The 72089-nt window shown below is 43.4% G+C and overlaps 1 protein-coding gene and 1 non-coding gene across 6 annotated transcripts; both read right to left on the reverse strand.

Moving 5' to 3' along the window:
* Nucleotides 1-13496: 13496 nt before the first annotated feature.
* Nucleotides 13497-56260, reverse strand: LOC135900060 (tigger transposable element-derived protein 3-like). Of its 5 annotated transcripts, none has more exons than XM_065429496.1 (9): nucleotides 56216-56260; nucleotides 54564-54599; nucleotides 53946-54017; nucleotides 51043-51126; nucleotides 50895-50963; nucleotides 34645-34713; nucleotides 33660-33722; nucleotides 16006-16379; nucleotides 13497-14889 (listed from the first exon to the last, which is right to left on the reverse strand). In XM_065429496.1, the coding sequence occupies exons 2-9, from the start codon at nucleotides 54595-54597 to the stop codon at nucleotides 13558-13560; spliced, it is 2097 nt and encodes a 698-aa protein (XP_065285568.1). In that variant the 5' UTR covers nucleotides 54598-54599; nucleotides 56216-56260; the 3' UTR covers nucleotides 13497-13557. The 5 variants fall into 5 exon arrangements, with proteins under 5 accessions (XP_065285568.1, XP_065285566.1, XP_065285567.1 ...); XM_065429494.1 differs by having other exon boundaries at nucleotides 56182-56225; XM_065429495.1 differs by lacking the exon at nucleotides 56216-56260 and adding an exon at nucleotides 55323-56106.
* TRNAS-UGA (transfer RNA serine (anticodon UGA)) lies at nucleotides 15119-15191 on the reverse strand. The gene has a single exon. It is a non-coding gene; the product is annotated as a tRNA-Ser (tRNA).
* Nucleotides 56261-72089: the final 15829 nt, after the last annotated feature.

Below are 72089 nucleotides of genomic sequence, written 5' to 3' on the forward strand. Positions count from 1 at the left end.
CCTGAACATAGATTTAATACCACATTATGCACAGTGTTGGAGGAGTATTAGCAGCAACAATGCAATGTTTCTCAGTAAGTATTTAAGCCCTTATAATCAGTCACATCTGCATACTATATTTTATACTGGTCAGAAAACACACAGAAAATATTATCAGTCTATCAAAAAATGATTTCCCATGAAGCAGAAAGGGAATAAATAAAGCAGACACTGGGTCACAACACTGCAAAACAATAACAAATTTAAGACAGCTGCTGTTCAAAAGAAGTTTTAACAATATTGTGAGCTGGATGATTTGATAAAAATGGAAAAACTGGAGGCTTGCAACAAAATATTTTTGAAGATCACTATGGTTCTGTTATTTCAATAATTCGATATTCAGGTGGAATCAAAAATGTACATACGAGGGTGAATCAAGAAGTCTTTACCCTGATTTCTTTTAGCCAAATTACGGCTGTAAATGCGAAGTCAACATATTCATTCCCAGCGGTGGACCTTTCTTGAACCAGCTTGGCCTTATCTGCCGGTAGCTCTGCAGCACAGTGCTGCTGTCAGTTCTTGAAGATGGCGGTTGTGCTTCACACGCCCACAGCATACGAGCAACGAAGTGTTATTCGTTTTCTATGGAGCAAGGGGCGAACATCTATCGAAATCCGCAGGGAAATGCAGCCCACGTATGGGGAAAGGTGTATCGCTTTGAAAAGTGTGAAGTGGCGGTGTTGCGAGTTTGCAAAAGGCTGTGAAGACTTGCAAGACAATAAGCGTTCAGGGAGGCCGCATGCATCGCTGACTGACGACATGGCACAGGGGCATCTCAAATTTAGTGATGCGATGGGACAAATGTCTGAACTGGTGTGGGGTACGCAGAAAAATAGTGTAAGGTACACAGAATAGTATGTATATATATAATTAGCTGTATGTACCTTATTTTGGCTAATAAAATATAGGGACAAAGACTTTCTGATTTCCCCTCATATATAAACTATCAATGCAAACTCCCTTTAGCCGGGAAGGATAGCTTTCCTCAATGCATGCTGTCTTAGATTAGACAAGTGCATATTGTCCCGTATAACATGCTTGAAACTCCTACACATATGGAGCACAAGCATAAAAAATGGCACAAGCTTTAGGAAGTATGAATACTCCCCTTAACAGAAAGGATATGATACAACACATGGAAACGCTGTTTAAATACAGTAGAATATATTGTGCACAATTTTGAAGTAATACTTTTTTTTTTAAAGTCTTGTGTTCAATACAAATTAACAATGTCAAGCATCTTTTCACTTGCACGAACTATTTGGGTCATGGTCAACTGTTGTACTCCAATCAAAACCACAAAAAATATAAAAACACAGTAGTATACACCTCAAGTATGCACATAATAATCCTGGTTTATTACCATGTTACAAAAAAAAAGAAAGTTGTTCACTGTTATATTGTTTTTCCCCCAACAGGCAAAAAAAAAAAATTATTCTTGTGGTGCAGTACCACATTTAGTTCAGCACTGAAAGTACAGTGTTTGCTTTTTTTTGCTCAACAACACATAATGGTGTGTTTGAACAGGATAATGGTGCTGTATTTTCAGCACATATGTATTGCAAATATGATGAGGAGCCCATGCATCTATAACCAACATGAATGCTTCGTCAATGATTAATGAACCAGCACAACCAGCACCAGCCAATAAATGAAATCTTTGGTCAGCAAAGCCCAAAAGTGTAAAATATGAAATTAGGGAATAACAAAAAAATGCCACAGTGAAAAAGTGGCGTGGATAACAAAAGGAACCATGGACCTCTGTATGCAACATTTATGGTTTAAAGCCATTTTCATATCACTCGCCGATTCCCATCCCACAAAAAAGGTCTTCATATGCTACGAGATGGCTAAAGGATCATAACTAGAGTTCTGCTGCAATGAGCACCTACTGTGTTACCACAATGTTACTCAAATAATGTTATGCCCTTACTGCTTTACTTTGTTCTGCCTCGAAAAGGAACAACCAGCTGTGTACAAGAGTACTACGTGGAAGATAGTAACATATCAAATGCAGTTAACCAGCAACAATTGGACTTGCATAACTCAAAATTTCAGTTGATTGAAACAAGTCCGGAAATGTTGCTTCGTCTGACACATGTTCAGTGAACCTGGAAGCTGCTCAATCCAAACGATGCTTTCAGTCAACAAAGCTCACTTTTTTTTTTCTTCCCACTTTACTGCAGCAAGCTGTAGCTTACAATCTATCTGCCATGGCTACCCTAAAAAAGCTGTGGTAGGAAGGAACTGCAAAGCAATTCAAACAGGAGTAAAATGGAAGAACAAAGAAAAGGGGCCACTACAGAGATGTGCTACCAGAATGTTCCAATGCCCTGGCGGCAGTTAATGACAGTTTACAGACCAGAATCTGGAGCACCTCTAGGTCACAGCCATATTCCACAGGGGCCGCAGGAACTGACACATTGTCAAGAAGGAGGCTCGCTCAGAATGTTCTTGTCGCAAGTGCAAGCCATGCAGACAGATGGTGACAGGGCTCGAGATTAAGTGAGCTTGCACTAAACAAATGTTAAGACTAAAATATTCTGATCTGACAGGGTGATAAAAAAAACAAGAGGCTGCTTCAAAAACCTGTGAAAAATTCTCATAGGGTAACACTCCTGGAGCGAAGACTCCAATGCTCAAGGCATTTATTTTACAACTTTGTTGCAGTTCTTTTAAATTTTACAACACTGCACCTGAACTCTATAAACAATCTGTGTATGCTTGAACCTTTTAAACTAATTGTGGAAATGAAATTACAACCAACAAATACGTTTCTCAGTACATAAGTTAAGTTCCCATACTGCAAGCTACAACCTTTCAGAGGAACTGCTAGCTGTTAGAGGGAAAGATAAAGGCAAACAATCAGGCTAGCCTGGTAGATTGCTCATTTTGGCAGTAAATCTGCCACTAGTATGGCGGGATAAGATTGCTTCTATCAGTAAAATTAGTTGAGCCTTAAGCAAGTTACACAGCGGTACTCATTACAGCAAAACTAAACCAACAAATAGAGCAGCATGCCAGCACACATCAGTGTTGCACTGTCTATATTGAACCACACTGATCATTCATTATAGGTACTTGCCTTGAGCACTGTATTCAAAAATGACATGATACAAGATCCTGGGCACCTTCAGCCACATTAATGCAAACAGTATTTAGAGTTTTATCCAGTATGTAAATAGGCTTAGGCATTATTATTTTACACAATCAGTAGGGCAGAAATGCTAACAGCAGCTCTGGTAATGACATCTGGTGACACTATGTTCAAATCAGAATATGCTTGGACATTGCTCTGTTTTATGACTTTTCTAAAGTGCAGAAATACAAAGCATTTACCAATTTGCATCTCTGTGAAGGTCTTAATGCCAGCACTTTGGAGCACACTGTGATCAAACACAATCACAGGCCCAAGCAAAGCATACAAGCTAAGAGAAAAATTATCTATTCATATTTTGCAAGGAATGACGCATGTGCAACTTCACTTTAGTCAAAGATTTGTAGTTAAAGATAATGAGGATGTACCTTACGAGCCCACACAAAAGCAAGAATTCATGTGAATGAATACAAATGTAAATGTATAAATACAGCTGCACACACAGCGCAGTTCATACAATCATTCATAATGTTGATGAAAATTCAAATTTTAGCCACTGCTAGTACTGCCTATGCAATTCAAACCTGTGATTTAAAAGAAACAGACATCAAAGTAAAGTTCAATACACAGTTACTTCCTTTTCACTGATAAGTAATGCACTAGCACTTAAAACAATAAAATCTATCTGTGATACAATTTTTTTTACTGTATTTATTGTAGTATGCAGGAAAGACATTTACAAAGTTATGTTATTGTGTTTACTATTTTTAATGTTATTGCTCTTGATATTGTATTTGCTAATATCGTATTAATGTTCCATACTGTTGCATTGCGTGACTATTCCTTTCATTGTACCAATTCTTTTTTTTCCCCCAATTCCTTACGAATATGTTAATGTTTTCTCCCCTTACACAATGCCTTCTTGTTAAGGCCTATAAGGTACTTCTAAATAAAATTAAACAAAAGAAAAACAATCCGACTGCAAACAGAGTTTTAGAATAGAGGATGCAAGCAGCTTGCATACGCAAGAACTCTTCTTGGGTCTTGCTGAAGCCAAACCACTTGCATATGCAAGAATCGAAGTCATTTTTGCCACCTAATCTAAAACTCTATAATGTAACTTACTCACTAGCAGGTCATATTTCTAATGTCTAGATTTTTTTTCTAAGTTTTCAAGTAAAATTAAAAGCTACCTTAAAAATTTATATTATGCACACTCATTACTCAAGAGCATGAACAGAGCAAGAAGCTTTATTGAGAAAATTTTACAGTAACTTATGTTTTACTTTCAATTGTGCAGGTTAAAATGTTACTGTTAAGTCTTGAAAATTGCGTAACTGCTGTAGCATTCAGGACAGCACATAAAACAATAAAATATATCTGTGACCACAAAGATATGCAGACAGACATCATTATCTTTGTTTTTAAATTATTCACACTCGTAGCAAAAGACCTCAAGAAGGATTCAGTGGATTTTAAACACTGCTCCTTAAGTAACACGAGCACTAAAAAGATTTCCCTGTATATGAGAATACTGCATCTCCTTCTAACATTTTGATCTCTTCCAACATTTTGATCTTGAAACAGCTAGCAGTGTGGCCATTCCTCCAACATATTTTCATTTTTAGAAATTCTGACTACATTTGCATACGAATGTGTGCTCTAACAATGTTTAAAGGCTGCCTGTACTATGCTTAGGCCTATATATAAGGAGTACCTCGCTAGCATTAGCCAAGATATTCGCCTAAAAAAAAGAAGAGTACTTAAAACATGGTGCAAGATACCATTTTCAGGTCTACAGCATTCGGTCATCAGAATTCTTATGACCAAACACCGTAGATCTTATAATTACATCTTGCACCGTGTTTTTTCGATTTCTTTTTTCTTGTTGTTGTTGGATAGCTTGGCTAATGTTAGCTGGGACACCCTATATATTGGCCTATGCTCAGCACAGGCAGCCTTTAAGCATTGTTTGAGCACACGTTCATATGCAAATGTGGTCCAGAACAAGGCTTTCCTAAAATACCTACAAGATATCAAAAAGACTGGGTACTGTGATCTACTGCAATTACAATCCAATGGGAATTAGGAGCCTTGATCGGCCACAAGATCTCACGGAGAAGATGAATCTCCTAAATTTCTACTAGGTTAAACATCAACAGAGCTTTAGACATGTTTAGATGTGCATCTACAGTTCGCTCTGTTCAGGCCCGCGTGTTCTAACAATTTGCACCAAGCCGCTTTGCGAGAGCACTAGTGCGTGTGCATACAACGTTCATACTGGCAGTGGAACATCAAAAACGGCTCACACTTTGCTACTTAGTTTATTAAGGGGAGCGTGAGGGTGCATCTACTTAGTTTCTTTGTGATTTTACAGCCAAGCTGACTGTGTGTCGCTGGTGTCTGTAGGAGACACGCTTGTTAAAGAAGGTCCGCTGAGGTTACCCGAGCGCACGAAATGTGAGCAGAATGCAAGACACACTGCTAAAAATGTTTGGCAACTACTTGGTTCTATAGTACCCAAGGCTACACCTGGGCTATAACAGGTGGGTCAATGGGAGGGCTTCAAATTAATTTCGACCACTTCTTTTAATGTGCACTGAAAACACAGTACATGAATGTTTTTGAATTCTGCTCCCACTTAAACGTCGCCAATGCAATGCGGCATCAGATCTGCAGCCTCATACTCAGCGATCAACCCAGAGCACCAGTCATAATTTGTTTACTTTTGCATGTAAGTGTGCTTTTTCACAATAGTGGAAGACGAAAAAGATTTTCAGGGAATGAGGCAACACCGAAATTCTGGCACATTCTGCTATGACAGGCCTAGCGTGTTCCCGGAAAATATGTTTATAGCCCAAGCAAAGAAAGTGTGTATCAAAGAGTCACTGAAGTTGAATGCTTCCCTGAGACTAGACCAGTAGATCACTGTCCAGGAAATCCTTTGGCATTAGCGCAATGGAAAATAAGACCAATGGGACGCAACATTACAAATTAATCATAAGCATTTTTGTTCCGAAGTTCTTTATTCAAAACAACAATGAAATTGGTGTTGCGATATCCCACTTCATGCAGCTCTTTGGCACATCAGTAGGTGCTCTACAATGCTCAATATTAGAAACAGAGACAAAATAAGTATGACGACCACTGAATGCTTCCCATTGTCTCTGGCTCTTTACATACAAGCATGCGTTGCAGTTAGTTGCTGAAGCCAGGGTCAGTGGCATTGCCGTACATCTTACACTTGGGCACTATTTCCTTCCTTATTTTGTGCCTGACCTCGAAAAAAGAAAAGGCTCAGTTGTCTCCCAGAAGTGATCTATCTATCAGCCCGACTTAAATTGTCTCAATAATGTCCTTATTGATTAAAAATGGGTTCTACTGCCACTAAATGTTTGCCAATGCTTAATCTGCACCATATCAATGCAGCAGAAGGTGCGGCATAATCTTCAGGAGATTATCTTGCTCCATAGTATTGAAAGTTACCAACTTTAGTTACAATGAAACTTAGCAATAAAAAAAAGGGAAAAGAAATAAAAAAAAAGAAACTGTATCTTCCTTAAAGTACCTCAAACAATGTGCTAATGGATGTATTATTGCATTCAGTATGAGCTGCAGGCACTGATGTGCGATGCCTTCAAGAAAGCAATGTGCATACCCCTGTGCTTTCTTCACGGAATGATTATACACTGCACCGCAAAACGACTATCACTCCACCGCAGAAAGAGAAAGAAAGACTGCGCAGAAATTACTAACGGTGAGTGTCAATGTAATTGAATAGCTGAATGCTTCTAGAAAGCTATGCACGTTATTAAAGGAATTATATGCTCGAAGGCATATATTTGCTGCAATTAGGACACTTAGGCAGCACTTGTTTATGCAATTCCATAGAGAACAGAGCTGTTAACCAGTACATCCGTAGTGGGAACATGTGCTACTCATCTCCTTACCGACATGCATATTCTCCTCTCAGCACCAGTGGCCTGTTCTCCTCTTTGATCTCCAGGTTTTCCTTACCACTGCCAAACACTCGTTCTTTGACGTACTTAGCAACTCTCACGCTTAATCTTAGTTTGTGCATCACACATTGTACTTAAGCTTGCCACCTGAACAATGTCTCTTCCATGACAACACCATTATAGTATGCAATTCCAAGCATTCCTACATGCCCTCATGATGTCCCTGCAATGAGGTATTTACTATGGATAACTTGCCTGCAATGACAACGGGGACACGACCACGATGCTGCCAGCATCTTTGCTCAACATCCATGATGTCAGTAACTTGCCCCACCCAGAGCTCCTATAGCAGAGGGTGTTGAGCGGTGAATGAGCAGCCAAGTTACAACCAATAGGGAACAGAGGGCAGAGAATAATGCAATGGGCTTGCCAAGAGCCATGTAAGTAGCATAGAAACTGGTCATGTGCGAATCTTTTTGTCATTCCAACAACCTCACCATAGAATTCATCAGTGTAGATATTTGGGCTTGTTGGTGCAACATTTTGCATAATTTTCTTGTAGCACAAATAGCACAAGGACGTCGAACAAGACTGGCAACATACACAGATGCCAACTTCCTACAACGATTTTATTTACGGGATAGACGTCACTTTTATGCCCTCACTTTTTCTACCCGTGCTAGTTGATGTCAGTTAAAGTTAATTAGAGCGCAACGCAGTCAGGAGGTGCTGGAGCTGACATTGGTTAAAGTTAATGAGAGTGCAACACAGTCAGGAGAGGCTGATTTCTCAACTTCAGCTAGCACAGAGTTGGTTAAAAAGAAAAATTTCGCCATAATTCCACACATGCACCACCTGTCCCACAACCTGAAGGTAGGATTATGGGGAAAGGTTGACATAGTAGTCTTAGCTCCAAACAAGCTTATCAGCTTATGTTCAAAAACAAGACCATATGGTACAATAAAGGATGTGTACAAAAAGAAACACAGAAACGAGTACATCAACTGTAGGACCTGTGTTGTCTATGTAATTCCCTTGCTCTGTGGAAAGATTTATATCGGACAAATGACAGGCTTAAAGGAGCACTCCAACAAGGTTAGCAAGCCTTCCCACATGGCTTTCTCGCAATTCATTGTCACAAGAGCGGATGCGTTCCTCACTTTAAAGAAACAGTTATTATCGGGAGAAGCAAATGCGAATTAACTCGTCTTTTCATTGGAAGTGTGACCACTGAAGAGTTTGATAATGCCCGTGTTAGCAAATCGTCCCTGTCACTATAAAAGGAGTTGGAATTCCTGCACATGTATTAAACATAATAGTTTTTGCTTAGTCCACAAGTGTGTTATACTATAATGTGTTCTGCTAGCTTGTCAGTAGACATGTGCTGTGAAAAAGTGAGGGTATAAAAGTGACGTCCGTCCCAAAAATAAAATTGTTGTCAGAAGCTAACGCCTGTGTGTGTAGCCATTCTTCTACATCCTTGTGCTATATGCACTAAAAGAAAAATCACCATAGAAGTTATCGCACATACCCGCCGTGGTTCAGCAAAATAACTATTTCAGTGCAGATCTGGTGCCACTGCCTACATTTCAGAGAATTTTACAGCTCTATAACTTCCTTGCAAAGTGGCACCAAGCTGCAACTGCAGCTTGGCACCAATAGAACGCAAATCGTCAGGACAAAAACACAGAACCACTGCGACAGCCAGACCATGCTCGTAAAAGCAGGGCCTAAATTGAGATGTCTCATCACTTTACATATACATTGTACGATGCCATTTCAACAAGTTTCAAATTCACTGTTGCGTGCATATTTGACGAATGTCTTAATTCACACAGCTAATAAAGTTATAGTACTTTCCCAGAGTAAACATACTAAAAACAGCAAAAAATGTTCACGCCACAATTCTATTGTGCAAGCCTCCACAATTTTTCATTAAAGACTGTTCTATTCAACTCGATTCATTTTACAGATTTTTGCCATGTCGCATATAATCCAAGCTTTAGAATCAATAGCCAATCAGGAAACATGGCCATGCTAGAATTCTGAAATATCCGCCACTTGAAATGCAGCAGTTAGTACAAACACCTTTAGTTCACAAAGCTGCCAAAAGGGACACCAGCTGTCATAACATAGCTGTGAGTAAAGTTGTTACTATTTAACTACAAATTTAATTGTAACCCAGCTCTCTTGCAAAATTCCTGACAAGAACAAATATTCCACAGCGGCAGGATTGGTGAATTTGTGAAGCATTTCAATGAAAGAAAAGTAAAGTACTACAGTGCCCTGCACTTATGATGATGCCACATACAACTTGTATGTTGTTTGTAATCATGAGCCACTTTTTAAGAATACGAAAATTTACACCAGCTATGTAAAAAAAAAAGCATTTTGCCAAAAGATACGAAGCAATGGAAGCAAGAGCTAGCACACTATAATGTGCAGTAAGGCTCAGTGTTTCACATAGTACCAGCTGCAGCAAACACCCACAACACTGAGCAAACAATTTGCACTACACAGTTTGTTTGAAGCCAGACTTTATAGCAGGAAGCCTCCAGTCAGCCAATTTAACTTATTTCATCTAAATACTTGATCCAGACTAAATAATGCACCGCACCACACAAGCTGGCTCACGAGTTCCCACTCCTATTAGGAAATGTACTTTGTCAGCGTCCTAATGGCACACTTGTTTGAAACATTACTTTTCAAAATGAAAGATCACCATTTCAATAATCACAGGTGCCTAATGTTCTTTCAATCATTTTATTTTCGTGTTGGAATAACCATGTGATGATGATCATTACTGAGGAACAACTAAGACAACAGCCTATGGCATCAACCCACAACACCGCCGATGCAGCTGGTACAGGCATACAACAGCTGGATGTTTCCATATAAGATGGAACAGGTGACCCAGGTCACTATATTCAATTTTGACAAAATTTACACATGCCGCATATTTCTAACCTAAAAAATACAATTTCGAACAAAGTCTTAAGGAAGAAAATTTTTTCTTGTTTACACAAAACATTGCGCCTTCTTTCGGAAAAGTTTGTAATTTCTCAACTAAAGGCATGCATTCTAAGAGAGCAATATATTCCCCAAGTGCAATGCTTTTTCTGACTTGAAAGAAAGTAAAGCGGAGCCTGCAACAAACTTTATTACACTATTTTGTGGGTGCCATTTTTGAAGAAATTGCAATGACACCACATGGCACATAATAACATTATTTTAGGACTTTATTAGTGGAAAGATTTTATTTAAAGAGCAACAAAACTTGTTTATATTATACATCTATATTATTTCCTGGCCGAATTTAGTGGCTCTGACAAATGACTTTCTATTTTAAAATTTCCCTCAAATGAAGCGGTTTAGTGAAAATGTAAAATTTAGAAAATCACTTTCTAAGAAAAGCCACTTTAAATTTTTTCCTGCAATGCACAAATGAAAGCTGAAGATATGCTCCATCAATAAGCATAAAGTAACCTTCCACTAGTTGTGCACCCAACAGGTTACAAAGCGTAAGTGAGGCCAATTCAGCTTACTGGTCGTGGCAAGGATTTTTATGCTCCAAATGAGATACAGACAACTCCAGAACAAATATGTACATCAGATGCTTAGGGAAATGTTAACAGGAATGCATGAACAATACAATTTACACTGATCCCACATATGATATTAGGCGCCTTCATCACGTGCCATTGGGTAGACCAGCACTTGTACAAGCGAACCATTGAAAGTGCCGTACTCAGCAGAAAAAAAAAGAGAATCCTGGGGTTTCACATGCCAAACAAAGATCTAATTACGAGGCATGCCATAGTAAGGGCCTCTTGCATTATTCTGACCAAATGGGATCTTTAATGTGCACCCAATTCTAAGTAAACAAGCGTTCTTGCACTTTGCCCCATCAAAATGCAGCCACCATGGCATGGATCAAACCTGCGACCTCGAGCTCAGCAGTACAACACCACAGCCACTAAGCTACCGTGGTGAGTGCTGTGCTTAGCACAGTCAGTACAACTCTCCTGCTATAAATATTGCAAACGTGCTTTTGCAACGTGTGTATACAAAAGAACTCGGACACTTAAGACATGAAATGCTTGTTCTGTCCCAGCCATCAGCCATGGCATTAAACACCCTTTGTAACTCAAAATCATCAGTGACGCAGCAGTAATACACAGCCTAAAGAACTGAGAATTGCAGCAGAGAAAGAATGACGAGAACTTCAAAAATCCGGGAGCAAACAAGTTGATTCTCGTCACCATTTGAAAAGCTTTTCTACTCCTTTTGTGGAATAAATGTGACTGAAACTGCACATCATAAGAATGTGTGAAACAAAAAGTGACCATGTTCAGATTTCCCATAAAGAAGCAACAATTCAAAACAACAATTAGATTTATAACTTTCCCCTGAATGCTTTCATTTCTTGAGACAATTGAGTAAGCTTAAAATGATGATTACAGGTAAAATATGGAACGTATGTAAATTTTGTCAAAACTGAAGGCTGACTGTAGCTTCACCTTCATCACCCCAAGTCCTCATTTGCCATAATTATCAGCCCTATGCATGCTCGAGCCATGAACAAACAAAAAGTGCTCTCGTTCTCAGCCGGGCTGGACACTGCAGCCACCGCCTCGCTTATCGCTCTGCCTTCACCTTTTTGAGTAAATGTAGAGATGACATTGCACCTTGTTGGCTGCAATCATATCGTTTTACAGTGACCTAGACTACCTGTTTGATGTGATCTGGAAACATCTAGCAACTGCTGTATTAAACTGCATTTGATGATTATATCAGATACTAATCAGGTACATATAACGAAATCCTCACTTTGGAAATGCTGCTTTCCAGGAAAACCATGCATCCAATAAGATTAAACAGTGAAATTCTGCAACAAAACAATGCCAATATAGGCTGGATGCATTGTAGACACATTGCTCTTTGTGCCCCAAAATTTTGTTGCACTTTCGTGTACTTCAAGAACTGCCTTCAGCCTACATGCAGTGACTGCTATGCGGAATGTGATAATTAGATGCAAGCATCCGTAGAAATAAGCATACATTTCAAACATATTTAAGTTGATCAATACCTAACACACCGGTTTCTTACAAACTAGTTCACATGTTTATATGAAGTCATTTTTCACAGGTTAAATTGCTCTTACATCACCAGAACATATGATCCCAAGAGCATAGCTGTAGTGCTGAGTCGTCCTTAAAGAGATCTTTCTGACCCAAAATCGCAAAGTGGCACCCTCACGTAAGAGTAAAATGTTCTCGAAAGGTATTCCTGAGGCCATTCCAGATATTAACACAATCAGTTATAATGATGGCATTTACAGTTTTGTAAATATCATTTTAAGTGCTGCACACTGTGGAACAACTTTAACAAACATAGACTTGTCCTTTGGGAATGCACTTTTGAGCCTCATCAGAGCACTGGGCTCAAGTCGGCATTAGAACACCTGTAGTGCTTACTTATGCTCCGAGGTGCGACAAGAAGAAAAGTAAAAGCAGCCATTCAAGACCACAATTAATTGACACTTCTCAAGCACAGCATGCTCAAGAATTGTTCCCATGGCACATAATTGCAGTGCTACAAATAAGAATTCTAGAATAGACACACAACATTTTAGGGCCCAAATAAGCTTTGTGCATGGCAGAATTGGGATATATAAAAGTGGCAAGTTTTGCAATCATGCTTTGCATCTTGCTCTTGTAATGCCACTACAAAACCTATGCCATAACAAAAAAATAAAAACAAACTAAACAATGTTCATATATGCAATTCAGTGCTCATATCAATCCCAAGCACTAACAGAAATAAATGAGAATATCAGCCAGTTTGCAATAATTGGCTCCTGATGTGCAGTCATTTCCATCCACTCGACTAGCAATGGCAATGCCTTCCCATTTTGGGTCTACGAGCTTCCAAAATCGTCAAGCAATCTAAAAAATAGCAGTAATTGGTCGTTCAATGTTTGCAATTTACATGAAGGTGATAGGCATATGAACATTACAAGCTGCTCAGAAAGCTAGCCCGATTAAGTGTAAGTTGAGAGCTTTTGCTTAGATGGGCGCCACCATGTTTGTAGGCACAGAACTTGTGGGCAAGTTTAGGGCGGCCAATTATACATGAAAAATAGCATGCCCTGCACGAACCACAACTGTGGTTTTCTTGAATTAATGCAACTCAGGATAACTGAAGGATACAAGACAAACAACAAAAACAGGAGACAGGAGGATGCCCCCTGTCTCCTGTTTCTTCTTGTTTCCGTCACTCATTCCGAGCTGCACTAGAAACATCATGAAATATTAACTCGCCCAAACAACCTCTCAAATGTTGTCTGCATGTTGCACATGCACAGTGGACCTGATGCAATATCTTTGGGGCCCCTAATCTAAAATTAAATTAAAAATGATTTATTCACACCGGTTTTCAGTGGCTCATATAGTACAAAACTCAATGCTGCTGCTGTGGCTGCTGCTGTGGCTGCTGCTGCTGCTGCTTTTTTTTGTTGGCCATTCTTTGCAGCCAGAAGTCCTCCATCTCCCGGCTTGATCGGTACCACTCATCCCGCCCTTCCCGCATAGCCATTGTACGCAGGAAATCGATCGCCTTCAGTGCTTCCTCATCCGTTACCTCGTACTCGTCCTCTTGGGTCTCTGTTACTCGATCAACTACACCTTCTAAAAAGTCATCCAGGTTGACAAAACGGCAAAATTCGTCATAGGTCAGCCCTGGTGGCACTGAGACATCCTGCATGCCTGTTACACCAGCTCCCCCTCGTGGCAGTGGTGTTCCACACAACGGAAGCCCCACCTGAGCAAACACTCCAGAGACAGTGTCTCCCTTGACAGAATCCCATGACTCTCGCACTAAGTACAGTGCATCAAGTACTGTTGTCTTTCGAATCAAGTCGGCAGCCCGGGTGTTTCGCTGAACACTCAGAGATGCTGAGACCCGGCCATACAACCGTGAACGATAGTGGGCTTTAAGATTGCGTGCAACCCCCTTGAGTATTGGCTGTGGATGAAAGTAGAGTCGCACATTCTCCAGGTGGGCACTTGATGTATGAGCTGGGGTGTTTTCAACAAGCAGGAGCACACTGCGCTGGTGGAGACCCAACTGCCAGTCCCAGAATGAAAGCCACTCCGTGAAAATGGCAGCATTCATCCGTGCCTTCTGTGCAAACTTGCAAATGAGCGGCAGCCGTGAAGGGTCATCCGGAAAGGACCGAGATGCTCCACTGTCTCCAACAAGCAGCAGTGGCCTCTTCTCTGTACCAGTCAAATTAGCACAAATGAGAAGTGTGATGCGCTCAGTTGCCTTCTTGTCTTTAACCAACTCCTGCTGGCAGCGATCAGCTGGATAGGCTGAGTAATAGAGTGCCGCTTCAGCAGCCGCAAAAACATTATCGGCCGAGTACTGTTTTAAAAGTGCCACAAGTTCTGCACTGGAAACCCAATGAGGAGGGGCGGAAGCACTTACTCCGCTCAACTGGGATGAGTGGTGCTGGGAGGCGGAGGATTCCTTTCGTGGTGTTGACAGTCCATGCCGCTGTTTCCAGCGGCTGAGCCAGCCATCAGAAGGCTCAAAATGGTGGCCTTTCTGGGCAGCCAATAGGCGTGCTTTTTCCTTTATATCATTGCCCGACAGACGAGACCCTTGTGCAACCTGGTTCTGGAACCATGTATACAGTTCTTCTCCTACCTGGCGTTCCTTGCCTTCACGTCGCCGTTTGCGGTCATGGTTGCTGTCCGTTTCAAACTGAAGCAGGATTTCTTCAGACTTCTGTCTCGGCCATTGTCACAGAGTGAAATAAAAAGAAAGAAAAGCAGAGATTGCATATAAGGTTTCCCATAATGTGGACAGAGAGCTTGAATTACATAAGTAAATGTTTTATCATAAGAAGCCAACAAACACTGACACCAAGGACAACATAGGGGAAATTACTTGTGCTTAATAAATGAAATAAAGAAACGATAAATTAATGGAAATTAAAGTGGATGAAAAAACAACTTGCCGCAGGTGGGAACCAAACCCACAACCTTCACATTTCACGTGCGATGCTCTACCAATTGAGCTACCACGGCGCTGTTTCCCCATCCACTTTCTTGGGCATTTATGTGTCCTAGTAGAACCCTGGGAGTGTTAGCCAGCGCCACCATTCACAGACCTTGGCTGCGGACGTGGAACCTCCTTTTTGCCGCAGGCGTCACGAGAACGTGATCTTTTTATGGGTGAAGGCAACTCGTCAATAAACCCACATATGCTACCTGAAGGCATCAATGTAGCCGGATTCGAGGCCCTCGTTATGTATAAACGAGAAGGAAGGGGGTTAGCCAAGGGGCCCGATTTTTATTAGTCATATCATAAGAAGCCAACAAACACTGACACCAAGGACAACATAAGGGAAATTACTTGTGCTTAATAAATGAAATAAAGAAACGGTAAATTAATGGAAATTAAAGTGGATGAAAAAACAACTTGCCGCAGGTGGGAACCAAACCCACAACCTTCGCATTTCGCGTACGATGCTCTACCAATTGAGCTACCGCGGCGCTGTTTCCCTATCCACTTCCTTGGGTATTTATGTTTCCTTTATGTATTAGTTCCGTTTTTGACAGGTAAGTGGGCGATTTCATGCTATTTCACTTAAGTAGTACTACCGTTTAGTACATACTTTTTCCTAGCTCTGGCGAACTACGGTTTAACTAGGTTGCACTGTATTTAGAAAAGCAGTAAGATCCAAATATCTTGGTAAACCCACTTTTTCACAAATTGTAGCATGCATTAAAACACAAGCGAAGGTATGACTGGAATATGGAAAATTTGTCTGGCAAGTTTGGAAGTTGCCTAAAGTACACATACTAAGAATAAAGCAAACACCAAAAATGCATACCATACCTGGCTTATCTTGCAAACAGTGGACCGTGCAACACCGTAGAGTTTCGCTACTGCACCATGCTTTGCTCCAGGCTCCTTGAGAGAGTAGACTATCTTAACCTTGTCTGCCAGGGACAGGTCCATCCTCTTTTTCATGTTGGGCCGTTTGCTTTCACGGGGAGGTGCCAGAACAAGCTCCTTGCCAGTCTTAGCTGCAGGCTGTGGAGGCCCACTGTGCTCTTCTTCGTCTTTTGATGCACCAGCAGAGTTCTCAGGAGAGTTGCTGTTAGTTCCGCCAGTGCCAGCAGAATTGCCCATGTTCTCGCCAGATGGAGATGGGTTGCCAAGGTTGCTGCCGCTGCCGCCCCCACTGGTGCTGCCACTGTGGACAGACGCTGCACAGCACATTGTCATTTATGTCACAAGACGGGATGAGATGCACAGAACACATACCAACGGCCCAAGAGAGTAATGCAAGCACAAGCCGCGATTCGCTGAAGGCCATCTCCCAACAATAATATTCCCACTAAAGCAGGACTCACATGTATGTGCAGGCATCAGCTTACATCTGTTTGTGGAAAAGCAACTTTTATTTCTGGACGAAAAGCTTCTTCAACCAAGCCACTGCGTACAAGAAAGCTTTTCCCTTCCTTCCCTGCCAACACATTTTTGCGAGGGCACACGCGCAAGTGGCACCCTGATCTGTACCTGCCAGATATCGGCATGCACACCTGGGAGGTTGGGAGAGAACAAGGAAAGTTGTGTGTCCATTTCAAAAGTTCCTCTGCACTGGCCAATGAACAAAAGTGGGGAGCCTGCACATTTCTGCAATCTCAGTATATCCACAATGGCTTGCGGGCACAATGGTACAATGGCCTATCGTACACCCTAGCTGGCTTGCACACATGACGCACCCCGCATTGTGTAAACTGCCCTACTAGTCTCTACTGTAACTGCTGTAAGTTAATCCAACAGCTCCTATTAAATTTTCTTCTGTCCGTAATTTACTTTCCCTTTTTGGTTGCACCACCCTTTCGGCCGTTATTCAGATGTCAGCCATCGCTGATGTGGCCAGGAGAATTTTCCCCTTCCTTTCTTTCTTCCAATAGCTACAAATAGTTGTTGCCTTTTTCCACAACCAGATGCCAGCTGGCACTAACCCGCGGCACATATACGTGGTTCCTGCTTACCCTTCAAACTTTTACAATACCCAGGAAAAAATCCTTAATTTCTTCATCCCCTTCTCTCTCCCCCCCCCCCCACCAAATTTCCACACAAAATTCAGATTTTAAATATCTGTTACAAGCACAGTGGGTTAACTTGTTTTCTGCCTGCACATCAGATAAATGCCAAAAGACAAACAGTTCAGCATGCATTGTTTATGACTGCGAGGTGCTATAAATTACAACAGTGGTGCCCTGTGGTGAAATCATCAATAGGGTTATGTTTCCTGTACAAACATTTTGCCTAGTTTTCTTTCTCAATAAGAATAACTTATGCTATGCTAAACTGTCCAGTAACTCTTGAGGGCAAATGTGCAATAAGCGTCAGACACAGCAACTCCATTAACATCTTACAAAGTTGTTGGAACAGTGCTGCACTACTGTATGAAGGTGCTGCCTGGATGGTTGCTATTCATCTGCGCTTCTTAACCCTTTCAGGGTCAATGACGTAAATATACGGTGCTGTCTGTACGTTTAAAAAGCACACCAATTTCCTGACTTTTTCTTTCCTGGCATGTGCTGCGCCATTATGTAGGAATACAGGAAATCTTTTTCTTGAGCCTCCCTCTCTTGGTTTTCGTTGCATGGTTTGTATTAGAGCTAGTTTGCTCTGGCGCGTCTATATACTACTGCTCGCGCATTGGCGCGCGGGCGGTCGACTTTGGCCTTGTTCCGTGGGCAGTTTCAGCTTCTTATACTCGCAAAACTGATGGCTATCTTGTTACCAATCACTCAAAGGGCAACCGCCTGTTTCTCGCTCGTTTAGTGCTCACAGGGGTGTGCATAGGAAGGATGCCGCCATGCATACGGTTCTTTTTCTTTTCTTTTTTGGAGACTCGCGAAAGCTAATTGCCTCTGGTTGGCGATAAGATGAAGATTAGCGGAAGTTTGTCACACGTCTTGCTTTTTTGACCACACAACCACACCGTTTTCTTGAGTGCGCTCACCTACGCAGTTCAATTACACTATGGACATAAATATCAGTGTAAGAGCAGGAACATTTGAAGACTTGCGAAATATTCTCGTGTGTGCATTTTCTAGGCCTTCAACATGTGTATAGCAATGCATCAAATTTTTAATGCTTGTAAGTTTATTTCCTTTTTTTACTGTTGCTATTCATGAATAAACAGTACATATATACCAATGCAAAATATTTTTTTCTCACTTTACGGTCACTCTGAAAAAATTGCGGTAAATTTTTTTCGAGATAGGTCTCTCAGAAGAATTGTAATTTGCAATAGAAAAAAATCAACCCTGGGTGGTCGCATATGGCAAAAAAAAATCGACCCTGAAAGAGTTAAAGGGACACTATAGGCAAATAATAAGTTAATGTGGACTGTTAAAATACTATTACAGAAACCTCGCAGCACTTGTTTCATGCTAAGAAAAGACTTAGTTTAGGAGAAAATCACATCTGAAGGGTTCACATATATTTAGCGCAATTCAAATCTCCCGCCCTTGAGCGGGAAGCGGCAACATTCCATACGCCATCACCACCCATTACTGCAGTCGGCGACTAAAACATTGCCTAACAGGCGGCGCTACGGTTTTTTTGTGCAAAACGTAAACACGCAGCCATAAAGAAACCGAGCCAAGACAGAGTGCTGGTTTCGCTGCTGCGGCTGCTTTTGGTTGAGTGACATGGACCATTCGGGCATCCCAAGTGACATCAGACAGACGTGGCATTCTCTGCTACTGGCAGTTTGTGCAAGTTTTGGGAGCCAACAAAACCAGCGTAGCACTACTCAATAGCAAAACAACTGAAATGCACGAGCGGCACGAAGTTGAGCTAAAATGAAACCTTTCGACTGTCCGTGTCATTGTCAAGAGTAACGTCAATGAGTTTCTAAAATTTGAACACAACTGGACAAGCAGCATTTAAGGCTAGTACTTAAATGTCCTGGTGGTGTCTCAAATCGTGTCATGGATTTAGTTAAGTGCTTACAAAAGCTTTGTTTGCGATAATACTGACACTTTAGATGTCCTCAAGCATTAGTCTATCACTTAAAGGGACACTAAAGCGAAACAATAAATCAGTCTAGACTAATGAAGCATTGTTTCAGAACCCTGCAGGCAGTCATTTCAAAAAAACAGTTTGATTATTAGATGAGAAAATGAAGGTCCAAGTATCAGTGTTTGAATTTCGCGCCGAAACCCCAGCGCCGGTACGTCAGCATGATGTCAGGGATTCCAAAGTATGTTTTCGCATTTGGGCCGCGTTGGCCGAGTAAAGGTTCCCGAAACTTGCCATGTTTAATATTTGATTCCTTTAGAATACAATGTAGTCAATGTGTACCGCTATATATAATTAGTAGGCCCTAGAAGATGCCATAAGAATCCATGATGTCACAGCCACCAGGTGCGGGAACTTAAATAGGCGTCGCCACCCGTATTTCGTTCTTGCGCTTTTTCTGGATTACCAAACATCTTATCGTTGTAAGAGTGGTGTTTTTGGTGTTGTAGAAAGGTAATTTACTGATGCAGAAGAAATCATTTTTCACTTTAGTGTCCCTTTAAGCTTGACTTTATATTTGCCTTTAGTATTCCTTTAAGCAGCTATATCAGTTCTCAAGCAACTGCCCATTTAGAAATGGCTCTCCACAATAAAGTTGGGTAAAAACAGCCTTTAATATTCATAAAAGTAGAGCACTAATACAAATTCTTCCTAACAATGAAATATCTAATCAATACAGCAAACCAGTTCTTGAAAATTTTGCAAGGTAGAGGAAATTTTATGAAAGGAGAAAATTGCCATCCACCAAAGAACAGCAACAAAGCTACCAAGGAAATTCGTAAGGGTTTCTCAGGAAAAAAAAAAGCTTTGCCAGTGCAAGAAAAATTGGTCCAAGTCCCCAGGTCACATTTATAGGAAAGGATGGGGGGAAAGTGGTGAAATACTCCTCCCGCATGAGGAAAGTGGTGAATCACTCCTTCCCCATGCTTCTGCTGCTGATGTTGCGAAACGAGCAAGGAAATAATTTTGAAGCTTGAACGCGTCTGAAAGCTGGTGTTCAATTATAAGTAAACTGGTAAAAACTTTTACCAGCCAATACTTTTCCAGCCTTCCTTGTTTAAAATAGGGGTGTGCGAAATTCGAAAATTTCGTATATTACTGAATATGATATTTAATATTCGTATTCAATTCGATGATTAGGTATTCAAAAATTTTCGAATATTCGAAACAAATCAAATACAATGCTGGTTTCGTGGGAACAAACATGGTTCTTAGCATTTATTTATATACAATCTAAGAAAGTGGGTCTGATTTTGTGCTGAATTTTGCAATAACTTCATGCTGCAGGCGAAATTTCACCTGTAAAACACACTAAGCCTGATTTTGTGCTGAATTTTGCAACAATTTCATGCTTCAGGCGAAATTTTGCCTGTAAAACGCACTTAGCCATTGAACGTCTAAGTTTTGCAGGAAAGCCAGCCTCTCAGTAGCAAGGGGCACGGGTTCGCGAATGGCGAGGGTGCCCTCTTTTGCAGGTTCCACCCCCCAATCCTGACCTTATTGTTCGACAGCAAAGTTACGGGAAATTTAAAGGGAAATTGATGTGATATAATATGGCACAGCTTGTTGAGAACAGACAATAAGCAGAAATTATTAAATTTTCCAAAGCTAGTATGAGCCAAATATACAACCTTTTAGTATAACAGCTTACTAGTTTGCAGTCGCCGACTGATTTTTCAGACTCCAAAAAATCAGACATGCTCGATTATTCGGTCTGCTTCGCGGCACCACCATTCTCCCCATAGACGATAATGTATAAGAAAAGCCGAAAGTTCGGACACCTTGCAACCTCTCGTCTGATTTTTCAGGCACTCCTTGAGCCAACTCGATTAGCACCATGCACCGACTCTGACTGGTGCATGGTTCAACTTGCTGAGCACCATTTTTGTTTTGAACGGAGCCTCCTTGCTGCCACACAAAGTGGCGCTACTGCAAATCCCCGCTCATCATCATCGTTTCTGCCTGGTTCAATAGAGTGGCTACAGCAGTTTCGGTCTCAGCTTAGTAAGTCATGTCAAGACAATCCAGCAGCTGATTTGCTTCTTCGTGCACGACGCTGCGAGTAGGCGTGGTGGTGGTTGCTTTGTGTGCTGTGTCGAGGTTGCAGTGATCCAACGCGGCATACGGAAACATCACGTCAAGTGTCTAATGGCGCCAACAGTGCCCACGCAGACTGCGCTGGGGAATGCCAGCAAGCAGGTGCCAGCAAGCAGGTGCCGGGAGGCCTAGGATTTGTCGCCTTCCGATGTGCTCCCTACCAACGCCGAAAATGTCCTGCCGAGAGCTGCACAGTGGTTGCATTGCGATTCCGGACACCGTCTCATTTGACAGTTTCACAGGTGCTGTACTGACATGCACGGAACTCGACGACAGCGAGATCATTCGTCAGGTTTCTGCTGCACCGCTGGACGATGACTTCGAGTCGCAAGATGGCGCACCATGTGCTATGCTGCAGTCGTATGCGGAGCGTGTACAAGCAGTGACTGTGCTTTCAGCTGCCTAAAGTGACCGTATGACCCTCTTCGAGATTCAGGCTTACGTGATTGCGCGTAAATGGAACAGCGTGCAACGGCACATTCACGATTTCTTCAAGCCTACTGCCAAGCCCGAATAAGTGCATGGAAATAAAGGATTTCTTTTCTTTTTTCTTAATCTGCTTTTTCAGACACCTGTTTATTCAGACATTTCCGCAGTCCCCGTGAGGTCCGAATAAACGGTCGGCGACTGTATTTTTTTTTTACCAATGACAACGTAATTGCAATGTTCCCATGTGTTAAAGTTATCCAACTAGCTAATAAACACATGTGCATATCATTTTTCAATATTCGATGCTAAGTATTCATATTTGATTTGTATTAAAAAATTTTGATATTCACACGCCCCTAGTTTAAAACAAGAAGTTGGACATTAATACCATACCATTAAACCACGACTACACCAAGTCCATGAGCATGTGGTGCTGATAGGTACAAACAATGAGAAGCAACAAATAGCAATGTTCATAAACTTCCCAAGTAAAGACTCCCAGAAAGAAAAGCATCATCAAATGTGGTTCTGACCATACCAGCGAGACACTGTAAACATCAGTGCTGAAGCAATCAAGTTGCAGCATTGAACCTTATGCATGTATAATCTTTATTGAGCTATTAGGGTTGTGGAGTTTTTTCACTGGAAACCACAAATTATATACCGTATTTACTCGTGTAATGCCCGCACCCCCACATAGGGGTACAAAAATTTAGAAGAGTTTCTCTAAGTGTCACGCGCATACTCACATGCTGGTGAATTCCTGCAAGCCGCTACAAGATTGCACTAGTCCGTGCCCAAAATATTGGTCGGCGACTGTAAATGCCTTCATAGTTGGACAACAGTGGCTGCATTTATTTGGATAGCAGTCTGAGCACAGTTCCAGGCTTCAGTGAGTAGCCATATGCCTGCCTCGTGTAAGTCCGCACCTGGTGAAAATTCCGGAAAAAAAAAAAGTGCGGGCCTTACACGAGCAAATGCATAAGCATGACGCGCTCTTCAAAGAAAGCACAAAATCTTCACATATCCTCAGTTCTGGTCTTCAAATCCACATCTGCTTTCATGCAGATTGGCCTTAACAGGCACGACAGAGCAGGCTTTAGACCCTTTTTACTGCTCACTATAAAAAGATGGCGCTTCTGCTGCACCTAGCCACTTGTTGCCTCAAGACCTTTTACGTCGCCTCTGTAGCGGATGGATTTCTCGTTCTTACAACCACATTCCTATAGGAGTGGAATGCAAAAATGCTCCTGTACCAAGATTTAGGTGCACATTAGGCATCTAATGGCCGAAATTAATACGGAGCCCCATCACTATCACATCCCCTTTCTATTATGAGCTGTGCGCAATCTTTACAATGAAGTGGTCTGTATAATGAATGATTTCAAAGACCCCAAGCACTTCATTACAAAGGCATTCAACTGTAGTTGTTTACTGCTTGCGCTTGTGTGCCACGTTACTAAAAACATTTTTGAAATCTTAACAATGTTACAAATTTTGTTACATGCAATTTTTTCACACGAAGAACATGTTTGTGTCCCATTACAGTAAAAGCTCATTAATTCACAACTTGTTAATTTAAAATTTCGGATAATTCAAAGTAGTCGCCGCATTCTGCCCAACAATGTATTGAAAGCAATATGTAATGCATCCCACTAATTCAGATTGAAACCCGCACCACCACCGTTAATTCGAACTATGCGCCATCGTGGATGGGGAGAGTGCTCGTGTGCGGGAGCACGTTGGCGGCATCGCCACGTAGCTTGGCTGTTTCCATCTGCGGCCCTTTGTTCAGGCCTGACTGGTGAGAGACACGTTTACACCTGGCCAGGCATGGCCAATGCCTCGTTTGCCGGTCGGGCCTCTCCCTCTCAAGACCTTCAAGATAAAAATGCGAACGCGGAGCTGCTTCTCCCCCCCTTACCGCCTCGCATCCAAAAGGCTATGCTCTTTCTCTACGAGGTGTTCTGCCAAGAAGCGGCACCAGGTAATGTCTAAAACATGGTGGCCGTGACGTTTATCGGTGATGGCAGTACCGAAAAGTGTAGCCTTTAAGATTCGTGGCTATTACTTAAAGGAAAGCATCACTGGGATGCGTGTTTGGGTACCAGCTATACGTATAGAGGAACTCAGCAACGTGCAGCTGGTGCAACTATGAAAGTACAAGGGAGACCAACGTCACAGCAGGTTGTGGTGCGTTTCACGAGTGCATTTTAGAGCGCAGCTCTTGTTCCTGCGGGGAGCATCGGTAGCTCAAAGGCACGTTTATAGTATGACGTTTGCTGCGTGTGTTGCTTGCGGCCAGTCACACTACGCCGCTTGCATTGTGCCAGCAGAAATGCCATCGCCTCTGCACTTTGACACGTGCGCTGTCAGCTGCTCTCTTCGGAGCATGCACAGAACGATCCCCATCCCGCGCGTCGCTTTGAAAGGCTATCTGCGACCGTCAGCGAAGCGGCGAGGGCACCTTTTTTTCTCCACGCCATGCATTGTGGGTCAGCGCAGTTGGCGCAAAGAATGTGCAGATAGAGCAAAAGCCATCTGGACGTCAGGCACAGCGGACCACATTGGCCACGCCCGGTTACGTTGGCTGCGCCAGTGCTTCAAGCTATATATGCTGCTGTTCTCGTCCATGTGACATAGCATGTTCACTACGTCAGATATATACGCGCCTATACATATATACGCATATACGTGCCTATACATATACGGTCAACTCCCAATAATTCGAAGCCACTTAATTGGAATTTTCGGTTAATTAGAAATGAAGTGCTGGTCCCCTCAGTGTTGCATGTAATCCTATGGAAGAAATCACTCGATAATTCGAAGTCCTCATTCAGTAATATTGTTTAATTGGAAGTTAATTTTCAGCCAGGATCCTCAAGGTGACCGTCATTCTTTGGTAGAATGTGCATTTTTCAAGTGCTGCAACAGCTCCGTGCTCCGCGTTGGTGTCATTGCCACTGCAGCCGTCCGCAACGCCGCCCTTCTTGGAGCGGCGCGATTATTCATTGCTACGGCTGCCGTAGCGTCTGCGATCAGCTCCGGCGGGAGGCAAAGCAGCTGTTGCGCGTGGCCGGAGCTGATCGCAGAGGCCACGCGGGTGCCATAGGTGCACGCAGCGCTGCAAACTGGCAGTGGTGGGATTGTGCGAGATTAGGCTTGCAGCGTGCGCAGCGTATGACGAAGCATGTGCTGTGGCGTGTGTTGGTCGAGGGCCTTTGTGCGTGTAGCTCATTGGCTAGGTTGTTCTGCGGGTGATCCTATGCTTCGGAATTGATTGTACATAGTCGCACAGTTGATAGCCATGGCAAACCGTGGCTCTTATTGCACGCTCGACCTGGAAACGAAAGTCGAGGTTTTGAAGGAAGTTGAGAAGGGAGGCGCCGCCGAACAAGACATAGCGCGGAAGTATGGGATCAAGCCGAACATGCTCTCAAACTACATCAAGAACAAACACACAGTAATGGATGCATTTGAGAACGATAAGTTCAAGGCGTCTCGGAAGCGAATGCGCACCGGCGCTTACCCAGAGTTGGAGAAGGCTCTGCTGGTTTGGATTAGGGAGGCCCGGAGCAACAAACTTCCTCTCAGCAGAGACATCATTGCAATGAAAGCCCGAATGCTTGCAGCAATGTTTGGGATCGATGACTTCCGTCTCATCAGATGGATGGCTGACGCACTTTAAAGATCGCCATCACGTCGCTTTTAAGAGCTTGTGTGGTGAAAAAGCGTCCGTTAATCAGGAAGCATGCGCCACATGGAAGGACGGAAAGCTGCGTGAATATCTCTGCGAATCCAGACCAGAAGACATCTTCAATGCTGATGAGACTGCACTCTTCTTTCTATCGGCTTCTACCAGAGAAGACCCTGACATTCAAGGACGACGTCTGTGCTGGGGGCAAACGCAGCAAGGAGAAGGTGTCGGTGCTGATCGCGGCAAACATGACTGGCACGGAACGACGTCGCTTACTTGTGATCGCGAAAGCTGCCAAGCCGATATCTTTTAAAGGCGTAAAGACGCTGCCTGTGGACTATGAGTAGAACAAGAAAGCGTGGCCGAAATCTTCAAGAGCTGGATAACAATATTGGATCGCAAGTTTGCTACTTCGAACTGCAAGGTGTTCCTTGTGGAACACTGCAGTGCTCACGTGAATGTGCCAGCCTTGAGTGCAATACGCCTCGCATTTTTGCCTGCAAACACAACAGCTGTTTTGCAGCCAATGGACCAAAGCATCATCAAGAATGTTAAGGTCCTGTACAAGCGGCATCCCTCGAGCGCATGATTTTGTGTATGGATAACTCCGCAAAATGGGAGGTGAGCCCGCTCAGTGCCATTCACATGTTAGCGTGAGCATGGGATCGTGTGAAGCAAGAAACAATCGCAAACTGCTTCAGGGCTTGCGGTTTTGTGGCAGCTTCTTTGGAGGATGCCTCTGCAATTTTATCGGAGGAAGCGTCAACAAGCGAACTTGACAGCATTGATTTTGCTGATGCTCTCGGGGACGTCAATTTTGAAGATTACATCGACCCGCCGTGGTTGCTCAGTGGCTATGGTGTTGGGCTGCTGAGCACGAGGTCGCGGGATCGAATCCCGGCCACGGTGGCCGCATTTCGATGGGGGCGAAATGCGAAGAACACCCGTGTGCTTAGATTTAGGTGCACGTTAAAGAACCCCAGGTGGTCAAAATTTCCGGAGTCCTCCATTACGGCGTGCCTCATAATCAGAAAGTGGTTTTGGCACGTAAAACCCCAAATATTATTATTATTATTAAGATTACATCGTCGTAGACAAGGCGGTCGAAACGTGTGGTGCACTAACGGATAACGAGATTGTGGAGATTATTTGGCCCAAGGAAGCGACCCAGGAAAGCGACGATGACGTTGAAGACGAGCCGCAACCTAAGGCTGCCGATGCAGCTGTGGGCCTTGCTCTTGCGGAGCGCTTCTTTGCCGCTGAAGGTAACGCGGAAGAAGTGTTCCGCCACATCTACAGCCTGCAGAACTTGCTTTCAGCAGTGCGATTCGGCAAGATGACCGACTATTTTTCTTAGAGAAAATAGTCGATTTCGCTACCAATAAAGTGCTATTTTTGTGTTTTGTGCTTAATGGGAAGCTTGTTTAATTCGAAGTTTTTTGCGGTCCCTGTGAACTTCGTATTAACAGGAGTAGACTGTACATATGCACTGTGTGCGCTACAGCAGGCTATATATGTGCCTTAACCAAGCAAATTTTTTCTCCGATTTTCATTAGTTCGAATTTTATATAATTCAAATTTTCGTAGTATACCTGCAAAATTTGAATTAACAAGCTCTTACTGTATCTCTGCAGCATGGTGCTATGTAATCCCTGGCTAATATGTACTTAAAAGCGACACTTTTACGCAAACCCTCCAGAACGTTTCTGACCTTCGCCGAGTGCTGCTTGTCTAGCCCTTCTAGTGCAAAGCACGATTGAAAAGTTACATATAAAAGAGGCACAAACAGAAAAAGAGACTACTATATGTGAGCTGCAGTTCAGTATGTGCATTGGGAGTCCAGACGGAGTATGTGTCCGGGCGAACGCAGCAAACAGTTCTCTGGTGGTTGAAGCTGATAGTGGTGCTGGGCCACGCACTTTGTGGCATCAAGGCAGTAATTGTGGGCAGGAGGTAGACACGTCCATCGCAGATGCTGTATGTATCCAAGCAATGCACGGAACTGCATTGCCATCCCATCATGGGAGCGCCCTGGCACATTTGTGAACCACGCACCTGCTCGAGGACAAAGTTCTGTGCAGACCAAAGCTGCTGCCGTACATGATGTGCATTGTCTTGCGTGTTGAGAGTGTCGTCTTGTGTTGACGTCTGCACACCCAGCGTGACGGATCTTGTACAGCAGAGCCGTGGCATACTGGCCGGAGCCTGGCACGTGCCTAAGGAAAGAGTTGCTGAAACGTCGCCGAGGATGTCGAAAACAGTGGCGGCGTACAATGCTCTGTGATGGCAGAGGCAGGGAAAGTTCAGGGGTGTGAAGTGGAGTCCAGACGCAGTGATATTGGTGCTGGAGTGTCATGTACAGTGCTGGGTGAGGGTGGCACATGTGTTGTGGCATTAGTGCCGCAGGGGCCAGCACATGTGTGGTTTAGTTGCTCACCTGGTTGTTGAACTCATGCACAGAGGGCTCATGAGGAAGCAAGGTGGGGACCACAGGAGGCGTACGTGACCCCGCAGGAGGAAGTGACGACGTACATGTGGTCGTCAAACCGGTTTGAGTAGCCTGCGCAGGAAAGTGGGGGTGCGAAGCAGCATGCAGGTTGTCTGCCTGTTTGGTCGGTGTGGCATATGTGGGCGGTGCCACCTCTGGGAGACAAGGCATATTGTCTTGAGACATTGCCATCACAATGACCGCCTTGCTGGTTGTGTGTGACCCGTCAGATGGTGGCGATTCACTCCAGCTACTGCCTGCAGTCTCACTGATAGTGCGCATCGTCATATAGGATTCATGGCACTCATACAGGGAGTCACAATAAGCCTGAATCGCCATGCTGACTGATGACTCATGGTGCATCCACAACACAGTCAGACATGAGATGTCTGGCAGCACATGATCAAATAGTAGAGAGCGGGTACTTCGACAAAATTGCCTGATCTAGGAGGGCTGCGTTGGGAGTTTGGCACACCAAAGTACATCAGCATGTCAGTCTTTATGTCATCATATGGCACTTCACTCAGCATCGGGAAAAGCAGGTGCATAGCTACGTCCAGCGGGAGGACACACTCCAGAACCTCATATTTGAAGAGTTGCATGGTGATGGGATTCTGAGCCACGGCAACATCGAGCCTGACAGACCAGCCAACGACATTCTCAAGCTAAAACAGGGAAGCTGTGAGTTGAACCGCAAGGATGGCCGGCCTGCCATTGCTGCGTTGTCAGGAAGAGAGATCACATATGCAGGTCACCAATTGTAGATGGACAACTGATGTGGACTGTCTACTTAACTGCATGCAGCGGCAATTAACAGCGGCTGCTGGCCAGCCGAGCAGCATACCGTCCTTCAGGCCCGGTATGCCTGGAACATTATATCCCTAGCTCATGCCTTGCCAGTGGTTACCTTCTTCAACTGCGGCCGCCCGCACATAATTGTCATCCCGCTACAAGTTCATACTTTAAAAAAATTTTAAAGAAGAAAACTGAATTAGGTGTCCAATGGTGGGATAAAATTTCAACTCCCTAGGCTGTGGTTCAATCTACAGCAGCTCCATGCTCTAACCATCAGGCCACAATCACACATACACTGCTATTGTGCCAATGCCAAGTAGCTCTTTTAAATGATCGCAGAGAGTATCACATTGCATAGCACGGGTGTGCGATAGCCACATGCGCAAGCACCAGTTACCTTCATGCCAAAGACACTGGAATCAAATGTGCAAATTTATAGCATCTGATTAACTGCTTCACGAAAGCACCAATTCATATAAATTCCAAGATGTGCGTTGCACCTGCATATATTTTTTTAAATCAGCCTTTTGTGAATTCGTGCTTCTGCAGAAATTTACCCACCTATGTGCTGTGAAAAAGATCATCAGCCCTCAAAAGAAAAATTGCATGAACACTCGAATGGCAGAGCACATGCCTCGTCAATACAGTAGCCATACATAAAGAACCTTATCTTTGCAAACACATATAAAAGATGCATACTCAAGACAATTACATTTAATAGGACAAGGCAAAAAAATATATAAAGCATTATTACATCAATTTAATTGTCTCGCTTATCAAACAGTGTTATAACAAACATGTTGTGTGTGCTGATTAGAAGTCATGAACATGTGATATGAAAAAGTTGCTATGTGGTATGCTGAAAGAGATATATTTTCATCGCATTCTATATGACGAAAATATCTCCGAAACATGTCAATTTGCGGTGACAGCCTGAATTGTGGTCCCCTTATCCGAAGCACCTCTCTCCTTACATAGAAAAAGCGAAGAGACAGAGCAAAGGCTCCCTCTGCGCTTCTTCAAAACCATAATTTCAAAAATTGTCAACAGTAACCAAGGCCTTCATAAGTGAAATTACACCTTGTCATGTCTACGTGGTTTTTCTTCAATTTAGCTTTAAGCAAAACCTGACACTAAATTCTGGCATCATGATGTAGCAATTTTTCAAGTACTAGTCGATGAGTATTTTCCAGATGCTCGATCTTTCAGACATGCCCGATAATTTGGACGCCTTCACGGCACTGCCGCATACCCCATGGAGTCAATGTATAAGAATGTCAGAAATTTCGGACGCAAGAAATCTTGACCGTCTCATTTTCCATACTTTTTGCCATGACGGCGGGTCCGAAACAGCATTAATCGAAGCTACCATCGCCGCCGCCATGTTGATTATCTCGCCGCCTCCAATCGTCGCTCTGGCATGCGGATCCGCAGGTAGCTGTAGCCACCACCATCTTCATTTAAATAATTCACTGCTATAAGCAGTGCCACCAACTCCGGCTCTGTAAACCTCGCTGATGGCTTAAAAGCTCAAAAATCACGGTGCATTGCATAATGCCCGTTTCCGAAAGTCAGCTTCGCCTCAAGAAGAAATGTTATGCGGTGAAGCATACACGAAGTATTGCAGTGAAGCATACCAAGCGAGGGAAGGGAAAATTTCCCGGGACATTGTATGTATGCCTTAATTACAGGCGCGTGTACCCGCCGTCTCCTATCACAGTACGAGCAACGATATGCCTAATAAATATAGTGGCAGGCCTTCAGAGCTATTTTCGACGTGCCTGCGGCGATTTGAGCCCTTAGGGGCAGTAAAAGGCATGCATTCATTCTTTAGAACGTTTTTGCGGGCCCTAGGGAGTCCCAAAAGTTTAATGTTGACTGTATAGCCTACAGCTGCCATCTTGTGAACATCGAAGCTAGCTTCAGTTTAGCTGCATACATGTTAGGCATTTCATGAACACATTGCACACTGTGACACGAGCAAGGCTTGTGTTCTAAATCAAATGCACCATTTTCAAAAAACTGTCATTCATTCGAACTCAACTGTGTAAGGCAAAGTACAAATTACCTTACACTGTTCTGTATGCTATGCAATCAGCTAGATTATTTTGTCACTTAGGGGAATAACATAACAGCGAAACGCTTTGATGTTTTGCAGGGTAATTCTTCTTTGCTTCACATCTACTGTCATTTTTCCAGGACACTTTTCTGAAAGCTTTAATGTGAATGCATGGTGAAGGCTAGTGGAGGGCCGATGGGGGGGTGTTGTCATGGAGGCAATCCTCTCTCCCATGCACAGAGCAATGCGGACCCCACTCATGGTGCACCTCTACCTCATTCCAGATCGTGTTAACCGTAATTGTTGAGGGGGGATCAGCGCTAAGAATTCCACACACAGATAAAGATGGGATGAGCATCGGCATAAAGCTTGGAGGCATTGTTGCTCCCCACCAGGCTTTCGTACGTCAAAGAGCTTCTCATTTCTGGTACTTGACCAAATCCTCAACCATGCTGCACAGAAGAAAAGCATTCCAATAATACTGTGACTTGCTTGTCTAGGAAATGCATAATGAGCACCCCCCCCCTTTTTTTCCCTTGTCTCTTTCATTATGTTAATAAACTTGACAAGAGCTTGCTGTTAGGCTAGTTTGTACACGCTGTTAAGAATGAAAACAGAACAAGAAAGGGGACAAGGAAGACCTACAGAATGCTGATTTGCGCATGGCAAAATATATCAAGGATGGCGGTGATGCGCCAGGGAAGCTAAGAAACTGCTACAACAAACAGGTGGGAGGGCAGGTAGGTGAATGGCCTCGAAGTCCACACAGAAACATAAATATAGGAATGTTAGGGGCCACTGCGCCATTTAACAACCGGTGAATGTCGAAGAGTACGACAGTGACTAACTGAGAAGGGGAGTGGGGTGATGGATACGAGGCAGACACAAGAAAGGCATCAAGAACAAAGTTGGTGGATAACTATGGACATAGGGAGAGTGGCTTGTCACTGCCCAATCGCTAACCAGACGGCCGTGGCCAGTCGCCTAGCTGAGGCTCACCTAACCCATCGTAACACGTGCTGCTTTCTGTGGTGGTGATGGTGAAAACTTTTATTCAACACAAAAGGTGAAGCTCGTGGGCTCCACTAAACTAGGTGTCGTCCTTAGTCCGGGACGTCATTGGTCAAAGCCCCCACTTCAGCCCAATGGACCAGAGCATGTTGTTCCTCTAGTCCGGAGCTGCGGAGCAGGGTTGCCTCCCAGTCTTCTCGAGTGGGATGGGAAATAGGGGATAGCTTCGGATTCTGTTGGCAGGCCCAGATCATGTGATATATATCTGCCAAATCACTGCAGTGCTGGCATTACCCATTGATTTTTGGATCTAAATGTTTAACTTTAGCTAGGTAGAGCAACGTATTAGTTTGGAGGTGCATTCTTCTGTTTTGGATAGGCCTTTCACCAAAGGGGGATACACCCGGCATTGCTCGCAGAAGTAATCTCAGATTGCGCTGAACAGTAGTAGAGGGGTAGGACATTCAGGCTGTTTAGGGCAACAGGGAGGTTCCCAGGGAATGAGTGCACGAGCTGCTGCATGTGCAGCTTCATTACCTCGGAGGCCCTAATGGCCTGGAGTCCAGATTATTCGTTTTGACGCGGGATCTCAGTCCCTGATGCAGAATCTCAGAATTTTGTTGGCTAGCGGAGAGATTTTCCCTACCAAGTAGCTTTCACAGGCCCTTCAGTCTGAGAGTATGCATTTAGATTTTGGGTCTGCAGCCGCCAAGGTGATAGCGACCTCCTTTGCTTGGTTTGGATTCACGGCTCTAAATGAGAGTCCATCCACCTGAGTTCCCTGATGTACAACCGCTGCCGTGTAATATCCCCTGGGCGATGGTCCAGCTACATCAACATAGTAAACCCCAGTATGGGAGCCAAGCTGGCTTTCTTGCGCTTTGGCACGCGCCTGTCTTCTTCCTTCATGTGTTTTTTTCGTCATATTACAAGGGAGTGGGGGCACCCAGTGTTTGGTGCGCCAAAGCTCTGGGATGCGCTGTGTGTGTTCAGGTTCGCAATCATGTTGAATGCACAGGCGGTCCAGCAGGTGACGCCTCGGGGCGGTTTGCATAAGCCGTGTGTATTGATTTGTCAGGTGGGCCTCCCTGAGCTCTTGAATAGAGTTAAGGACCCCCAAGGCAGAGAATTTCTGATTGGAAGTGCTGATGGGCAGGCCTAAGACTTGTTTGGTTACTTTCCTCAGGATTGCATCAGCCCTGTTCTCCTCATGTTTAGTCATTCTTAAATATGGAACTGAGTGAGGAATCCTGCTAGTTAGAAAGGCATGGGCGAGCCGAAGCGCGTCCCTACCACGTAACCCCCCGCATTTGTTTGAGACTCGGCAGATCATACGTCCTACCTGTTCTCCAACTCTGCGTAACTTGTGCAACATAGGTCCATTTTTGGTTCTGCTATGTATGAGGAGGCCCAAGATTCGAATCTCAGAGACCACCCAGATGAAAACAGAGTCAAGTCCAGGGTCAAGTCAAGTCTCGGAGCTACTGGCCCTTATTTAGTGCTAACAACAGATGGCGTAATTTTCACAAAGGCTTCTGAACAGGAAGCAGCTTGCTTTTGACCTGCCTCATTACTTCCCGAGTGTGATCAAATAAGAATATGCGTCATGTGACGACTAAAATTCCATGATTGCAAGTTACTTCCAAACATCTCTTCAAACAAGTCGGACAGCAGGTCACCAAAAGTCAGTGAAACTTGCATCATATGATACTATCGAGGTTCTAGCTCAAAGTTTTTTTCATGTATTTTTAAATCTAGAATAATATAGCAAGCCCCCTATGCTGAAAGCACGAGTGATTGATAGGCAACTTGCAAAGTAGCACCCGCCCTCTTCCATACGTAGCCATGGCCATACGACTCACTAGAAGATCTGGCTGGAAGACAATGGTTATCTCCACTGTTACCGGGGCTGCAAAAAGTCTGGCCTGCAAACATGAAAACACATGATAGTGTGCTGTCTTGCTTGGCCCCATCTTTAGTGCTGTTCGTTTTTCCAAGTCATGTACCAGCTAGGTCATCGACACACATCATATAATGTATCAATTTGCAAAAGAAATTTTAGTTTCTGTTAATATCATCATGCTTAAAAATAGCATAAAGGTGATAGCATAATTTGATGTGAAGTGGCTGCACACCTTAGCAATGAGAAACATTTGTGAGAAGTTAAGCAAAGTGTTGTTTCGGCAATGCAAAATCATGCGGCTAGGAGTTTGTGTGGTGTACAACATCCACACACACACACACACACACGTGCGTATGTGTGTGTGTGTACACAGAGGGAGAGGGAGAAAGGTGGTAGCTGTGGGTGTTAATATCACTAATTATCAGCCAAAACCAACATCGTCCTCTGTTCAGTAAGTAGCAAATCACCTCCAGAAGTCTTGTGGCACATTATATTACCATCCCCTCACCCTTAGCTTCAGGATAAGCACACATATGCTCTCATTACCATGCAAAATGACACAACAGTTGTAAGAGGCTGAACAACTGAATTCGAGCACTTGCATATGCTTTTTTTTGGAAGGCAGCAACGACCTCCTGGCACAAATTATTTTAATTTTGCCAAAATGCAGCAGGATGTAGCATCCAGCGCAATTGACACAGAAATCACACCAGTGAACATGGTCTGCAATATACATCCACAATTAAATTAAGTAGCAAGATTTAACGTCCCGAAACTGTACAATGAGTTACGAGGGACGGCATAGTGGAGAGCTCTGGATTAATTTTGACCACCTTGCGTTCTTGAATGTGCACCCAAAGCATGGTACACAAGTGTTGTTGCAGCACCATGCCACAGCAAATGAGCCACCACGGTGGTATATATATAAATCAAGTTTTACTCACCCTTTTCCCGTTCCATGGCTGTGTGCATACCGCCACTGCCACTGTTTGGCAAGTTGTTCGCACTCAACCCTGTAGGCAGAAAAAGAGATTTATTCCAAACCCCAACTCTCACCTGTTAACATGCCCCATATGGCCAGCACACCAAGCTGAAGGATGCTGCATATAGACAAGCTGTACGAGTGCAAAAAAAAGGGGGGCAATGACAGCGTAGTTCAGTAGCATGTAGTTCAGTTGTAAGCAAAGAGTGGATGCACACATTCCTTTGTTATCCATGTTTCAATTGATGCACACCAGCATGAAAATTTTGAAAACATGCCCCAAATATTAAGGGGGGAGATTGCCCTTTGGAGCCAGAAATTGGCCTAAATATCTTTCCGCCTTGGCTCCAGGTTGGTGCAGAATACTTATTTTTGCTTGATTGGACCCCTGAGCCATCCTCGATTGATTTGGCCATAGCCTGTCACTATGAACATATCATGAAATGTTTTTTTTTCTCTCATTTTCTCAAAACCACATTTTTGATAGTGTCACAGTTCTGGAGTGATGATATCTGGCTCTACTCATTCTATTGCAATAATTATTTTTTCTTTATGTCAGAAAGACAGACAATTAGAGAGTGCAGTAGGCCTATAATATGAACAAATAATATTACAGAAATTTTCAAAAAGTAATAATTTGTCTGGGTGTTACTATGGGGTCTGCTGTTTCTCACTTTTCATTCTTTCCAGATCTTTATGTGAATCTTTATTACACCATGTATAGTTTAGTAAATAGCTCAGTTCGAATGTGCAAAAACTGATTGTATTTTTTATTTCTAAAACATTACTTGCTCTGAAAAAAAAAACAATGTATATCTTATATTAACATAATGAAATGCACAAATTCAGCAAGTTTCATCAGTCTACCAAAAAATAAAAATTAATTTTGAAGTGCAGGGTTATTGCTTGCCTTTAGGCAAAATAGAGCACATTCTAATTCATTGCAATTACACTATATTCCGTTCCATACATAGCAGTCAACGCTGTAGAAGCTACACAACAAGTTCGGTCAAGGAAAGTTGTCACTCCGCCCGTTCCGTCTATGCTTCGTACATGCTTTGCTTTGTGCCAACAGCGTTCGTTCGTGCAAGCATGCGCATGACGCTCCCGGCGGCGGGTTGCAAATAAAAAACACGAACAAGAAAAATTTTAGATGATCTAAAACAACATATTAGCAGCCATATACTACAGTGTGTTTGTGTCTAAGGATTCAAATTTGTTTCATTCAATCCTGAGCCTATATATAAACAGTCGGCCACAGTTGTAGTAAAAAAAGCATCTAAATATATTTAAGTGCAAACAAAGCCATTGTAAAAAGTCTCTCTAGCCTCCACAGTGTTGACTGCTATGTATGGAATGGAGTATAGCTACACCAACAAGCCCATCATGCACATTACATTACGAAAATGGACATTTGCCCGTCTCCTCTTCCCACACCAATGGCAACAACTGTGCTGCTGAACCTTCACAATGCCACATTCTACAATTGTGCATTGTAATTACAGTGGAATGCTGATAACACAATCTTTAGATAACTATGCAGGAACATTGTATAATGTATAATTATAGCATAGCCCAGATATATCAAGCCCATAAGGCCTCACAAAGTAGTTCTACACCTTCATAATTCAATATAGAAGAATATACCAAAATATGCCAACAAAAGCGTTGAGTAATTTATATTGCTAAAGCATGACCACTTCCAGTGGGTATCACAGCTGTCTTAAACTTGTAGAAACACTCAGCCACAAGAATGCGCTGCTACAATTTTTGAGATAACGCCACATACTGTAATCGCAGAGGCTATATCTCTTAAAATATTGGTCTTCAATCAAGTGCTTCAAATTAGTATTACAAAATACATTACGGAGTTTTAAAAAAAATTTTCCTTGCCATATTCCTCTGCTGTGGCACGTGCCTTTGACCTTTTGTGCACATTATATATTGTGATGATGGATCGCTTTTATTTACAAGATGAAGAATGCAAAGGTATCGCTCAGCGAAAGCAGTTCACAGTGCTGCATGCGAGCCAACCTAGTTTTCTTCTTCTCTTCATCCAAACTACACTCGCATGTTTCACTTTCCCATTTGCAGACGATGCCCGCTGGGCGAGTCATTCAGAAGATAGACTGTAGAATGTCTTAAGGTGCGCGACACGTGTCAGCTGTGTCTTTCTATAGTGGCAACCATTGGTTGTGACACTGGAGATTACATACGTAATGCCACTGAGGCGTCAACAATGACGAATGGACTGGAGTAGCGGGCCAAGTACTTCCGACACAGACCACGTTTGCGGACCGGTGTTCACAACCACACAAGGTCACCTATAGTACAAGACACAGATTGATGGTGGGCATCGTAATAAATCTTTGAACGCTGTTGAGATGCCAGAGTTTGGAGGCGCGCGATGCTACGGGTTTCTTCTGCTCGGCAGCCCAAATTCCCATGTCTAGCGTAAAAGGAAGAATCGTGTTGAGACAGCTGTGAGGAGAGCAAATGCAGAGCAGATAAAATAGAGGGTACCCTGTGGTCTCGTGCTTCACGGTGTTTGAAGTGCAAGTGATATAACATAGTACTTCGTCCCAGTTTTTGTGCTTGGAATCAACCTAAATGGATGGCATGTTCGCAAGAGTCTTGTTCGTGCGCTCTACGAGGCCATTGGTCTGCGGGTGATATGAGGTGGACTGGCAGAACTGGCAGGCAGACAGACGTAGTATCGTCTCCACAACGTCGGCGATGAACTGACGCCCCAGGTCACTGATGATGACTCGTGTAGGGCCATAAAGCAGAATTATTAATCAAAGCATCAGCTGCGATACGTGGAAAGCCATTGCAGCAGGTATTGCCGCAGTTTCTACGCAATGCATCACATGGTCGACACAAGACGACTACTCATCGATTGGCTTTGTTTGATTGCGAAAACGGGCCAAGGAGATCGACACCAACAGCCTCGAAGGGAGAGTTAAGAGGCGGTAGAGGATAAAGAAGTCTGGCCGGCGTAGTCGTGGAACGCTTGTAACATTGCCATTGTTCGCAACAAGCGAGATATTTTTCCTTGTTGTGTCACATTTTGGACCAGTAGAACCTTTGCTGGATGCGGTAAAACGTTCAGGCAAAGCCCATGTGGCCACAGGTTGCGTTATCGTGCGTGAAGCGAAGAACGTGGTAACGTATTTAGACAAAGCCCATGTGGCCGCAGGTTGCGTCATCGTGCGTGAAGCGAAGAATGTGGCAACGTAGAGTGCGTGGAACGACAAGAAGCAGGCGGGATCCTTGGCCTGAATAATTTTACAAGTAGAAGATGTCGTCGTGGGCCACAAAACAGCTTGGGCTGGCGTGCTCATTCGCAGAAGCGAACAGAGGATCTAAGCCACAGTCGTCATGTTGTACTTTCTGGAATGTCGCGAAATCGGGGAACGGGGAGTCAATATCGTCGATATACTAATCGAAGGTGTCAGCATCACACTCAGTCATAGGTAGAGGTAAGCGTGATAGGCAGTCAGCGTTTGCGTGGCGGTTACCGCTTTTGTAGCGTACTACAGTCAGACTCTTGTAAGTGCAAGGCCCATCGCGCAATTCGGCCAGAGGGGTCACATGAGCCCACCAACCAACAAACGGAATGATGGTCAGTGATGATTGAGAAACGACGGCCGTAGACGTATGAGTGAAGCTTGTGAATGGCGAAAATGACTGCCAGGCACTCCTGTTCCATCACTGTAATTGCGCTCTGCCTTATTCAATGAACGGCTTGCATAGGCAACCATGTGTTCAGCATTCTCATGGCGTTGGACACGTACTGCGCCGAGGCCGATTCCGCTGGCATCAGTATGAATTTCTGTAGGAGCAGAAGAGTCAAAATGGAGAAGCACCAGCACCGATATCAGCATGAACTTTAGTTGCGTAAATGCAGAGTGACAATCCGGTGTCCAGTGGAAAGGCACATCTTTTTACAAGTCCGTCAGTGGTTGTGCCCTATCAGCAAAATATGAGCATAGACCCAAAAAACTTCATAGGTCCTGGAGAGATTGAGGCTTCTTGAAGTTGCTGACAGTGGCGACTTTCTGCGGATCCGGTCTAACGCCATTTTTTCCACAAGGTGTCCCAGAACCAGTGTTCTATGTTCTCCAAAATGACATTTCTTGGAGTTCAATGTCAGTGCAGCTTTCTCCAGACAGGTTAGAACAAGATAAAGGCGATGGTTATGTTCCTCGAATGTTTGGCCAAAGATCACCACATCGTCCAGGGAACATAAACAGATTTCCCACTTGAGGCCCTGCAAAACTGTGCCCATATATCTTTCAAATATTGCAGGAGCATTACACAAACCGAATGGCATAACATTAAATTCAAGCAAACCATCTGGCGCTACAAAAGCTGCCTTTTCTTTGTCAGTCGGATCTATAGGAATTGGCCAATACCCAGATCGTAGTCTACCAAGGAAAAATAAGATGCTGAATGTAAGCAATCGATAACGTGATCGATACGAGGAAGCGGTAGACATCCCTTCTTAGTTATGGAGTTGTGACGTTGATAGTTAACACAGAACCTCCACAGCCCATCCTTTTTCTTAACCAAGATAAACGGCACAGCCCAGGGACTCTACGTTTCTTGAATAACGCCGGTGGTTAGCATCTCGCTGACTTGCTCTGAAATGACTTTGCGCTATGACGCGGAAACACGCTACGGCTTCTGTCGGAGAGAATACGCAGATCCGGTGTCAATCTTGTGACCGAGTGCATGAGCTCGGTAAAAGAGTTCCGTGCGCCTTCTGTGCAAAATCAAATACTTTAGCGTGTCTGGCCAACAATGTAACTAAGGCTCTGCACTTTTGCAAGGAAACAGACTTGCTAATCAGTTTTAAGTACTCCAATTCTGTAACAGAAACATCAGTAGGGTCAGACTTAGAGCAGTCGCTTAGGGCTCCAATGCAGATGACGCACTCCTTTTCAAATAGGGCAAGGCGCATACCTTCCGGGAGCGTAACTGACTCAGCTGTACGGTTCACCACCCACAACTGTTTTTCCGCCAGTAAGCGATGCAAGGCAGCAAGGCACGAACATGTTTGTCTTCACACTAGGCAAGGGCAACAGCTCAATCACAATGTCAAATGAACCTGTACTCAGGTTGGTTGTCAATGCATTAACTAGCACACTGAAGGCGGACCAAGCCAGCAGAACAGAATTTTTTACTACAACGAGGTGGTTGCTTCAACAGGGAGGCTGTTGGGCAAGAGTGAACAACAGAACTTCACCTGCTCCACAGTCCAGTCGCACGACACTCTTGGAAAAAGTTGATGCCAAGGATAACGTCATGAGTGGAATGAGCAAGTACTGCAAATTCTGCCTTGAACGCCTTGCCAGCGACACAGACACAGTGCATGCACCGACTGGACACAAAGACGCGCTGCTCACTGCCCGAAAGGTAGTAGGTTTGTCCCAATGAAACATAAATTTGCAGCCAAGTCATTCCTTGAAAACTAAACTCATTACAGAAACAGTTACCCTGGTGTCTATCAAAGTCATTGTGAGAACATCATTAACAAGCACATAAACCTTGTTTTGAAGCATCGAAACTGGTGGAGGCATAACTTTGTGCAATGCAGTACATCCAGCAACCTCATCTCCATCAGCCCCGCAGACTAGACTCCTGGTGGCAGAGATCAAAGCCGCAGCCGGGGCTGTGAATATGGTGACCGTCGCTGGCGCATAGTAAGCGGCGTTAGGCTTCACACAGAGGTAGGAGAGTCGCTACAGACATTCTGCCAGTACGCGAGCTGCTGGACAGTTGGATCCGAAGACCAGTAGGCATGATCGGGGTGTTGGCTTTGCTATGTGGATGCTGCAAATCGCTCAGAAAATGTCATATGTGGGCGCCATCGCTTAGGGTAGAACCAGACGATGTTACCATGAACACCGCACTGGTGGCACACGGGGCATTCACGTGGCATGCCAAAAGTTGCAGTATTGTGAGTGTACTCAGCACACTGTTCCCACTCTGGAACAAAAGTAGATGGCCGGCTGTTGTAGCTGCAACTGTCATGGGGCACATAAGGCGGCTCGATGGTAGAGGCCATTGGCAGTGGAGCCCTCAGCCAAGCTTGCGATTGGAGTAGCTGCGCTCGTCGAAACTTGCAGCATTGGTAGTTGTGGATGGCATATCACACTGTGTGTCTCTTACTTGCACAGAAACAGAAGCATGCCGATGTAGTTCCTCACGTACAATGAGACTAATGGTGGAGGAAAGGTCGGCAGGTAGTGAATCATGGAATACATCGACGGTGGCAGCAGTCGTGACGTTAGCCAGAGATCCAAACTTCGAAGTGATGTGACGTATTTTAAGGGCCTCGAAGGTTCGACAGTGATTAATCCCATCAGCCACTGATTCCAGACTCTTCTTTCCTATGAGGAAGTGATAAACATCCTCGGTAATACCTTTAAGAATATGGCTCACCTCGTCTTCTTCTGCCATATGGGCATCCACTGCCTTGCACAACTTCAGAATCTCTTCAATGTACATCCTGCAAGTCTCCCCGGTGACTTGAGCCCTCTGCGACATCTGCTCTGCACGTTTCTTCTTCATTGCCTAGTCTCTAAAGCATTTCTTAATTTCCTCCACAAATAGTTCCAAGGTTGTCAAAGTGCCTTCATGGTTCTCAAACCATACCAATGCAGAGAAATCAACGAAGAACCCTATGTTAGACAACTGGTTAGTGGCATTCCAACCGTTGGATCGGCTCAACCTCTGATAGCAGCTGAGCCACTCATCCACGTCGTCGCCAGATTTTCCTGTGAAGGTGCGTGGCTCCCTGTAGTGGTAAGGCGATGCCCTCACGGATGGTTGCTGGGCATCTCCAATCGAGCTAATTTCTTGAGGCAGTGGTGCCAAGCCCGCAAGTCAACAGCTGCGGCAAAGCTCGCACTTCTGTGCTTCCTCATTGGCAGATGGTGTCCCTCAGATAGCACTAGGTAGTAGCCGACTTACCCCGCACCTTCCACCACAATTGTGACGATGGATCACTTTTATTTGCAAGATGAATAATGCAAAGGTATCGCTCCGCAAAAGCAGTTCCCAGCGCTGCACACAAGCCAGCATAGCTTAGTTCTTCTCTTCACCCAAATTCCGCTCGCATGTTCCAATATTATTGCAATAGATTTGACAATTGACAATTCAGTATAACATACAGCGCTCACAGAAATACAGCCCAATACATACACTAAAAAAAGTTAGTTCACCGGCTTTGCATTCTCTGCCTTCATCAAAAAAGAGGTCAATTGAAAGGAGGAAAATGATGCTTCATATTTTGCAAAATTAAAAAAAAAGCAATGCAATAATTATGGTTGGTATGGCCATCGTGTTGTGTAATTCTCAAAAAAATTTTGAGACTTATTAATCTTCATGCTGCTGCTTGCGAACTAGACCTGCAGCATTGGTTGCCATGGTCTGCAAGTTCAAAGGTAGTCCCCGGAATTTGTGGAAAATACATGCTGACTTCCTGCCTTTTTAGAAATGTATAAATTCATGCAGCAATAAGCCCGTTCATGTATTAAAAAAAAAAGCTCTCAGGTGCTGCTAGCAGTGGATTTTGCATGACCAAGGAAAATGTGATAAGCATTACATTGAAGTAGCAATGTCTATGGCAGCCACATGCCCTGGTCCCTTCCCAAGCCTACATGCCCACATTGTTATTCATTCCACTCACAATTTCATCAAGTTTGTGTAACGGCTTTTTGCTAAATGGTGTGAAGTACCTTCAAATATGTTCTTTTGTGCAGCGAGCTCAACGCATTTTCTTGGTGCAGGACGTGACAAACAAGAGGAGGAGGAACAAACTTTATTCAGCAAAAAAAATTGCAAGGCTTCTTCCTGCTTGCGCCAGCAGGTGGAAGGTCATTAGTACAGGACTCCTGCTGCCTCAGCGGTATCTCGGGCCCACCACACTAGTCTGCGCTGATCATGCGAGTCCAAGCTGAACAGCACGGCCTCCTACAGTTTGTGTAGGGGGTTGGTAATGGGAGGTGTGTTCAGTGTGTAAGGACATTCCCAAGTGGTGGAGATAGTTCTGTTGGCATTCTTTTTCACTGAACATCAGCAAAAGCTGGCTTTGAAAAAACAGCTGGATGCCTCACCTTGTCTTTCCATGGATGTTTAGGTAGGGAATGTTAAACAGAAACAGCCCTTGAGTTTGTTAATTGCGTAAGTGCACGTAAGCCGAGATTTCCAAAGCCATGCAGCATTCAATAGCTGTGCCGTACCTCCCTTTCTTGGCATCAAAACAGACCAGTTGATTTGATGGTTTCCTAAAGTGAGGTTTTATGACAACGCTTCAGAAAATTTCTTCAGTTCACTTGACTTGACGCCAGGCAGATGCTTGAACATCTTATGACATGCAACTATAAGTGGGTGGCAGAAGACTATTGAACTTGAGGCTCGCCATCTGCCATTTTTCAAGGTCTAAATTTGCGCAGACATTCAACATCATGCTCACCATGATGAATGCACAACATGAAATCAACCACATAAGAATGCAAACTACCTCTTCAGGCAACGACTAAAGAACCGCAAGTGCACAAATAATACATCAGCAAGCCCCCCCCCCCTTAAAGAGCAAAAGAGTACAGCTTTCGCAGTAAGTAGACGAGAATTCTGGAAGCACATTATCACTTAAACTGGATGGTCACATACGATGGATAAGAAATGAATAAACTCAAGCAAAAGAGATCCCTACATTGTACCAACCACAGTTCTCCCAACATACCGTGAAACAGTACGCACCTTTTTTTACCTCAGAATTGACATGCGCTTTCATACCAGAATCTGTAAAGGGCTTTGGAGAGTTACCACCATTTCAACGTGCCCTTGCTTTGTGACACAGGTGTAGAGTACGAGGAGGGGGGTGGGGGCTGAAGAGCTCAAGCCCCTCGCCCTCTGAAATTTTTGCTGTGCCCCCCCCCCCCCCCCCCCGGTAAATTAGCAATGGGGCCAGGGAGCATCATGTCTCCTTTTGTACGGCTTTGAACAAATCGACTGAACAGCTACAATTGCCTCAATGTTGAAAGAACAGCACAGCCTTAAATTGCCGCGGCTGCATAGATCTGTCTCACACCAACAGACACCAAGAGTTTTAGATCCAGTTAGCCATCAGAGATTACAACTGGCAATGGCAGCTCTCCGAACGTCTGCTGTTCCAGTCTCTGTGCGGAATCAAATGAACAACCACTTGATAAGTGCAGGTGTTTCTTTCGTCCGCATTCTCTTCTAAGTCCTCGAACCCTTCCCAGACGCCCAAATCAACTCTTTACTCAAAACACTAACTAGGAACTTGCCTTCAAAAATAAGCCCTGCAGAGACTACACATAATCCATGCATATATAAATCAAATGTTTATAGCAAAATGAATGGGACTCTGACCTCCATAATAAACTCCACAGCATTAAACCCATCTTGAGCGAATGGTAGAGTTCCAGACACTGGGAACGGTTCGACAAGGTGGTCTTGTGCCGTTGAGAAATTGGCCACATGCACTTAGCACACAGTTACCTCTTAAGAAAGGGGGACCCATTGGTCTGTGAAGAGTGCTCGGACAGCTTATCATTGACACATTCCGGTGTGTTTTTCCCACAGTCTCTACTAGAAGCCATCATTTCTTGCCTGCGTCTTCTTCGCCACTGTGGCATGGCAGCCTATTACTCAGAAGTTCCGGCGCTTATTCTTCTTCCCCTTCGGATTCTGAGAATACATGTCAATCAGAGCAATTGAAGTTACACTGAAACCTGCCGCCAACTGTCGGAATCGCAACCACCACGGGACAAAAAATCAAGTGCATCATCAACATCCGGAATCAACGTGACCTGTAAAACTGGAGACTCCGCATGCGACTGCTGCATATACCGTGAATGATCGACGTCACTCCTGCTTTGCTCACTGAAAGGTATGCCAACGTTGTCGCTGAAAGCAACCTGTAAGGCTGCTATGGGTAACACCGAACGTTTTCAGCGCGGCCACCAAAGAAAGCGAAAGATTAGAATTTTCTCGAACAAACTCGAAGGCCTGCATGCCTGCGGGCATGTTCCAGAGCACTGCCGAGGCCCTCCTCTACCGGTAACCTTGATGACTGAGCATGCAGACAGACGGTTCAAGGCTCAAGCTCTTTGAAGGAGACAAGGGGAAGAGAGAACAGGGTGTCTACCAAGTTGACATTTCCAAATTCCTTGAGTTGTCCAGGTTTTCCGCGAGTGCCTTTGCGAAATTCCCTGAGTGACACAGAACTTAGTATTATGTCAAGACGGGTTGACACCATGTCACCCGATGCTGTCACTCCCTAGTAAACACTTTAAAAATAAAAAAAACGACTTAATCCAGTTTGAATAGTAAGGAGTACTGTTTATTTTACTCAAAAAGTAAACAGAAGGGCGGAGTTAGTATATAATGCACAGCGAATAAAATACCTCAGAAAAAAAATAGTAAAACCCATTGCAAATTGAGTTGAACATTCTCAAATACTAATAAAAAGGAGATGTGTACAGAAGCAAATCTTTTCGAATATGAGCTATTTCTATTAACTGATAGCAAACTCATTGGTACAGTAAAAACTCGTTAATTCAAAACACGTTAACAGAAATTCGGACAGCTCTATCGGTCCCGGCCAAAGTGCATGTTAGTCTATGGGACCAAACCTTCGTTAATTCGTCAGAATTCGGCTCCGCAACGCTTAATTTCGACAAATGCTGACGGCTGCCGCTGCACGAAAGTGTGGTAAAGCAGCGCTGGCACCACGGGAGTGAAACCAAAACCTGAGAGGCATCGTCATAGTCATCAGTTAGTGGGGGCGATCGCAGCATCAGTGAACATCGGTGTCTTCTTTCTTCACTCCACTGTGCTTTCGAAGGCATTTTCCCTTGTGTTGTCGTGTCGGCATCATCTCTTCTTGGAGAGTTTTCTTTTTTCGTTGTGACTATGTTTTGCATGCGACCACCATCACGCGCTACAGTGATAGCAACGCCGGCAAAGTGGCAGAAGTACAAAGCCAAAAACTTGGCGACTAAGGTAGAAATTTTGCAGGCTTTGAAGAACGGCGAATCGCAACAGCACGTTATGACCAAGTACACTGTGAAGCAGAGCACACTGGGAACGTACATGAAAAATAAACAACGTATTCTTCAAGCCTTCGAAAGCGAGAAGTTTCATGCATCAAGAAAGCGGTTGCTAACCGCAGCTCATTCCCAAGTCGAAGAAGCTTTGCTCCAGTGGGTTACTAACTGTCGCAACGCGCATCTGCCTTTGAGCGGACCTCTCATCATGGCACAAGGTGAGAAGTACGTTGCAATGATAGAGATTAAATCGTTCAGAGCTTCAGAAGGGTGGTCCGCGAGGTTTCAGGAGAGACACAAACTCGTCTTCAGAAATGTGTGCGGTGAAAAGGCCAGCGCTGATGAAAGTGTGACCACCCAGTGGAAAAATGTGAAGCTGCTTGAGCACATCGCTGCATATGAACCAAGTGACATGTTCAATGCAGACGAAACTGCACTACTTTTCAGAGCTCTGCCCAACAAGATGGTGACTTTCAAAGGGAACCTGTGCATTGGTGGCAAGAAGTGCAAGCAAAGGATAACTGTGCTTCTTGCCGCCAATATGAATGGCACAGAGCGATGCCACTTGTTGTCATCAGGAAGGCGCATAAGCCACATTGTTTTAAAAACTTTAAAAGCCTTCCTGTCGAGTAAAGAGCGAACAGGAAGGCTTGGATGACCTCGGACATTTTTCGAGGCTGGCTGCAGCAGTTAGACCAGCACTTCATGTCTAAGGACCGCAAGATAATTATAACTGTTGACAACTGCAGTTCACATAAATGTCGTCGAACTGAAGAGCGTCAAGGTAGTTCTTTTGCTGCCCAACACTACATGTGCCCTTCAGCCGATGGACCAGGGTATTATTCATTATGTGAAGTCGAAGTACCGAAAGCACCTGCTACAGTGAATGATCTTATGCTCAGAAGTTGGAAAGCTGTATGACGTGGACTTACTCGGTGCAGTGCACTTCATTGCCCACGTGTGGAAAAATACACCTCCGCAAGTCATCGCCAACTGTTTTCGGCACAGCGTTTTGTGAGGCCCGAGCATGCGGCACTAGCCGACAAGGTGTCAGCCGAGTCCACCGATGATGACTGCCCGACCTTCGATGCTGTCCTTCCCACAGATGTGACCCTTCAGGACTACATAGCGATTGATAATTGTGTCGCCACGACTGGTCTCCTGACCAAAATTATTAACGATGTCACAGGCGCCCGTGAAGACCATGATTCAGATTAAGAGTCATGCGAGGAGGTGCAGCCGCAACCTCATCGCACCTCCTGAGAATTCACGGAGGCGCTTTTGATATTGGAAGACGTTTGCCTGAGCACTTCCGACAGTTTGCGGACTGTTGGCCACTTGGAAGAGTTAAGAAAAATTGTGATGTCAGCCGGAATCTGCATGAAAAAGCACACGACTATTGCAGAATACTTCAGTATATGAAGGTATGCTTCTCCAACTTGATTTTGATGTTTTTCCTGTTCATTCGTTAATTTGGCATTCGGATAATTTGGAAATTTTTCCCAGTCCCGTTAGTCCGAGTTAAAAAGCTTTTACTGTATGAGGCCTGATTCTCTCAAGATTTGGTAGGTCAACCTCAACTGTCCTGACATACTCTCAGCTCGCGCACAACACCTCACTGTTGCATTTCACTGCTTTAAAGAGTTTATTTTGGTTTGGATGAGGAACACCTGCATCTCGGCATCAGCAACACTTTGCTTCTTGAGCTCAAGCTCCTTCAAAGAAGCGGCGGCACGCTCCCTTTCCCATTCACTCCTCAATGCATAAGTCGTTTCTTCTCATCCACCTTCTGCCGCGCGTTCACCCCATGGACCATTTGAAGCATGCTTTTGGTCGGATGCACAGTCAACGTCCGATTTTTCGGACTCCCTGTGGGCCGCAAAAACGCCCAAAAAATCGGGCAGTTAAAAAAAATGAATGCATGTCTTTTACTGCCCTTAAAGGCTCAAATCGCCACACGCACGTCAGAAAAAGCTCTGAAGGTCTGCCAGTACACGTATTAGGCATATAGGTGGTCGTACTATGACAGGGGATGGCGGGTGCATGCGTGTATAATTAAGGAATACATACTGTGTCCAGTGACAATTGACCCTTCCCACACTTGTTATGCTTCACAGCAATAACTTTGCGTATGCTTAACCGCGTAACACTGCCGTATTGAGGCAAAACTGACTTCCAAGACCAACATTATGCAACGCACCATTCTTCCCGAGCTTCGAAGCCAATCGCGAGGACCACAAAGGCGGAGTCGGTGCCATTGCTGACAGTGGCGAATTCTTTCAATGAAAAACACGGCACAGAACGGCAAGAAGCTTACTAGTGAACGTCGAAGCGGCTAGGCCTAGAGTTGCTGCAGTTGTGGCTACGGTTGCCAGCGGATCTGCGTACGAAAGGGCCAGTTCGAGCTAAGCGGTATGGTAATCAAAATGGCAGCTGGTGGTGGCTTTGATTAATGCTGTTTGGGACCTGCGTTCACGGCAAAAGGTCTAGAAAATTGGATGGCAAAGGGTTCTCACGTCCGAGAGAGAGAGAGAAAGCAAGGACAGGAAAGGTAGGGAGGTCAACCAGAAGAGCATCCGGTTTGCTACCCTACACTGGGGGTGGGGGAAAGGGGAATAGAAAGAAGAAATTTCAGACGTTCTAATACAGTGACTCTATAGGGTATGTGGTAGCGCTGCAATGCGGTCTGAATTATCGGGCGTTCAGAAAGTCGGTAGTTGACGGTACACTGGCAACTCCTCCAGTGGACGACACAACGTCAAAGAGGATTTGTTATGATTCATCTCTGTTATTCGAACCAGCATTACCGTGACTTTCGTTCCCTTTCAACAAAATTACTGCTCATTTTCCCCGATAGAAGCACAAATGCTCTGTATAATGGACAGTATCCACTTTGCAACTTTATGCTATCGCTAGTAGTGTATGTTTGCTTTTGCTCTACTTTCCACTTGTGCCCACTCCTGCCTTGGCTGCTAATGGGCAGCCGGCAGTATTTGATAAATGAATAAAAATATTCCCTGAGTTTTCCCTGAGTATTTCTAGACTATTCAAAATCCCCGAGAATTCCCGGCTTTTTCGGTCTTCCCGGTTGGTAGACAACCTGGACAATATATGTTGGCGCTCGACAGCAAGAGTACCAACAAAGATGATGACAATAACTTGAAAGAGCTAATCAAAACACCTGTAAATTCCCAAGAATGGCATGGCAGTGGAGCCGCAAGAACTCTGTTTGTTTCAAGAAAGTCTACGAATGGACTCTGATGTTGCCCTTTGTACTGCACTGCGCTTCAAGGTTTTTCACACAAAAGTGAGCTTCTGAAGTGAAAAGGAGCGTAACACGATGTTAAATAACTGCTATTATTTGTTGCATATCAAAATTTTGCAAGAAAAGCCTTTTCTAGTATAAAACAAAATTTGGAAAAAGAATCCTCAAGGAGTAAACAATTCTCTGTTAAAGGGCTAAGTAATTACAGTAAAACCTTGTTGATAAGTTCCTGTTTGTTACGTTCCCCCGCCTCTTATGCTCTGAAACATCAGTCCCATTCGTGTATCTGGCCCGCAAAAAAGTTCTCCTGGATCATGCATTCTTTTTCAGTGGTCCCTCAAGAAACAACACCAAGGTGCTATTGTATTTCTTATACTGATTATACCAGCTCATTTCTAAAAACACCTCCCATTTGACCAGGCTGTACATCATATCTATGCAAAGTTTCAGCTTACTACCCCGATTCATCTGTCTGCAGAAAGTATTTGAAATCATGAGCAATTTGTGGAGGCTCTGTGGTGTGCACAGGGCGGACAAAGATGCCACAGATATGGTGTGAAACTCATATTAACTCTAATGCACTAAACATGTTTCTCTTTGGTGCCTGCAGTTGTACCATATACTGCAATATGCAACAACTAAATACCTCTTGTGCAACTATTTTGCTCTCTACAAACTGAATTTGAACATATACATTGGTGGTATAGGCCCATTACTTTCACACATATAGCTCCCAATGGCAGCATCTGTTAAAATTATGTATAGCCATAAAAATGAGCTAAGGAATTTTTAGACAGCAAAGTTAGAACTGCCTATGCCTGTTAAATAAAGAACTCTAGAGCTTGAAAAATTAAAAGGCCTTAACTGTACAACTATCACATTTTTTTTCTAAGGAACCCTCCTTCTGTTTTTTATACCTATGACAACAATGAAAATGGGGAGCTATGCGTAAATCTAAAGCAGCTCTAACAATATTACAAAGTTGCCACAAAAAAATATATTTTATACAGAAGCTAAAACTAGAAAAAGTGGTCCATGGTCCTTTACAGTCGCTCAACCTGAAATGAATTCTCCACACATTCACTTAAGCAGCTGTACCAGCTTCTACAAGTATGCTACAACTGTTTTTAGTTTCGTTAGAGCTGCCTGTGATGCAGCACTTTACATAAGATTGTATATACATTGGCTTCAAATCTGTATTTTTTGCTCATACCAGATGGTTCAATAACTTGAATCAAAATCTTTTAATGAAATGGTGCACTGTAAATGAATATGGCTAATGGCATACCGTTTCCAGTCATCACGAGTTATGATATTTTTGTAGTGCGCATAATTAACCAATTAACTTCAATTATGCCAAATTTTAAATATTTCAACTTTGTTATAACAGAGCCATCAAATTCACTTCCACTACTCCACCTAATATGTCTGCAACATGAAAGGATTACTAAGACCAATGTCAGAAGATCGGCTTTGATTATTCAAAGTAGACATTCAAAATACATAACACTTACAAAAATGCTTGAAACACCCAAGAAATTGTTTTAAGTTTTGCACATATGTATAGTGCACACGCATCTTTCAGAACGCTACATTTCTTTGTAATGACTGCTGGCTCAATACATGAATTTAGGTTTTTGATAGAAGAATCTAGCAGATAATTGTATTTCCTCTTCCAAATATTTCATCAATAAATGACAGTCAACATCACTACAGAGAGGCAAGAGAGGTTATGCTTAAAACATCAATGTAAAGAGGTTGACCACTGAGGTAAATGGCAGTGGACTACAATAATTTCATAGGCCAGGTAAGTCGCAAGTTTGTTAAGTGAAAGGAAAAGGAAATAAAAGAAATATCTACCTCGGTCAGAGTCAATGGCAGGGTGCAGTGTTCTAATGTCGCTACTCCCCATGGGGCTGCAGCCAATACCTGGAAAAGTGTACAACACAAAGTTTCATTACTGCACAAGAAATTAATTCCAAAGCTACAAAAATGTCAACAGATTTACCAAGTGCAGTCGTCGGGTTGGCATGCTGATTTGTCTGGTGGATCCCTCTCACATCTCCAGGAGACATGCTACTGCAACTCATCCCTGTTAGAAAATTAACATGAAACCAGACTTAGAAACATGTAAAACTCAGCCTGCCAAATTGGGCCAAATGCTTGCTCCCAACTTCAGCGAAGACAAGCAAATTATTAAAATTAACCTCTCTTCAATATTGTATCTATACTACCCATAAATTCAGCAGTACATGAGCCAAATGCTGTACTGCTTCTTGTGCAGCTTTACAGCTAGAACATTAGTCGGTAAACAAATAACATGAAAAGCAAAAAAAAATGCATGACCTTTTGTTGTGTGCGAGCAGAGTTTTAGCAATGCACAGCATGTGGATACTCCCAGCCAAAGAATTTCACCAATGTGTTCATAAATTTTGTACAAAGGTGATGTATTACCAACTTTGCGAATAAAACTGAGCTAGAGAGAAGGAAGAAATTAAGTTTTACTACTGAACAATTAGGCTTGATCTCACCTGTATTCACTACTACACAGAGGCTGTTGAGATGCGTCACTCTAACCGGACACCTCACACAAGATAAAATGAAGCCATGCAGCAGCACAGCTGGGTCACGCCATCCAAAGATCGAAACTCTAGAGCACAGATATGCAGACCTTTCACAGAAGAGCAGCAGATAGAGAGTTTGGATAACTGCTTATCAGTTTTTATGAACAACCCCGATGCCTGTTCCACTCAACAAAAGGAAGCCAGCTAAGCAACTTCTGATAACAATGGCCTCCCCAAAGATGCAAAATACATGGTGGCAACCAGAACGCAGAGACTAGTAGAGGCGTTGGCAGACATAAGATATGATAATCAGATAGCGAAGGCTGCAACAAAAGCTTCAAGAGCATGCATAATCTATGAAGGGGATGTCTTGCTGCACGAGTGCAGCAGGAATGTGCACACAAGGAACGTAATGCCAGCTAAAGGGGATCATGAAGAATATTGGCACTGAATGTAATTCACTATGTCAAACATACAAGCATAAAATGTGTGGATATTAAATCTATACTGCTTTATTATTGCTGCCACTACTCAGACTCAAATTTCCTCATTTTTATAAGATGCATACAGCACTGAAGCAAGGAACAAAAAATGCAGCCTGTCTTATGTCACACAGAGACACTGAAATTCGTCTCAAGTGCAGAGCATACTAGTCTTGCAGAGAGTCCTGGAGTTGAGCTCAGTTAGCAAATCCCCCAAAACATGAGAGAAAAAGAAGAAAAATTTGAAAGTGACAATGCAAATAAGGTACTAAAGAAATTTTTAAATGCTCAGCCCCATGTGGAAGTGCTCACATTCACAAGCTATACTTGTATGGCAAGTAAAGCAGAAAAGTATAAAACACTGCCTACTTATGTACTTCCCTGCTCAGAACTACTAAGCTTATGACACTCGCATAAAACAAGTGGCAGGGATTAAAAGAACCAAAAGGAGCTGCAGCCATTTTAAAGAAGAAATAAATTGTGCAGATCCCACGCACACTGGGAATCAACGTTATGCGAAGCATTTTGCAGGTACCTGGCTATTTAGCATTATTTGGAGTTTGGGAAAGCGATACCAGGTGAACCAGCATGTTTGTGTAAATTGAGTAATTGTGTGCACAGGTCGGCAAGCATATGTGTGTGTGATGACAGAAGCACGAAGTCAACCACATTGAAGATGATCGTATGATGGCAACAGCATGGTTTATACGCTGGCCAATCAACACACGCTTACGACAAGGCGATTGTGCACTTCTACACAGAGATCGGATGAGCATAAGCTAGAAAAGCATGAATTGTAATGTCATCAGCAACCATGTCTTACAAAATTGTACGTACCTATGGCTATGTCATGTGGTGTCAGTTAAAAATGACAATGGCATTTAGTAATCCAACCAAGAAATGTTAAAACATGATTAACTTGGGTAATCATGAAGTCTGTACAATGTCGCACACTTTATACATAGCGTTAGCTGCTACCTGGAAAGCATTGGGAAGGTGGAGGAGGAAAAACATTTATTGAAAAAAGAAAGGACAAGCAGGTGTTTTTTCTGCATAGGGGAAAGTGGGCCAGTTTCACAGATTCTGGAGTCTAACACGCCACCTCAAAGTGCGAGTCGTCAAGAGGAAAAAAGACAAGAAAGTAGCACAGGATGCACGTGCCCAGCATTTAAAAGAGCTAGCTGGCTTTGAAACACGAGAAGTATGCATGAGACCGTGGCCTAATGGTTAAAGCACCATGCTGCTATGCTCAATGGTAGAGGTTTGATCCAGCATCACTCACACATTACTTTCTTTTTATTAATAAAACACTACAAAAACAAAATGTTAAATTTATGTTTTGAAACCAATGACTACATGCAATGTGAGATATAAAATAAGCTTAATCAATAAGTACCAAAGGAGTGTTCAAACTTGGGTAAGGCAAAAAGGTGATACATCAAAGATTTATGTATAGATAGCCTGTACTGATTTAGCGAATGCAGCCACACTGGATAATCATTAGCACCGGCAAAACAGCAACACCTGAATCCAATCCACTCACTTTTAGCAGTACAGATGCATTGCAAAACCTACAAGGTAGCTTTCCTGCACAGCAAAATTTCATTCACAATAGTGAATGAAATTCAATTTCAATGAAAGCATATTCGCTGGCATTCACATTTCATCCACATTTTACAACCAGCATGATCAGCATTTTACAGACAGCCACATATTGTACGCAATTATCAGTTCCTGAGCATTATTTAGACAGGTGCTCTTGAATGACAATGACTAGTCAATCATGCAGTTTGGCTGCTTGAAAGTGTGTGATATTAATCAATCACGGGACATCTAATGATGCATATTTGCTATGCATTTATTACCCATGTGACTGGCAGCACTTGATGGGTGCAGACCTCTCACGTCGCTCCCATCCATGCTGCTACAGCTCATTCCTGGATGGAAAATCAATAATAATTTAAGTATTCAAGATATTACCGCACAGATCTTATCCAAAAACATGGTTTTAAAAGTCATGAAGTTAAGTAAGACAGTGCTAGAATTCGTGCATGTAAGTACATGTCGAGAGACAGCACTGATGGAAGCAGAAAACACTGTGATATACGTATGTCGGTCAAACACCCCACATGCAGCACTTTGACAATGTACCACTTCCGTCAAACAAAACTAGAAAGTCTGCCAACGCCAGTGTCACTGAAGCTATCACGTCGAATACGCAGCCACACATCTAAAACTGCTAAGGTTTTTGTCATTGATTCACTTTACTGCTGTTTATAAACATCACACACTACTGTGATCCGACTTTGGAAAAACAGCACACTGTTAGCACTTAGCTAGAGGAGCTGCAGCAACCTGGAAACAATTAGGACACGAAATACTTGTTCACTTAGCATGCAAGTGTCCATAATTACGAAAAATGTGGCGAGCTCAGTGTATAAAATCAGGAGGCAGAATACACATTTGCGCCGGGGTGCACTCACCTTGATGCATTCCCAAAACCAAGTTTGTGTCCATCTCTGCAGGTGTTGGAACAGTAACAATTATTTTACTCAGAGCTCTTTTCATCAAGGAAAATGCAGTGCCCTAGCGTCACGTTGACAGAGGAGCACAGATGAACATCGAAGCACATCCAAAAATTGAGCGCGAATTTCACAACTATATATGCTTCCCGCCTCCATTACAAACTATTATTCCACTGTTTTACGCACTACTCATTTGAAGCGACAGTTCGCGCGTTCATCTCCACCCGTGGTTCTCGTTTGAAGTTTTTCCGCGCTGCCGCCGAACAATAAAAAATCTCCGCGCGACTAGCAACATCACTTTCGATGTTCTTTAATCAATCCAAACGCATTTCAGAAGACGGCACGCCAAATTTAACAACGGAACCAAAGTGGAGTGCAAAACACGCGGTCATGTAAAAGCTAAAGGTTTGAAAGAAGCGTTTAAAAACAGTTCATAATGTCACTGAAGTCCTTTTATAAGAAACATCGTTATTGCGGACGCCATGTTTTCATCTTTGTGCGAAAGATCCAAAGAGGTTTTCCACCCTGTGAAATGCGTTCTTTACGTACTTCAGTTTGGAAACAAAACGCACCGCATCATCTTTTATTTTTTCCTTTTTAATGCTTTCGTGTGCGCACGAACACGTCGTTTGCAATAGACGCTCGAGGCGGTCGGGAAAATAATAGGCGAAGATAAAAAACACGGGCGAAGGGGTTCGTTTACTGTGAAACGCTTACCTGGTTCAGTTTTCGTGGAAGGGATGCTCGACGTAGGCCGCGCTAGCAAATGTTACCTGCCTATCAGCACACCATTATCTAGTCAAGGGATACCCATTCTATGGGCAAAGACGCGTAAAAAGCGAACATCAAACGCTCGCGTTAAAACGTCAAAACACTCCATTTGTTTATGCCAGCGTTGCCAGTAATTGAATGCGACTTTCCGCTATATGTGGCCATCTTGCTTTTGCGGATTTTATATTAACACGTGCGTCCGAGCAGAATGACATGCAGTCGTGCACCAAACATCAAATTAGCTGCATGAAAAGAGCCTTCATTAGTAGGTTTTGTGGTCCGAACTTGCGTATACGTACATTTGAACTGGCTAACTTAACTTTCGTTCATTGAGATGATCTTATTATACAAGCACATCCACAGTACGGCGGCATATCGATGTTTATCGCTGTGACCGTCAAGGGGCACACGGGGTTTGAGCTCTTATTGCTTGCTGACATGAATTATCCTGTACACCAATTATTATTTCTTCCAACCTAGAAATACTATGCCTTCTTACTCGCTCTTCCCCTCGATATGTCATTCTAGGCGTGTGCTACAGGCCACCTGCCAGTAATCCAAACTTCTCACCAGAACTTAACAGTACTTTATGCCAGATTACAGCAAGCCATCCTAACACTCATATACTTCTGTTCGGTGACTCCAACTTCTCCATTGTTGATTAGAATAACCTGACTTCTGCAATAAACAACGCAGAGGCGAAGGACTTTGTCGACATCTGTTTGAATTTTAACTTATCACAGCTTATCTCAGAGCCAACACGCGTAACGCGCGACTGCGCAAACATTTTGGACCTTATACTTACTGACCATCCAGAGACCTTATCATCGGTTACCTACCTTCGTCCTATCAGCGACCACAGTCTAATTCATGCCACATTTGACTTTGCCCCACTACCGCGTGTTTTTTTTCCAGCAAAACTATCAACCTATATGACAAACCAAACTTCGAAGCTATAAATGAAAAATTGTGCACTTTTTTTCCAGTCTTTGAAACCTCATTCAATGAACGATCTGTACAAGACAACTAGGAACTGTTTAAAAAAAAGAACTGTTTAAAGCGCCCGTGGTGTTGTCGTCTTTCTTGTGTGTGTTGTGTTTTTTGGCGCAAAATCTTTCCAGTATGCAAGAACACCAACTAGCCCAGCAGTTAACTCTTCTAATGTTTAAAAATAAAATGAATTAACTAGCAAACAAGTATAATCCGAAAGTAACATTCCGTGCAAATCATAAGAACCCCTGGTTTAATAACAATGTAAAGATGTTGGAAAATAAGAAGAAGAGACTTTTTCGTAATGCCAAGCAGAAACCAAGCCCAACTTCAGGGGATAAATACTAGGCCGCTGAGAGAGAATACTTACATGCTGTCCGCAATGCCAAATGGTCCTTTTACAATAATGACTTACCTGAAATGTTAACAGACCACCCCAAGAAATTTTGGAAAGTTATCAACCCAGGCAACACATGCACTATAACTCTTGTTAATGATACGGGGGAAATCATGCCGGAAATTGAGTGCGCACTCATATTTAACAATGCATTTTCGTCAGTATTTTCTAATGATAATAACATTCCATTGTCTAATGTCCCCTGCAACATAGCTTCTAGCATGCCGAGCGTGGTCTTTTATCCTGATATGGTGTCTTGTGCATAATTGAAAACCTTAAACTTTCATCCTCAACAGGTATAGATGGTATAAACTCTAAACTGCTAAAGAATAAAAAATATATTTCATCATTTTTGTGTCTTATTTTCTCGCAGTCACTTTCTACAGGTTCCATGCCTCCTGACTGGAAGGTGGGTAAGGTCGTTCCCATCTACAAGTCTGGTAATAAGCACATGCTGTGCAAAATCATGGAACATGTCATCTACTCCTTGATCATGAATCATTTGGACACCAATCAATTTTTTCATTCGGCACAGCATGGGTTCTGTAAGGGTTTCTCTACCGAAACGCAACTGGCTTTGTTTCTGCACGACCCCCCTTGCATGTAAACCTTGACTCTAACCAACAAACTGATGCTATTTTTCTGGACTGTCAAAAGGCCTTTGAAGAAGTTTCTCACCACCACTTAGTACTATGTAAAACTTTCTTCTTTGAACTTACACAGTGATATGCTCAAATGGCTCGAAGCATTCCTTACTGATTGCTACTAATTCGCTTCTATAAATGACAAATAATCCACTCTTCTCTCTGTAACTTCTGGCGTCCCTCAGGGATCAGTTCTCGGTCCTATTCTCTTTTTAATTTATATTAATGATTTACCCCTAGATGTATCTTGCAAGATACAAATTTTTGCCGATGACTGCATTATTTACCATCCAGTTTCTAATGCTACTGACGTAAACACCTCACAACAAAGTCTTAACAATGTGCAGTCTTGGAGTGAGCATTGGCTGATGACTCTTAATCCCAACAAATGTAAACATATATCTTTTACCCGCCGCCGTAACCCTTTCTTGTCCTCTTATACAATAGTAAACATTCCCATAAAACCAGTAGAATCATTTAAGTACTTGTGCATCACACTTTCCCATGATCTAAGTAGGGGTATGCATATTTCCACCATACTTTCATCACATTTTTAGGCTTTTAGCGCAGCTCAGAAAGAGAAAAAAAGGAAGGTGGAAGAGGTAATGAAAAGGAACGGAGAACAGAGTGAGCGCTAACTTCCAACTGATGGCTTATTTCGTGGCACAGAACGCTACTTATACACTCAGTGAACTATGTGACATTCAGGGATTACATAAAACCAAGCAACAAAACCGAACATAACCATGTGAAAACACATATTCACACAGCCTGTGGTAGCAGTCTGAGATGCGCCAATTCATTGCTTGATAAAGATAATGAAGGTGAGCTTACACACGCATGGCCCAGACCTATGAAAGCCTTTGCTTCAATGATTTCTCTTCTGAGCTGATTATGACTACGACCTAGAATGACGCATTCCTCTAGAACAGGTTTGCAACCACACGTTTTGCAGTGCAGCGCGAGAAACCCCCCCAGCTGTAATACAATTCTTAGCATTGTAACTACGTTTGCGCAGCCTATCATTCAGACATCGGTCAGTTTCACCGATGTAACGTTTTCGGCACTTGAGTGGAAAACAATAAACAACACAATGTGTGTATTTAACGAACTTCTTTTTATGATTCTTATCACAGCTAGGAGGAGTCTCCTTATTCGGATTAGTGAGCTTGCAAATCCTCGTGAAACATAGTTCCAGCGCACATTTGAACAAGGACGAGGCGAGAAAGACAACACAAACGCCGGTGAGCTCTCTTGCACGGCATGTGGTCACTGCTAATAGGTTGACAAGGGTCGAGGAAGGGTTTGCCTTTCTCGCCTCGTCCTTGTTCAAATGTGCGCTGGAACTATGTTTCACAATGCTAATCATAACCAACTAGCCCAGCTGTCCATACTTGCAAATCCTCATAAGCTTGTTAGGGGCAGAAAACATTACACGAATATTCGCTCGCTTGGCAATTTTCTTAAGATTATGTGAGGCGGTGTGAATATAAGGAATAATGCTTGTCCTACCCTGAGCAGTTGCAGGATTATCTTTGTGCTGGTTGTCTTTTCTAAACTCTCTTAGAATCCGTTCTGCTACTGACACTTGTAGGGACACAGGATAACCAGCCTGCGAAAGCCGTTTGCACTGAGAGGCAAAGCTAGACGAAACGGTATGGTAGCAGGACTTTTTCAAAGCATTATTTAGACAAAGGTTAGCAATGCCTCTCTTGACCAGCGCTGGATTAAGGGGGGGGGGCTAAGGGGGCTGCAGCCCAGGGCCTCACCTCGGACAGTAGGAGAAGGGGGCCCATTTATTCTAACCTGCTTAGTATATGGAACCATGGGCAACGGAACTTCGAGCGACATGTATGAAGCGAGAAAACCAAAACGAGCAGACGGGGCCACCCGCCTAATGTAACAGCATGCGTTTAGCCTGATCATTTGGGGAGAGCTTTTCGAGCTGCAAAAACAGGAATCCCCCGCCACCCCAGCGGGGCCCTCTTTCTTACGAAGCGAGGTGCGTTTGCATGGAAGAGTTTTCGTGGTTTCCTGTCAGTCCGTCTGTCAGTGTTGTCTGGAGAAAGAGGGGCAAGGGGGAAACACCTAAAACATGTAATGTGGGATGAGGACCTAAATCTCCCTTGCCCCTCGTCACCACCACACCACCCTCCACATCTCAAATAGTTCCGCCGCTGCCCCTCTCATAGAAAGGATGTGCCGCAGTACCCAACAGTGCCTTCCATTCAACTTTTCTTTACCGTGATGGTAATTTGGGCGGGGGAGCTAGGATTAGGCTGATACCAGATGATGATGAGTCTGATAGCAGAGTCTAGGCAGGAAAGGAAAGAAGACGTCACATGTGCTTTTGTCCGCGTGCCGTGGGGCATATGTTCACTGTTCGGGCTAGGGTTGTGGAATATTGAAGGGGGAAGTTGGAGAGCTGGACACAAAGGCCTGTCTCCATGGCCCATTCCTGCCTAGTGAATGCGCACCATCGCGCGCGCTCGACGGAAAAAGTAGGTCAGACTGGCCCCCCGAACTTTCCAGAAAGAAGTAGAAAAAGATGACCCAGAGGCGACGGAGGGCGCGTAACTTCGCCCGCGCTAGGAGTCGCCCTCTCCCCTTCGTTCTCGTGCTTGGCGTCGACGGGGCGATAGAAAAATCGAGAACCTCCTAGAACAGACGATTGCTCCTAGCCAATAGGAAGACGAGACCAGCACGGGAGAAGGAGTGAGTTTGTACGGAGCAGGAGGGTATTTGTATAAGGAACTCTATACGTATGTGAACGTCTGCTTTGGCGCAAGTAACAGACAGACGAGGCGCGGTGGCGGGCTGCGATTCAGCTCCGAGCCGCCGGTTAAGCTTGCATAAGTCTGCCCGCTGATGAGCTCCCGGGGGACGTACCACTCTCGGCCAGTCACGGACCATCCAGGCAGCGTGCGCCAGTCATCGGGACGGCCACCGTTGGACGCCTGCGGTCGCGTCGGACTGACGAAGTGCCCGGTGAACAATTAGCACCCATTCATGCGAGAATGCTCGGTCGGAAGCATCAAAGTGGCGCGTCTAAACGAAAGGCGAAGTTAGAAAGAGAAGAGCATGAAAAGAAGCTACCAAATATGACAAAGTACCTACTGAATGCAGCTTTCACGGAGCAGTACGATCGCTCTACCCAGAGTCCGCGTCAAACTCCCAATGTAGTAGCGACTGTGCTTCTCTGGAGTACTTGCCAACTCCATCACCACGGTTTCCTGGCAAGAAGCAAGGTTTGACTCATCTTGGTTGTCTGGATCCTGTGAAAACGGTGCCAACTTCGGTCGTCCATATTTCTGGGCAACCGACACTAACTGAGCCCTGTCCTGTCCCTGATCGAGTCAGCAACGTCTATGCTACTCGGCCGGGCCCCTGCCACAGAGCTCCAGGTGCCCAGTCCGCCACGCCCGATTTCTACACTGCTGATCAACAGTTGCGAAACCTCCTTGATGAGCCTCCTTCTACTGACGAGCGCCAGGAAAGAACACTCCAAGAACCGACTCACTTGTTTTCTGTTAGTTTGGCTTCAAATAATCATGTTCCCACCCCCAAAGTGTGCCACGAGAGAACGAATGAGACGGCTTTTCATTGCGGCAACAGAGAAGTACAGATACCCCCGCAGCAAGAGGTACGTTGCGAGATTCTCCGAAGTGACCCTGCTAAGTGGCCGGACGTTATTACTGACAGCTTTCAGAGTGTATGCCTTGGAAAGGGCCATTGTATTTTCAAAATCAAGCAGAAAATTTTCCGTCTTCCGAAAGGCAATAAAAACTCAGAAACGCTATATGTCACCTCATCTTTTCGTGCGAAAGGCTGTAAATGGGGAGGCATACGAGCGACACTGGTTAATGTACTCGGAGTCCAAAGGTTCCGTTTACTGTTTCATGTGCAAACTATTTTCGATTTCAAGCAACCCCAGTGCTTTCACCACGCACGGCTTTTCTGATAGGAAAAGAGCAGAAGAAAACGTTTGCGCATATGAAAATAGCGTCGAGCACCAGAACTATGTGGCAGCATGGCTCGCCCGCTGCCACGTAGTTCCATGACACCGGCTGCCAGGTTTTCCATGACTTTCAAAGTAAAAATTCCGTAAAAAAAAAAAAAACACGCATCAGAAGACAGCAACTGTTTCATCAAAACAATTTTTGTCACAACGTACAAAAAGTTTGGCAATCCAGAAGAAATCAAACTTGGGAGAAATTTTCAGCTTACACTGGCAGCAAGAAAAGTCTAAGTGCAGTAGACTTCCAGTAATTCGATTCCGGTTAATTCATTTTGTTATTTGATGCCATGCAAAGGTCCAGGTCAGCACCCATACGTTTCTAAGTGCCCAAACTTTAATTATTTTGATACCTATATTGGCCTTTGCCAAATAATTCCAACTTGGCTGTTGCGCACACACATGCCTAACCCCAATGATGACATCGTCAAGATGTCTTGGCGGGGTTTAGGATACAACAAATGTGTCAGACTCATGCCATTGCCTATCAAAAGCACCTATTTTTGGCCCGTGTTCCTGTGCTGGGTACCAAGACCACAAAAGACAAGCTTTTTGTTTCTGAATTCTGAAACTTTTGTTGGCAAATGCACTTAAAATTATGTGGCTAGATTATTACTTGCAATATCATACAAGCAGATGGCATCTAAAGAGATCAAGTGAATGTGAAACCCTGCAGGGCATCCAAAATTTTGACCACCATTATTGTCGGACTCTATGGGGCGTGTAAACATGCCATGATAAAATCTGAACAATAGCACAATGGTAAACAAAGACTACTCATCATGCAAAATGTAAATTCAAACTGCACAAAACGGCTTCTTCAAAAAAGTCAGCATGCAACCGGTGACCATAACTTGGACAGTTAAGAACCTGCCTGTGAGTCCCAGATAGAATATTCCTTATTATTTTTTTAATGTCAGTGCAAAAGGGTTAATTCAAGTGAAATGCACAAGCCATAAGATTGACCCCTCCAATTCTATATTTAAAAGTTGTGTCCCAAAAGATTTCTGTCAGAAAAAACATATTTTCTACTTCAGTGGCATTAAAATTCTCACACTGTGAGAATCAACATCATGCGAAGAATTTTGCAGGTACCTGGCTATCTAGCATGGTTTGTGGTTCTGCAAAGCAATACCTGGTAGACCATTGCATTTGTCTAAATTGAGTAGTTGTGTGTGTGAATCGCAAGCATTCGTGTCTTACAATAGTAGCACTGCAAACACGTTGAAGACAACTATATGGTGGCGATTGATTCCTATATACTGGCCGTTTGACATTAGTGTACGACATGGCAATTGTTCGTTTATACATAGGTAGTGGACGAACGTAAGCTAGAGAAACACAGATTGTGACATCATCAGCTACTACATGTTATATATACAATCATACATACCTATGGTATTCATGTGGTGCATGCTAAAATGACGATGGCATTTGTAGTTTGGTGAAGAAATGTGAAAACATGATTAACTTGGCCGATCATGAAGTCAGTACAATATAACAGATTTTCTACATAGTACAAGCTGCTACGAGGAAATTATTGGGGAAAGTTGGCTGGTCGCAGAGATGGTGAAGTCCAACATGGCACCTCAAAGTGTGAGCTGTCACAAAGAAAGAAGAGGAGAAAGTGGCATGGGCGCAAGCACCGAATGTTTCAAAGAGTTAGCTGGCTTTGGAACATGAAAAGTATGCATGCGATCATGGCCTAATTGTTAGAGAATAGGGCTTCTGTGCTTGACAGCACAGAAGCCGGTTGCACATTAATGTCTTTTTATTAAATCGAGGTGAGATAGGAAACTACCTACCGACCTACCCACTTACCGTAATGTGCCAAGAACGAGGCAAGAAATGCTTCACATTAAAAAGTGGGCTGATCCTGAAGATCATCATCATCATCAGCCTATTTTTCTGTCTACTGCGGGATGAAGGCCTCTCCCAGCGATCTCCAAATACCCCTGTCTTGCACTAGCTGATTCCTAGTTGTACCTGCAAATTTCCTAATTCTGTCACCCCACCTAATTTTTTGCCATCGTCGACTGCACTTTCATTCCCTTGGCACCCATTCTGTAATTCTAATGGTTCACTGATTATCTGCCCTACACATTATATATGGCCTGCCCAGCTCCATTTTTTTCTTTAATGTCAACTATAATATCAGCTATCCCCATTTGCTCTCCGATCCACATCGCTCTCTTCCCTCTCTTAACTTTATGCCTAGCTTTTCTTGTTGCATCACTATTTGCGCTGTCTTTAACTTTTTCTCAAGCTTCTTTGTTAACCTCCGAGTTTCTGCCCCATTTGTTAGCATTAGTAGAATGGGATGATAGTACACTTTTTTTTTCACCTATAGTGGTAAGTTCCCAGTGAGGATTTCGTTATGTTTGCCGCATCGACTCCAACCCATTTTTATTCTTGGCTCCTGCACTATCCTTAGGATTACGAGGTCCTGAATATAGTGCAGTCTAAAGCCAGACGCTCTCCTCTCATGCGATAGAATGCCTTGCACAATGACTCCACCTTCAGCACATGGAGGAGAGCTAAATGGGACTCAGTACATATTTCAGTACACTGGGGGAACGAGAAAGAGGTGCACCATAGTGCCCGATTTTCTTCAGTCGCAACTGCATGAGGCCAACAAAAGCATAAGGAAAATTATCGGTAGTCAATTGAAATGTTGAAATTATATGTTACAGGGAAATGAAATTAGATGAAATGATACTGCCGCCGGTAACATCTGAACTCACAACCTCCACATCATACGTGCTGCACTACTAATTGGGGGAGCAGCATAGAACGAGACAGGTACTCTCTCGCTCACTACTTGCCTTCGCATTGCTATGCTGTGCCCGAACAAATTGCTACCCAAAAGTGACTTTGAAGAGTCGAAGAAGAAATGTGCAGAAGGTGCTAGGCATTACAATCATCATCATTATCATCAACCTATTTTAAGTCCACCGCAGGACGAAGGCCTCTCTCTCTGATATCCGATTAACCCTGTGCTGTGCCAACCGATTCCAACTTGCGCCTGCGAATTTCTTAATTTCATTACCTCACCTAGTCTTTTGCCGTCCTTGACTACATTTCACTTTTCCTGACACCCATTCCGTAACCCTAGTGGTCCACCAGTTATCTCACTTATGCATTACATGACCTGCCCAGCTCCATTTCTTCCTCTTAATGTCAATTAGAATATCGGCAATGCCCATTTGCTCTCTCCTCCACACCGCTCTCTTCCTGTCTCCTTAATGTTACACCTATTATTCTTCATTCCATCGCTCCTTGTGCGGCCCTTAACTTGTTTTTGAGCTTCTTTGTCAGTCTCCAAGTTTCTGCCCCATATGTTAGCACTGGTAGAATGCACTGATTGTACACCTTTCTTTTTAGTGATAATGGTAAGCTTCCAGTAAGGATCTGAGTATGTCTGCCGTATGCGCTCCAACCCAATTTTATTCTTCTGTAAATTTCCTTCTCATGATCAGGGTCCCCTGTGAGTAATTGACCTAGGTAAACGTATTCCTTCGCAGACTCTAGAGGCTGATTGGCGATCCTGAACTCTTGTTCCCTTGCCCGGCTATTGATCATTACCTTTGTCTTCTGCATATTAATCTTAGACCCCACTCTTACACTCCCTCTGTTAAGGTCCTCAATCATTTGTTGTAACTCTTCCCCAGTGTTGCTGAACAGGACAATGTCACCTGCAAACCAAAGGTTGCTGAGATATTCACCGTCGATCCTTACTCCTAAGCCATCCCAATTTAATAGCTTGAATACTTCTTCCAAGCACACAGTCAATAGCATTGGGGAGATTGTGTCTCCTTGTCTGACCCGTTTCTTTGTAGATATCTTCCTACTTTTCCTGTGAAGAATTAGGTTAGCTGTGGAATCTTTGTAGATATTTGCCAAGATATTTATGTAAGCCTCCTGTACTCCTTGATTATGCAATGCCTCTGTGAGTGCTGGTATCTCTACTGAATCAAATGCCTTTTCGTAATCTTTGAAGGCCATGTAGAGAGGCTGATTGTAGTCTGCAGATTTCTTGATTACTCGATTGATGACATGGATGTGATCAATTATAGATTATCCCTTCCTGAAGCCAGCCATGTACTCTTTGTTGACTGCAGTCAAGTGTTGTCCTTATTCTATTAGAAGTTACCTTGTTGAATATTTTATACAAGACTGGAAGTAAGCTAATGGGCCTATAATTTTTCAATTCTTTAACATCTCCCTTTTTGTGGATTATTATAATGTTGGCATTCTTCCAGTTCTCTGGTACCCTTGAAGTCTTGAGACATATTGTATAAAGGGCTGCAAGCATTTCAAGCATGATGTCTCCTCCATCTTTGGTTAAATCGACTGTTATTCCATCTTCTCCTGCCGCCTTTCCTCGTTTCATGTCTTCTAAGGCCCGTCTAACTTCATCGCAAGTTATAAAAGGAGCTTTTGTAACCTGTTCATTACTACTTTCAATGGAGGTATCCTGGCTGCTCAGGGTATTGAACAGGTCAGTATAGAATTCTTCTGCTGCTTTTACTATATCTTCGGAATTGCTGATCATATTACCCTGCCTATCTTTCAGTGTACCCGTCGTGGTTGCTCACTGGCTATGGTGTTGGGCTGCTCAGCACGAGGTCGCCGGATTGAATCCCGGCCATGGCGGCTGCATTTCGATGGGGGCGAAATGCAAAAACACCCATGGTACTTAGATTTAGGTGCACGTTAAAGAACCCCAGATGGTCAAAATTTCCGGAGTCCTCCCCTACGGCATGCCTCATAATCAGAAAGTGGTTTTGGCACGTAAAACCCCATAATTTTTATCTTTCAGTGTATACATCTTGGCTTGCCCTATGCCAACTTTTCTTCTCACTGATTTCATGCTGCGTTCATTACTACTTCCTCAGTCTTTCTTACGTTATAATTTCGAATATCTTTTATTTTCTCCTTGTTGATCAGTTTTGACAATTCTGCAAATTCTATCTGATCTCTTTAGTTGGACTGTTTCATTCTTTGTTGTTTCTTTATTAGGTCCTTTGTTGCTTGGGAGAGCTTACCTATTGGTTGCCTTGGCATGTTGCTTCCCACTTCAATTGCTGCTTCTGAAACCAGCCTAGTTATGGTTTCATTCATTACCTCTATTTCATCTACATCTCTGTATATTTGCATATTTGTTTACATATTTGTTTGCATATGTCTGCAACAAATGTCCTGGCTGCATATTTGTTTGCAAGTACCAGCCTGAATTGGTCTGCTTTAATCTTTACTGCATCTAGGCTGGCCTGTTTCTTCTTGACCAATTTCACTCTTTCTCTCTTCAACTTCATGTGAATACTAGACCTCACTGACCTACGATCACTGCACTTTACCCTACCAAACACTTCTACATCCTGCGCTATGCTGGTATCGGCAGATAGTATGAAATCGGTTTCATTCCTTGCTCATTAGGGCTTTTCCAGGTCCACTTTCTGTTGCTACGCTTTCTGAAGATGTTCATTATTCGTAGCTTATTCCTTTCCACGAATTCTACCAACATCTCTCCTCTAGTGTTTATAGAATCGATGCCGTAGTTGCCAATTGCTTGTTCACCAGCCTGCTTTTCCCCCACTTTTGCATTGAGGTCACCCATTACTACAGTATACTAAGTTTTCACTTTTCTCATGGCTAATTCCACATCTTCATAAAACTGATCTACTTTATCATCATAATCATGACTGGAGCATAGGCTTGTACCCCCTTTAATCTATACCTCTTAAGTTTTATTATGACTACTGCTACCCTCTCATTAATGCTGTAGAATTCGTCAATGTTGCCTGCTATGTCCTTATGTATTAGGAATCCTACCCCGTATAACTTCCTATCTGGGAGTTCTCTATAGCAGAGGGCGCAGCCGTTAGTAAACATTGTATAAGCCTAACCAGTTCTTCTAACCTCACAAAGGCCAATGATATCCCAAACAATGCCTGATAGTCCCTCAAAGAGTCATGCTAAGTTAGCCTCACTCGAAAGAGTTCGGGTGTTAAAGGTTGAAAGGGTCAGTTACCATTGGTGGCCTGTCCGGGTCCAGAGATTCTTAGCACCCTCTTTTGTGTGACAGGTCTGAACGCTGCTTTGGTCAGGTGCTCTGCAGGTGCTGGGGACTGAGGGCCATGGGTTAACTGTAGGAATCATGAGGAAGGTAGTGGCTGAATACTGCACCAGGGAGGTCAATTCCTGTGCACGCACTCAAATAAGTTGGAAGGCGATTCAACCTGTAGTTGAGACCGATCAAACATTGTCTCTTCAGCACTGCTCTCACAATAAATTGTACGGTTCATACACACCACTTTCAGCCCCAATTTGAACAGGAAGACGTTGTTTTGTATCAATTTCGACTAGAGGTTGAATCATCTAGCTTCCAACTTCTTGCTATATTTATTGTTGAATCAAGAAGCAGAACTTGGTGCAGGTGTAAGGTTCAAAGAACTTTCAGCTTTGTTCCCTGTCATTTTATAATCCTTTTTGGTAATCTTAAACATGAATAATTGGATAAAAATACTTTGTCATGCAACAAAAACAATGGACCCGAATTTAAGAAGATGCCATTTTTTAAATGTGTCCTGCTGTAAATGGCACATTTTCGCACGCAATCTAAATATATGAGTGATTGTTCATTAGACAGCCAAACCCTAACAAAAAACAAAAAGTTCAGTCACAGTGCAACTTTACTGCAATGCACGCCTTAGTATTGGGTCACAATACAACTTTACTGTACAGAACAAGTTAACATAATACAACAGTACAGAACAAGTTAAAGACCATGCAAAGAGCAATGGAATAATAATGTTAGGCATAACATTAAGAGACCAGAAGAGAGCAGCATGAATCAGAGAGCAAATGAGGCTAGCCGATTTTCTAATTGACTTTAAGAAAAAAAATTGTAGCTGGGCCAGTCATGTAATGCGTAGGATGGATAACCGGAGGACCATTAGATTTATAGAATGGGTGCCAGAAGAGAAGCGCAGTCGAGGATGGCAGAAAACTAGGTGGGGTGATGAAATTAGGAAATTTGCAGGCACAAGTAGGAATCGGCGCAGGACAGGGGTGATTGGAGATCGCAGAGAGAGGCTTTCGTCCTACAGTGGACACAAAAGGAGAGTGATGATAACTTTACTGCAGTGCATGCCTTAGTATGGAGAGCAATTGATGTGTTGACAGTACGTTTTCCTATGCAAAAGTGCTGCATCAGTGCAGGCCATGTGGCTTTTACCGCACTACCACGTAGTTCTTAATACTGCATTTTATAACTAAACACTGCACCCTTGGAGCTGAAATTTTTGTATACGGGCATTTCTCCAAGACAGCAAACCTTTTTCAGAGGTGCAGCAGAAGCTTAATTCATCATGGTAGATTAGGTTTATACCACACAGCTGCCTTATAGTAGCCACAAAGGCACATTACAAATGGGTTTTAATAGTGTAACAAAACGCATTAGTGCAGGAGTCACAGCAGCTCTGTGCCATGTCCAGCCACTTCCTCCATCAGAATTATTGTACAGAAGAGCAGACTTGCTTTGCTCCAAAGAGCCTAATAACCTAGTGGGGAACCAACCTACACAAATTTGCAACTTGGACAGTTCAATCAATCATTTTCCATGAATTTCATTTTTTGATTAAAATTAAAAATTCCCTGACAATTCCCAGGCCTTTCCAGGTGCTCAGAATTTTCCCAACTTCTCCAGTTCACTATACATCCTGCATAAATTTTAAAGGCATAGCAACAAAAAAAAAAAAAAGTTTTTCTTTAATAGGTAGGTATCACTCAATGATCAAGGTATGAAACCTCCTCTGCTCTAGCATGTGACAAACACACGTTGTAACCAGTTTAACAAGCTCTAAAACTGCAAATTCTGCAATCTAGTTCCATGGGACTAGTATCTAGTGATCATACGGTATACCAGACAACCAACGTGCTGAGGATCCATCATTCTAAACAACCCATTGTAGTGGTCGTGGCCTGAAGCAACACCATGTTGCTGAAAGCATTGAACAAGTGCTTCCCCTTTTCTGCATCAATCAATGTTCTTTAGCACTCCATGCAGGATATAAGTTAAGTGAAGATATAGTTCAGCAAGGGCAACGCAAGTGCTTCTTGGAAAGGTAACAGAAATCAAACTGAACTACAGTCCCGAGATGGTCGTGCCCAAGCCTGCTGCATCATGCCTTTATATATACCTGATGGTCGTGCCCAAGCCTGCTGCATCATGCCTTTATATATACCTGCATCCAAAAAATCTAATTTTGACATTAGGAGTCCATGTTGAACACCACAAAAGCTTGCCAAGATCACACAGTACTGTATTTTGAGCTGATCTCGTGCTGAACAGATGCTATGTTGCAAATCGGTGCAGTATAATGCCAGCCACCTGCATAGCCACTAATACCGCTTAAAAAGGGCGCAGCAACACTTTTAGAACATGGTAAGAAAACATCTGTGATCCATAGAAAATGCTACCATGAACTTGCAAGCCAAATATTTCCTGCATGCAGCAGGTAGCCCACGCTACAAAAAAAAAAGATTGTTCTCCCACTCCTGTGGCTTTTGAGTCCCCCTCTTATTATGTCCCATCTATGACTGTGCAACAGCACTAGACACCAGCTAACAAGTTATTTTTCATAACCATGAATTACTCTCAAAAGCTCACACATGCATGCACATCACTCCAATCTTCAAGCAAAGGGAGAAGTGGTGGTTGTTAACGTGCCTCACCCATCATAGCACCGCTGCTTTCTCGTTCTCTATCACCTTTATAGTAAAGCCCCTTTGCCTAGTAATGTCAAAGGAATTATTACGTCACAGTAGCTCTAAATTGTGTTCACATAGGACCACCCTCATGACCTATGCTTCCAATTTTGTTGTATACATTAGGACACTAAAAGCAGTTCTAGTGTCTAGTCTCACAGGCCAGTGAGTATTAAACTTCTTCCCTTGAAATTACAAGGGTCGTCCAGCAGGTTAGTTCCGAGTGCTTTTAAATACTGCATGAGCATTAAAAAACATAGAAAACAAAGAAACACTTATGTGTTATCGAAGTGGTGTAAAAGTTGTTTTTGAAGATGTGAATTGACAGTTCGTGAAAACTTTAACACAGTGCTGAATTTCTATGCTGGTGTCATGTTAATCTGCTGCCAACAAATAAAGCCCACCTGTCACCTACCTCTGCCCGAATCACAGCATAAATGAAAAAATGTTGCCCTGCTGCTTAGGAAACCCAAAAGATTGCGCTAGTTTTCCATGGACAAGTTTGCACTAGTGCAAATTTGGTTTGAGTGCAGTGCCGCAGGAGCAACTTTCACTGTGTTGTGCAAAATGGCTTCTCTGGTATTCTCTCTCACAGAATACGAAGTTTGTGGAGTAATCAAGTTTTTGCAAGTCAAGAAACTGATGACAGCACATATTCTTCGGCAGCTGTATTAAATGTATGGACCAGGCATTAAAAAAAATTATGGGGTTTTACGTGCCAAAACCACTTTCCGATTATGAGGCACGTCGTAGTGGGGGACTCGGGAAATTAGGACCACCTGGGGTTCTTTGTAACGTGCACCTAAACTAAGTACACGGTTGTTTTCGCATTTCGCCCCCATCCAAATGCGGCCACCGTGGCCGGGATTCGATCCCGCGATATGGACCAGGCATTGTGAATGACTTTATGATCAGGTGATTGTGCACGAAGTTCACAGCTGGCCTATGTAATGTCCAAGATGAAGACCATTTTTGCCAGCCACGACTCGTTACAGAATTGACAGAAAGTGGGTAGCAAGCAATCAGAAAAAATTGATGCTTTAGAATTTCTGAACTTTCTTCTCAGATATGAAACACTCCCCACTGCACAGAATTGCCATTTCTGGCAGGGCAATGTTTTGTAAGTGATGCTCTGGCAGTGGCGACATCCCGGTTTCAGACCTGGGTGGCAGATTAGCATGAAACCAAGATAGAGAACTTAGTGCCGTGCTATGACAATTTCCTAATGAAGGACCATTCACATGTAAAAAAAAAGCAGCCTATGCATCAATAAAACAATATAGATCGCATTTTCTGATGTTCAGGCCATATTTAAATATTAATTGGAGCGCTCATTCTGGAGGCCCCTCATAATAAACAAAACTGAGGTACAAAATGTAGCTTGTTGCCATGCTATTCCCACAACCAGTGGGCCTCCCAGGAACATGGGTTGCTTTTGGCACCAAAACCTCTCATCAGCTTTATGCAATATACAGAAGTGCATCAAACTTAAAAATTCAGAGACAATTTATGTTTGTTAAACCATGTTTTGATGACAGTACATGCAAAACTGACAGAGAAGCCAAAATTTATAGCTGAAATAGGAGGTCCAGGTTGTTTAGCCCCATCAGAACCTCCCGTCTGTGACAAAGGCATTAAGAAAGCAGTCCACATATGCAAAACAAGTACTTCTCTCACAAGAAAAATTTCACTTATTACTATAGGGCTTTTAAAAATCTGCTAGTAGACTTCTCCACGGAGCATAATGCTGTTCATAAAATGGCATCTTAACTTTAAAGAAAAGTTGTTAAGGTGCCATTATATCCGAACTGTTTAGTTAAACTTGCTTGGAGTAAATATTCCCAATTCTACCGCATCTTTAAGCTCAGCATGCACTTTAACAAAACATGCAAATA

The sequence above is a fragment of the Dermacentor albipictus genome, chromosome 1 (genome assembly GCF_038994185.2).
Source record: "Dermacentor albipictus isolate Rhodes 1998 colony chromosome 1, USDA_Dalb.pri_finalv2, whole genome shotgun sequence".
NCBI classification, from domain to species: domain Eukaryota; kingdom Metazoa; phylum Arthropoda; class Arachnida; order Ixodida; family Ixodidae; genus Dermacentor; species Dermacentor albipictus.

What these genes read in the sequence shown, in the direction of transcription:
- LOC135900060 (XM_065429494.1), bottom strand. An exon ending in CAACCCGACGACTGCACTTG is followed by an intron (nt 50,964 to 51,042) that starts GTAAATCTGTTG and finishes ACACTTTTCCAG; the next exon opens with GTATTGGCTGCAGCCCCATG. An exon ending in TCTTCCAGCCAGATCTTCTA is followed by an intron (nt 16,380 to 33,659) that starts GTGAGTCGTATG and finishes TGTGCTGTGCAG; the next exon opens with CGTCTGTCCACAGTGGCAGC.